The 60,948-nt window shown below is 41.4% G+C and overlaps 1 protein-coding gene across 1 annotated transcript; it reads left to right on the top strand.

Moving 5' to 3' along the window:
- Positions 1-5,177: 5,177 nt before the first annotated feature.
- Positions 5,178-20,749, top strand: LOC102451818 (protein-glutamine gamma-glutamyltransferase 5). The gene is made up of 13 exons (XM_025183822.3): positions 5,178-5,384; positions 6,553-6,732; positions 7,681-7,923; positions 9,544-9,662; positions 10,538-10,666; positions 10,906-11,083; positions 11,818-11,950; positions 12,480-12,583; positions 12,700-12,942; positions 14,410-14,736; positions 15,078-15,238; positions 16,126-16,259; positions 17,750-20,749. The coding sequence occupies exons 1-13, from the start codon at positions 5,378-5,380 to the stop codon at positions 19,173-19,175; spliced, it is 3,384 nt and encodes a 1,127-aa protein (XP_025039607.3). The 5' UTR covers positions 5,178-5,377; the 3' UTR covers positions 19,176-20,749.
- Positions 20,750-60,948: the final 40,199 nt, after the last annotated feature.

Here is a 60,948-nt window from a genome sequence, read left to right as displayed (position 1 = left end):
TTTAATGATTACTCATGGATCCTATTGGGTTATTGGGAGTGGAAGGGATTGTACACTGTTGATTTCTTCCAATATAACCTCTTGATATAGAATTTCTCTGGTTGTGTTAATTAAAGAAAGCAAAATGTTTTCTTGCCAAGTCTCAGCCATCCTGCATATCTCTGCAGTTCTTGCTGCTTCTAGAATGCCAAGCATAGTGTAAACACTTGCTGTTACTGAAACAAGCCACTAGATGACACTTTCAGTGTAACACATTAAAATCACAAGCTGGGTATAGTCTAATGCCTTCTTTCAGATCCCAAGTTACATTACCATTTTGTATTGTTTCTCTTGAAAGGCTTCTTTGGTCTCTTGATTACTCTGACTTGTCTATCGTTCCTGAATACATTAGAGATACTTTGGAATTGCCTAGCTGCAGTTCACTGGTATTCTTGCTGTGATTGCACTATGCTATTCTTTAATTCTTGCCCCATCTTCATGGTGTAATGGGCAATTGAGAGCTGTTAGAATTTTTGGACTCCAGCGGGGACACCTCTTGATTTACTCAAGGCACAGTATGTATCAGTCAGTCTAAAATACCACATTATCAAAGTCCTGGGAGATTCAAAAAATAAATGTTAAAAAATCTTGTATTGGTCAAAGATACACTGGAGCTGTCTTTATGCCTAGGCAACAATATTTTAAATAGCAAGGCCATAAGGGCTAGCCATAAAGCCTCTTCATTGTGTCTATTTTGTGATATAGCTCCCAGTACTCTCAGTTCCTGCAGGAGTCAATGACTCACATCCATGCTGGAGGTTCTGTTCATCTAACAGGATCAGACTTCAGTTATAACTAACACGCTTTGAACCTGAGCAAGGAAGCCATTTCTTGCTGCTTGCTTATTTTCCTCTATTTGTCACAAGCTTTCATGTATTGAGATATTTTAGGCAACTGAGTAGAGGGGACTCTAGTGTATTTTTTAGGACTGCACACAGCTTTACTATTTTTTGTAGTGCTCTTTGGTCATTAATTCTGTGGTGACAAAAACAAAACCATGTTGCAGATCAGAATGTTTCCATCTATTTTCAAGACTGTTGTCACTTCATTGCTGGAGGGATCCCACCAATGACAGATTTGCTGGTAGAAGGCTGGTGTCAGTTCATGGTACTATGAATCCTCAGTATGGAACATAGTCAATTTTAATGTTCCTAACTTGGTCTAGGTATCCATTGCAAATGTGGCCTTCTTCCCTCCCCCCTGTTTACTGAATGGCTTTAAATCCATTTAATATTTCATTTTAAAGTACTATTTGAACCACTGAAATGAACCCACATTAGCTAGAGGTGGTTGAAATAGTTTTGGTTCCAGATATTTTCCTACCCCAAAATGAGATTGCATCAGAAATAAAATGCACATGGAAAATGTCAATTATAAAGAATGTTTGATTGCTTTTAAATGTCAAAACAAAATTAAATTAATGGGAATTTTAATTCTGGTGCATTTTTTGAAAACTTTTTTAAATATTCAAAACTTCAGGTTTTGGGGTTTTTCCCCTCTTTCTTTTTCCATTATTTCTTTTTGAGTCTGAACTTAATGTAATGATGGCTGTTGAGATTGTTTTGAGTTATGGTTTTTTTTTTTTGTTTTTTTTTTGTTTTTTAACAACTTTTCAAAATTCTCAAAATGTAGAGTTTACTGAAGAGCAAAAGGGGAAAAAAATGAAAACCATTAACAGAGTTTTCCCAAGGTATCATAGACTATGAGAAGGAAAATGAAAATAAATGGGAAAAGTTTGAGGGTAAATTTTTAAAAATTCTGTTAAGTTTTGTTGCAAAAAAGGAAGGGAAAAACAAAAAAATCTAAGTTTTCAAAAAAAATTAGTTTTCAAAACGAAAATGAAAATTTTCATTTAAATAAAATTGAGATTAAAAATCCCAATTTAGTTTAATTTCCATAAGTAGAAAAAATATCAAACACAATTTGTAGTGAATTTTTTTTGTTTGTTTTGCAAGAAAAAATGTCTTGTCAGCTACCTGAGGTATTAACCTCTGAATTATCTGAGAATTATACTCTTGGATGCATCACTAATTGCTACTTGTTTGTAGTGTTTGAATGGTCATCTAATTCACATGATATTATTTATGCCCTCTGGTCAAAGGGCTACAAGTTTTAAAACAGAAGAATGACAAATCAAAACTGCTTAAACTGCAAAATCCGTATGAATGTTGAGGTGACTGATCATTCATGCTGCAATTAATGAAACATTTGGGATTCATAAATGCCCAGTGGCCAGCCAAATGTTTGAACAAATATTATCCCACAAAAACATCCTTTTCTGCTAGTGAAATTTGTCAATTTCTGTTTTTATTGACACATGTTGGTACTAAGTCATAACTGAGGACCATTGCTATTTTTAGCTCTGCTATTTTTAGCTCTGCAGCCCTGAGAGCCCAATTAACCAGACTGTGAATCTGTGGGTTTTTCTGTGCAATGTAGATACCCTAAGTATATGATTCAAGTTAGTGGGAGCCTTTCCACTGATTTCACTGGGCCATGGATTTGGCCTTACCGAGGTTCTACAGATTAGCTGGGGACCTGAAGCTAAGATCTTTGCATTGGCGAGAGCTAGTGGGGAATTCTTATCCCAAATTTAGATGCTCTCTGAATTGTTGCTCTCTAAAGGAAGACATGCTTTTCCTGAAAACGTGATTGCTTCCTTCTTTTCTGAGGGCTCTACAATAGATTCTTGTGGTTTAAATGTAGGAGTATATGTAGGCTTTTTTAGCTACTATCAATTTGGTTTCAGATCCTGTTGTAGCACAGAAATCATAATGATATATTCAACAAACAATGTTCAACCTTAGAATTGCATGTTGAATTTGCATTAAATGAGTCCTCAGGCATTTTTATCTGTACCCATGAAGTGGTGTTGAATTGGCCAAAGAACCTGGCAGGAACAGGCAATGTTAATTTTCACTGGATTTCTTCTTTCCTTTTCTGAGAATTTAGAAACATAATACTCAAAAGTCAACTAATGAAGTAAGATGAATTGAAAAATCATGTTGCTTTAATGATTCGCTAGATGAATAGAAGAAAAATATAGGCTTCAAAATTAAAAACTGGTATAAATGGGTGTCAGGGATGATTATTGCAGATTACACCAGATTTAATTTTTGTCTCATTGACAGTTTTTATAAGAAACTTAAGTTGTTGTGGATTTGTTCTCATTGAATGGTTACTAAACAAATTTTGTAAGAAATCAGCATGTAACTTTAAATGTAATTAAGGATATAGTCTAAAGAGAACAAAAATCAAAGCATTTTATTTATTTTAAAGGTAATGTGAGTACTTCAAGACTGATTTGGTTTATTGTGACTATTCTGTGAAGATAATCATTGACAAAAAGTGTTATGGAATAATTTTAGGTTAAAAAATGCCACTGGAACATCTGTTAGACCTAACTGAGTCATATTGCATAAACTGTGTATCATATCAAGAGTGGGCAGGTGGGAGATTTGTGAAGCATTCACAAACCAGCTTCATTAATTGTGAATCTACTAAGTATTTAAAGATATTTGACTAGTCTATTGTGCAAACAAATAGAAGACTGTGCATCAATTGCAAAGTATTTTACAAGTATTGTCAGTGCTGGTGCTTACCTAACTTCCTTCCCTCCCTCCCTCACTTAGTGATCTGTGACAAAGGTCCGAGTAGATCATAAGATCATAAGTATGGCCATACTGGGCCAGACTAACAGTCCATCTAGCCCAGAATCTTGTCCGCAGACAGTGGCCAATACCAGATGCCCCAGAGAGAAGGAACACAACAGGTAATCACCAGATCCCTCCCCTGTCACCCACCTTCAGAGAAACGGAGGCTAGGAAAACCATTTCTACCCATCCTGGCTAATAGCCATTGATGGACCTAACCTCCATGAATCTATCTAGCTCTTTTTTGAACCCTGTTAAAGTTCTAGCCTTGACTGCATCCTCTGGTAAGGAATTCCAGAGGTTGACTGTGCGCTGAGTAAAGAAAAACTTCCTTTTGTTTATTTTAAACCTGCTGCCTATTAATTTCATTTGATGACCCCTAGTTCTTATAGTATGGGAATAAGTAAGTAACTTTTCCTTAATCACTTTTTCCACACCAGTCATGATTTTATAGACCTCTGTCATGTCCCCCCTTAGTCTCCTTTTTTCTAAGATGAAAAGTCCAAGTCTTTTGAATCTCTCTTCATATGGGACCTGTTCCAAATGCCTAATCATTTTTATTGCCCTTTTATGAACCTTTTCCAATGCCAATATATCTTTCTTCAGATGAGGCGACCACGTCTGTCTGCAGTATTCAAGATGCAGGCGTACCATGTTTTTATATCCAGGTTGGAGGGTGGAGCTTTGGCTCAGATATCTAATATTCAGAGTTGATTATATGTATTTTATCACAGTCATATGCAAATGTTCAGTATCATGTACATAACTCTGATACTGAATATATGTATTAACCATAATTCTCCAGACCACCTCTGGAGCCTTGCGAAAATCTAAACATTCTCTTAGGCTCAAATATAGTGATTTCAATATGAGGCACTAGAATTAACATTTGCAATTTTTGCTCCTTGTATGTGAGTAGTGAAGGTTTGAGTTCTTTAAATTATACATGCATAATTTAAATAAATAAATAAATAAATAAATAAATACATAGCAATACACTCATGTGCAGAAACATCTTTGAATGAACCGCGTAGTTTTCAGGTAGAAATGTCATCTAATTTCCAATAGCATTTATATTATGATTTATAATAAGGAAGTATCCACTATGGTGTATTGCACTCCGAGCCTCCAACTTGGCAAGTAATGTCATGTTGGATGTAATGTGTGCCTGCATTCCACAGGAAATTCTAGATGTTATCCAGCTGATTAACTTAAATTTCTGTCCAGTAAATTCTTTGTTATAAGTAAAGGTGGGCACAGAGTGTTTCCATTTCTGTGACTTGTATCACCACATGGTTTTCTATGCTTAGGAGATTTTCAGATTCATCATGAGACTGACGTGGCCCCAAGATCTGGGCTACTTGTGATATCTATGCTATTGGCAAAGAACCAAAATTCCTCCCTTCCTTAAGTAGGACTCACTCTGGTAATGTTTGAAGTTAAAATTACTCTCAGGTGTTTATTAGCATCAATGAACTTGTGAGTGAGGCCTCACCCTAAACATTCTCTGGTTAATTGGCATTTGTTGATGCAATATGTATAAGTGTATAAATACTACTGACAGGAGATGAGATTTACAGTCCTAGATGAACTCAACCAGATCTTGGTGTATAGCTTCAACCTTGCGAAGGAGCAATTGAACTTGGTGCTAGTCTGCTTGAGAAACTCAACTGGGTGCAAGGAAAATGGAAGGTGAGTGCTTTGGAGTTTTGTTGTCATGTGACTAATATCTGAACGTAGAGGTAGCAGACAAGGCAAGGAGATTAACACGTCTGCCAGCAACATGTATAAAATTGGGCATACTGCTGCATGAATTCAAGCCAAGAGATCATTTTTGTGGTTTAGGTTCACTTTGTTGTGAGTTTTGTTGTACGAAGGGAATATTTCCTGTGAAAGCTGCTTTATGCTTGAACTCAGTTTTTTCCCTTAAAATAGCCAACAAAAATCAGGCCACACTTACAGATATCAACAGTGATTTTAAACCTAGAGAATGACAGGAAATATGATGCCGAGATGGAGTGATAGCATTTGAGAGGAGTGAAAAGGCAAATTATCAAATCAACTGCATGTAAAGCATAAAGTAAACATAATTAATGTTCTGTGTTCCCAGTGATTTGGAGCTAAATTCCCACTGGCTGAAGGAAACCAATGAGCAGTGTTAGATTGGATTCTAAATGGCTGACTTAGCTTACAGTAAGATTCTAGCTTCCTTTTAAGATGCAATTGTTAGATGTTTGCACCCAAAATGTTATCTGGCCATGCTGATTAACTCCAGTTATTACTCTGGTTAGAATCTTCTATTTTTAGGAGAGTTCACTGAGAAGGTTGTGGCAATGCAGCTTAAACCACATCTGGATTCCCCTGGTTTCACTGTCTCCAGTTAAATTTGGTTTATATTTTAATCTGGTGTATATATGTTGGCTGAGTGGGTTTACGGTCTCTTGACTGATCATGAGTTACAGATTCATCTGCATGTCATAGGAGAGGTTTGCCTAGCTGTAGTCTTCCCTTACTGGGGGATGCTTTTGCTTAGAGCTGGCAATAGTTATAAAACATGTAAATTCTTTCATCATCTTAGTTCAACATGTTAATGCTTTTAGGAGCAGTGGTGGGCTGTGTGTTCCTTACAAAAGGAACCAGCTTCATATGGGAAGATGCTTCTATTACACAGTTCCTCAAACATTTGGAGGACTTGAAATATTTTTTGTTCTTTAACTAATGTTTTAAGAATTAAAATACATTGCTTTGCTTAATTGCCATCTTTTCTCCTCCTCCAGGAAGCTTTGGCAACAGGTATTACTTAATGTGTCCTCAATGACATGTTTTTTCTCATTGGGTTCATTCCTCTCCTTTCCTGCAGCTATTACACTGGGAGACATTGACCTGAACTGCCCTTATAACTGCAAAAACCATAACACTCATTTCTTCGGCACTGACAAACAGATAGTGAGGAGAGGCCAGGCCTTCAACTTCTATGTGAACTTCCAAAACCGAGAATGGGATAACTCCACAGACACCATCTCCTTCACTGTGGAGACAGGTAATCACTTTCAAGCTGCATGACGATGTATGGTCTTCCCTCAGTCCTCTGCTGATAAATAATCTTTACCCATTCGATACCTGTGCCATTAGATCAGGGGTGGGCAATAGTTTTCACGGGGGGGAAGGGGACGGGAACTTAATGAATTTTGGCTCCCTGGAAGGGGTGGGACTGGAGACTAGCCTCCCCCCAGAGTTGTTTGATGTCATAGGCTTTGACGTAAAAACAGAGCAAAGGGCTCACGACTTCCAGCCCCTCTGTTAGTATGTTGCCTGGCAGGTGCCCGGGGTTGCTGGTGCTATTTAATGGACTTGCAGCTCCAACTCCTCCCAGGGTAGTGCTGCAACCAGGAACGCTTTAAATAGCAGCAGCAACCCTGGGTGGCTATCAGGCATTGTGATACCTGTGGGGCTGGGAGCCCCTTAAACAGCAGCAATTTAAAGGGCTTACTGGGCTCACAGCTCTTGGCCCCGCCTCTACCACATTGCCTAGCAGCTGTTTGGGGTTGCTGCTGCTATTTTAAAGGCTGCTTGGAGGTTGCTGCTCCAGCCCCTGCCATGGTAGTGCCACAACCGTGAGCCATGAACCATTCAAATAGGATCCTAATACCTGGGCCACTGCCTGGAAATTCGGTGGCATGGGCAGCAGAATATGAACAGAAAGCAGCCAGATGCAGTCCACGGGCTGGATAAAAATGGTAGGCAGGCTGGATCAGGCCCCCCAGGCAGCATCTTGCCCAGCCCTGCATTAGATTTCTTCTCCAAGCCCTCTTGCATTTCATGTGGAATTTTAATCTCCTCCCAATGGTGCTGTGCATTATTCACATAAATAAAAGAGCTTATATTTTATAAGCCTTACATTATAAAATAGCATTTAGACAAAGTATGTTTCTGTTGAATATGATTCACCCATTTTCATGCATACTTATATTTTTCCTTTCCTGAAAAGGTCTCAGACCCTGTGAGTCAAATGGGACAAAGTGCAGTTTTTCTCTTGGCACATGTATAGATCAGAGCTGCTGGAGTGCTTGCTACAAACCTCATCAAAAGAAGTGCATGAACATCACCCTTTTCCCACCAACCAATGCCTGTATTGGCCGCCACATTCTCAATATGCACGTCACATCTTGTCATCATACATATGACCGGTGTCTGGGAGACTTTTACATCCTCTTTAATCCTTGGTGTGCTGGTAAGAAACCTGTAGGAAGTGGGGGGGGGGGGGGGGGGGTTAGAGAAATACTGGAGATATTTATTGTTCTGCTTATTGAAGGAATTTGAAATGAACCAAAATATAAGGAACAGTTGGATCAAAGGAGAGGGTGCTTGGGATAGTAAAAAATATTTTCAGATGCGCAATTCCAGTGCAGATTTCGCGTGGTCATTTTCTCTCCTGAAAGTTCAATCTAGACATTGAAGACCAGAAAATCCAGAGAAATGTGGAACTCATTTTTTTTCATTTGAGCATTTAAAACTGTTAGTTTTGAAGTATATTGGGGTTTTTCCATTTCTGCAGCTCTTTCTATCAGAATATTATAGTGCCTCATGATATCCCAATGAAGTAAATTTGTCTGAAGTGAGAGGCAGTTTTATCAAGTGGATAGTGCACTGCACAGGAGTCAGTAGGTGGGGTAATATTCCTGGCTGTTACTACTGACTCGTGGTATACAGTAATTCCTCATTTAACACTATAGATGAGTTTCTGAAAATGTTCGTGCTAAGTGAAAACGTGCTATGCGGGGTCAATTTTCCCATTACAAATAATGGAAAATGTGGGGATTGCATTTCAGGTGGCGGTGGCAAAGTCAATTTTTTGTTGGTGCTGGGTCATCAATGACAACGTTAGATGACTAGCAACCCAAGTCACCGCGATTTGTTAAAACACAAAGATAAACACGTGAGTGAGCTGAGGAGCACTGTGACCACATGTATTCATCCGCTCATGTGTATTACCACTGTTTACACCAACTTATACCACCACACGAAGTAGTCCGCCACTTGATTATTTTCATGTTATTTCGGGGACAGTCGTGTTATTCGAAAAACGTTCCCTAAAACAAAATCATGCTATTGCGAAAATGTGTTAAGCGGGCACGTGTTAAATGAGTAATTACTGTATACAACAATTAAACACCATAGCTAGCTCATGTCAGCTGTCTTAGGCTTACAGAGGTTGGACTTGCAGAAATGTAAAATTGCAGTATAGATATTCAGGCTTGATCCATTCCTGAGCTGTGGGACCCCACAAACAGTGAGACTTTTAAACCCTGGGCCCCAACCTGAGCCTAAACATCAACAGAGCAGTTTTTAACCCCACAGCTTGAGCTCCTCATGCCCAAGATGGCCTGAGACTTTTATTCCAGTGTAGACGTACCTGTATGGCATTGGAGTGAGCCACTAAGTGCCAGGTATTCAAAAGGAGTCTGTAATTTTAGGTGCCTTGGTTTTCAGATGCCAAATTTAAACACATACTATCTGAATTTCAGATGTGTTTGGTAACGACAAAGTCAGTTGAAGTCTGTAGTTCTCAGTACATCCAAAATTCAGGCCCTATATATTTAATGTTGGGTGCAACCTGTTTAAGGAAAAATGATATGATAAAAATCAGGTTTCAGATTATACAGTGATTATTAAACAATTGATCCAAAACACCAACAAAATTTCCAAGGCGATGAGATACTTTAAAGTGTTGCTCAAATTTAAGTTTAAAAAGTCAGGAAAATAAGCAGATCTGTAAAGAATGAGAGACGGGAAAGAGAAAGCGAGTGGTAGAGAAATCAGACTAAGAGTTCTGTGTCTGCTTCCTTTCCAGATGACCCTGTGTATATGTACAATCAAGCCCAGAGAGAAGAGTATGTCCTTAATGAACAAGGAATGCTGTACCAGGGAGTTCACAAGCACATTACTTCTAGGCCATGGAACTTTGGGCAGGTAAATGTCACACTGAGACTTGTTCAGAACTTGTAGAAACCAACAATAATTCAAAAGACTATGTTAACGGGGCTCCCCAGACTGATCTTGCCTTTCTGTAGCACAGGTACAATCTGAAATTTACAGAAATATCTGGTATATTACAGATTTGCATGAGTTTTTCTTGTGCCAATCCAGACCACACTACAGTTAAAAAAAAAAAAAATCAGAGGAGGAGAGCTGAGAGAGCTGATAGCTCAGTATTTGGGCCATTCTGACTGAGACCCGGGCTGTGCTTGATTCAGAACCTGGGTCTCCCAAAGCACCATAGGCTGCCCTAACCTGGGCTATCGAGTCAGTTGGTCAATCTCCCTGTTTTTTTCCCTCTCTCTCTGTTTTTTCTCTCTCTCTCTTTCAGTCTCTCTTTCTCTCTTTTTCTTGAAACAAATTCAAAAGGAAATTTTGAAGGATCTCACTTTAGACCTCACACAGAATGGGAAACATTGATGGGAAACCACTTCTCATGCAGCCCTAGTGAGGCCTACAGAATAGACATTCATCTCTTGGGGAAAAGGTAAATTAACTTTGTTTTGGCCCTACTGTGATTGGGAAGAATGTAGGGACTTTCCTAGAGGAAGGGATGAGGAACCTCTTACTGGGGTTCTGAACAAAAAGGGAAATGATTCCATTGGCCAAACAGGAGGCTACACTGACATGTTCTGAAAGGATCCTATCCTTTCTGCCAGTAGATATGAGATACCTAACAATGACTTGGGTGCTGGCCTTTAAAAAAAAAAAAAAAGGTCTGCTCAGAGGCATGAAGAAATCCCAGCAATAAAAGGAAAGTTATCAAGTTTCATAGTATCTGTAAAATGCTTCTTTCTTTGTGCACACAGTTTGAAGATAGTATTTTGGATATCTGCCTGAAAGTCCTAGATATGGGGGCAAATTACCATCATGAATCTGACTGTGAAAGTAGTTGGCGCAATGATCCTGTGCAAGTCAGCGTGGTGGTAAACCACATGGTAAGTGAATGGCTAACCACATGTGATCACTGAATACATCAGCAGCAGTGAGCTAGGTTGTAGGAGAAGAGTGAAATACACAGGAAACCCACACATGGAGTTAAGCAGGGAGGAATTTGACTCACCATGCAAATCAGAATTTTCACAGTTTCAGCAACAGAGTGCAGAATTTCTCTTGGAAAAGTCTTAGGATGTAGAGGAGTGATCATGTATTTAGACTTATTGTGTCTGTTTTCCAGATCTCTAGCGATGGCAGTAACAGCATCATGAAGCTCCCACAAAACAACGACTACCTTCAGGGGACTAAACCACAGTCATGGAATGGAAGTGTTCCCATCCTTCAGCAATGGTACAAAGGCAGATGCAGGCCTGTCAGATATGGAGACTCTGCATCTCTTGCATCAGTAATGTGCACAGGTATGCTAGTCCCTTACCCAACCCCAACCTCAAGCTGGCAAGGAATGACAGAGCCACACTGGTCAAGGAAAACAATCCTCCCCAGAAGCCTGTAGCAAGCAGCTCGCCTGATCTGCAAGCCACTGGGGGGAAAAAAACAGATCTATTTTTTGTTACCAAAATGAATTCACTGGGAAGTGGCTGCCTTAAGTGAGATGCAGCTTTTGTCTCAGTAGTGATCAGAGCAAGAAGAAAAACATTACTGCAAGACCCATCTGGCCTTGTCTCCAGTCAGTGCTGTATGCTCCCGTGCTTGCTGAGTGTTTGCACCAGTGATAAAAGGCTGAGCAAGTACAGTGTGCTGCATGGGGTTGTATATTCCTCTAGCACAAGCTTGGATGATGAATCAGAAGAACAAGCAGTGACAATTGCAATGAAATACTTGACTATATCTCTTCCTAAAATCTGGGAGCCAAAGCAATGAGCTGCAAACTGCTACCCTTTCCCATAAGAAGGGAGGATATTTTAGTGAGCTGAACAACACAGACAAATTCCATGGCAAGTTTATAACTAGTAACTTATTGAGGTAAATCAGGTTCTCAGTTGGTTGATGGGCATTTTTGTTACACTGTGAAACTGTATCTGTGCATAGTTTGCACTTGACATTATAGAGGGCTCTTGATGTTTGCTCAGTTAGACCCCCCTATTGCTGAGCCTACAGAAAGACCTAAGAAGGAGCACTTTTTCCCTTACAGTGATGAGGTGTTTGGGAATTCCAAGCCGTGTTGTTACAAACTTCTATTCTCCTCACCATGCTGAGAACCCCCTTGTTGTCAATGAACTTTTTGACTGTACTGGCAAAACTCTGCGTGGCAAGGACAGTCTTTGGTAAGTGTGAAATCAACTTTGAGCAAATGCTTTTACCGATGTAAAATGACACACATAGGCCTAAAAATGCAACATTTCTTTAGTGTTGCAATGCTGTTGCAATAATTGAGCTTTGTGATGACACAGCAAGAAGATATAATTATACACTAATCATACTTGCTTGACTGCTGAGTCTACATGAGAATCATATGCTCATAAAACAGTCAGCAAACTATAAGTACTTAATGCTACCAGCAAATGTGGTTATTTATCTTGGAATGGCTCCAAAAATACTGACTGGATTATGAAACACTATTCCATCAGGGTTCAGGGCCATCGTCTTCCATCATGATCACTGAGTTGATAATCATTTCTTTGATAGCTGGCTTTTTGAGACTCCTTATCACCCTGCTAAAGCAATATCAGACTCCAATGGTCGCGTTCATATGCCCACCGAGGCTTATTCTCTTATTGGTTCAGAATTTTGAGTTGTACCAAAGTCTGGCTCCAGAGAGTTGATTACCAGTCTCTGAACTTTTACATCCCACAGGAGCTATCACTGCTGGAATGAATCTTGGATGTCCCGCAAAGATTTAAATCAGCACTGTGGTGATTGGCAGTGTCTGGATCCAACTCCCCTGGAGACTGGTACAGGTAAATGAAACCTGTGTTTCTGTAAATGCTATTACATTTTTCTTCATTCTTCAGATTATATAGTGGGCATGCTGTGTTACATAGTATAATAATATGGTTGGCTTAATCTGTGTTAGGTTCAATTTGCTGTGGTCCTACTTGGGTCAGAAGCATCAAAGATGGAGATCTGGACTTGGACTATGATGGCCATCATATATTCTCTCGGCTGAATGCAGGCTGTGTTGGCTGGCTTTCCCAAGGCTCTGGCTCAAAGACAAAATTATACTATGACACTTGGCCTTGTGGGCAATACATCAGCACCAAGAGCGTTGGTAATGATCTACGTGAGGATATCACCAGAACTTACAAGTATGAATTAGGTATGGGCAAAATATTTTACCTGGATTCACAGGAATTTCAAATGCCAATCATAAGAGATATAAACAAATGTTCTATTCATTATGCAAGTTCCCTCTTTTAAAGTAAATCTCCAGACTAATCTCATTTTTGGGAAAGACCCTTATTCTAAAGGGTATAATTGATTTTTTTTAAAGATTGTGTTTAAAGTTATTCACTCCTACTATTTTCATTCATTTTTTGGCCCAGCCTGTGCCGTAGTTGGGAATAATGGATATCAGGGTTTGGTTTCTTAGGACATCTGAAAGGCCCTAAATCATCCTTCAAACAGGACTTACACCAGTTGAGACTGAAGATGTTATCAACTATGTCAAGATATGTGCCCATCAATTAGCTACCTGACACATCTGGTATACCCTCATGTTCTTTTTATTTTTTTTAAGTCAATGTAAATTGTTATTACATTTATTCATCATGCCAGAGTAGTAAAGGGATTATCCAGCACAATACTTACAGGAGTGTGAAATGGATTGGAGCTCCAGTTACTGTGAAAATGAAACCTCTATGTCAGAGGGATAACAGGAGCAAGGTCAAGAAGCTAGATGTTTGACAATGTCCTCTGATAGATATCTCTTGTGTTTAGACAGATGTATGTGATGTGGCCTATTGTACACATTCTGGTTCTGAAAGGCTGGTTCTGAGACTTACACTGAACACCTGTTGAATTCTTTATTTATTCTAGAGATATAAAATAAGGTAAAAACCTGCACCTAAGCATATTCTCCATGTTATTTTCTTTGTGCATTCCTCTCTCCTCAGAATACCATATCTTAGGTCAGACCTACACTATGGGAGAAACTTGAACTAAAATACACAACTCCCACTACATGAATAGTGTAGCTGGAGTCAATGTATTTCAGCTCAACTTACCATGATATCCCCACTGTGAGAGGTTAATGGGATAAACTTTCTCATTCAACTTCTCTTACTCCTCATGACCAAATGGAATACCAGCATCAATAGGCGCACAATCAGTGGCCGATTTAGTGAGTCCTTATTAGACCCACTAAACTGAACCCCAGGAGATTGATCTCCACATCTCATTTTTCTGGTAAGTAGAGACAAGCCCTTAGAGAGGAAATGCATTATCTTTGGGTTATGGTTCTGTACTTGACTGTACCAGCAGGGAAGATGAAGGAATTTAATTCCTTTTTGGACTAGGGGAGTTATGATCGCATATACAGCCGGTTCCCGAGTTGCGAACGATCGACTTACAACCATTTGCAGTTACGACCGAAGCTGTCGTAAATGGCGGACCTCGAGTTACGAACACAATCTGTGCTTATGAACAGCGCGGTCGCATATAACTCTATGAGGTCCAACTTACAAACAAATCGCGTTACAACCAATTGCTTGGTCCGTAACCAGTTCGTAAATCAGAGAGAGGCTGTATCGCCAACAAATTGAATGTCTCATATTTTCATCAACAGGTTCTCTGAAAGACAAAGAAGCATTTTACAGAGCTTATAGAAAAATTCATTCTGGATATTCTGATGCTCCCAACTCAGATATAGACAGAGAGTTAACATCTCTCCGGAGCCCATTCCTGAGTGATGCTGGTATTGCTATGAGGCTTAAGATGGCTAATTGTCCTGAATATGGCCAAGATATCTGTCTGCAGTGGGTTCTTGAAAACTTACGTAAGGAGCCCAAGAACCTGAATTTCAACTTGTGTGCACAAGTAATGACATGCAATGGATACCCATTGGATCAGTTCTGGAAGGACAATATGAATGTCATTCTGGGCCCAAGGGAAGGTAAGAAACATTGGAATTGTCTAATTCACTTTTGTTGGTCCAAAAGCTATACTATCTTCAGGAGGCAGGTAAATCAGGATTAGCTAAAGGGATTTTAGCAGCCCCAGGAGATTAGATTAATGTGGATCTTCATTCTTTAATATTGACAGTTGAATTGGTTTTGTACTGATCTTCCAAAGATCAGCACTTTGACAGTGAAGCTTCTATGGTTCTAGCTGGCTTATAGGCAAGTTACTGTAAAACATGTATGGTTCAGTGCCAGTCAAATTACAGGACAAGAAAGGATAGGCAATATGAGCTCAAAGGGCCAGATTAATAATCAAAATAATTTTACTTTACAGTGAAAACAATCCCACTGCACATACCATATGATCAATATGGGCCTCACCTCTCTGACTACAGTATTATAAGAGTGGTAGCTATTTCAGAACCAGGATGTGCTGGTGAAGTGCTAATGGGGAACAGAGATATTGCGATTAACAAGCCTCCTGTTGATATTAAGGTAAAGCATATCCCTTAGTTGCTGCACAGCAGGGTGATGCTTATTGGTCAATGAAACTCTTTCTCACACTCAAACACATAGAGCACAGTGTATGAAAAATTTAGAAGCAGCTGAAATTTCTTTTTTTGTTTATTTTATCAACAGAGAATTTGATTTAGAATGTAATAACAATTGACCCCACTCACATGAGAGAAGTCTCCTAACTTTAAACAAGGAAGGTATTTTATGTGAATAATCCTTCCTTTTTAAAATCTACACTTTTTTTTTTATTTGTTTCGGCTTTGTTAAAAATTCTAGTCTAGTTTAAATGCTGTTTGTTTGAAGGGATGCAAGAATATAAAACAGCCATATTGGATCAGACCAATGATCCATCCAGCCCAGTATCCTGTCTCTAACAGTGGCCAGTAACAGAGCTTCAGGTAGAATGTATGATACAGGGTAATTCTGGATAAAACCACTCCTGACTTCCCTTTCCAGCTTCTGTACTCAGAAATGTAGGTTTACACCAAGCATGAGTTGCATCCATTACCAAATTAGCTAATAGCCATTGATGTATCTAATCCTCCATTAATTTGTCTTGATTTTTTAAAATCCAGTTATATTTTTGGATTTCACAAAATCCCATGGCAATGGGTTCTACAGATTAATTGTAGAAGTACTTCCTCTTATTTGTCTTAATCCTGAAGCCTGTTGAATTCACTGGATGACCTCTGATTTTTGTATTGTCAGAAAAATTAAATAAAACTTCTCTATTTACTTTTTCCAAACATTCATGATCTTATAGACCACAATCATATCCCACCTCAGTAGTCCCTTTTCTGAGACAATCTTTTTAGTTTCTTCTCATATGGAAGCTGATTCATAGGAGTTCCTGTGTCTTTCATCAGCTCCTAGGACAACCCAGGCTGCATGCTCCATGCAGTGCAGAAATCTCCTTCTGCAATCCCCTCCAGGAGGATCTGAGGAACTGTGTATTGAGCCTGGAAGGTGTTGGATTGTTCAAAGAGCCAGCGACTATTGAGTAAGTTTAACAAATATTTAAACAGAATTCACAGGTTGAATACAACATTGGAAAATTGTAAGTGTTCTATTGTTAAAGAGGACTTTATTTTACCATCAGTCCATGTCTTTGCTGTGAAACTGCACCAAAAGTCTAGTTTCCCTTACAAATGATGGAGCATTTAATTTTGGGAGAATATGCATAGTTTTCATAAGTTAAAAATAGGTAGAGGCTGCCATCTGTTGAAGAAAGCACATTATTTCTTATGTGAGAAATGTCAGTTGGATATGTTGGGCATAGCTTCTCTTAGTAGGAAGAGTACAATAATCCTTTTGCAGCTGTGAAGGGGATCTCCCTAAATATACATCACTAAACAGTCACTATACCCAACATGCATTCTCTTCAACCTGCAGTTCATTCAAAATTAGAAAAAAGCAGTGTTAGTCACCAGGCTACATTAAAAGCTCATAACTTATCCACTGGGGAAGGACAGCCATTCTATCCTAAAAGGAGTATAGCGACTGGTTAGTATCCATTGCTATGGTTTCTGACAAAGTTTGGGACTATGTAGTCTTCAGAGAAAACTATTAAGGTGCATTCTCATATAACTATGTAAAGCTCATCCTATTAAGCTCAATGAATTTGAAGTAATCAGACCAGAAACAGAATACCTAAAAGTCATGTCTAAACTGCAGGCTTCTTTTGGAAGATGCTTTTCCTGAAGAGATCTTCCAAAAAATCTTCTTCCAAAAGAGAGCATCCACACTGTCAAAGAGCATCGAAAAAGCAATCTGCTTTTTAGATAGATAGCGTTCAGACTGAATGGACGCTATCTTGCATGTAAGGTGTGATTACTATGGGCAGAATGTCCACAAGGGTACCTGTGCTCTTTCCTCTTTTCTCTTCTTGCGAAAGAACTCCCTTTGGAAAAAGGCTTCTTCTTCATAGAAAGAGGTTTACCAATGTTGGAAAACCCTCTCTGTTCTTTCAACTTTTTTCTCAAAAGAATGCAATTCCAGTGTGGATTTAGTTTTTTTCAGAAAAATGGCTATTTTTCTGAAAAAACTCTGTAGTGTAACAGCCAAAGTGAAGTTAGGAGGGAATATACTATCTTTACAAAGAGTTCAAGGGGATGGTACTTTTCAAAGTGAGACGAACAGGTGGAATTGGCTACCAGTTATAGAGGTGAAGTGAAAAAGTACAACGCCATTGCTGAATCCAACCGTGAGTGCCTCTGTGGGGTTTAATAAAAGAACACTGGAAAATTCTATTCAAGGGAGTAATAATTTTCCTCTGAATAAGAAAGAAAACTCATGTTTTCACTGGAATTCTTTTTTTTTTTTTCTTCCCTTCTCTGGGACAAAACTTCAGAGTCTATGATAGAGATGGTATATGGCAGAGTTGTCACAAAACAGATCAAATATTACAGGTGTAGAGCCAGCTTTCGCTGCTGCATAACTATAAGCTATGGATGTAACACAGAGCACTTTCTTTCTGTCTCTTAAATTTAGTTTGGGAAAACTGGCTGCTAATCACCAGGCACGAACCATAGTGGAGTTTACACCCTACAGAGAAGGCTGTCATACGCTCCTGGCGAACTTCAGATGCCACAAGTTTGGCTACTGCAAAGGATATGTTAATGCAAATGTAGAAACTTCTGTCCCTCAGGTTGTGTGCGGCTCGCCCCCTCAGGTTGTGTGCGGCTCGCCCCCTCAGGTTGTGTGCGGCTCGCCCCCCCACGCTGTGGGTGGCTCTGCCCCCCAGGCTGTGGGCGGCTCTGCCTCCCAGGCTAATTGCGAGTATGTGTGCATTCCTGTGTGCAACCCTGGGTCTGGCACCGGGGCCCCCCTCGTATATGATTACGTGTGCCTCCCTGTAGGCCACCCCATGTGCGAGTCTGTGTATCGTGCTGCAGCTACCAGTGCCCCCTATTCCATGAGTGACAGTGTGTCCCGCTCTGTGTGTGACAATGTGTCCCGCCTCTTGGGAGTCCCAGTCTCTTTCTCTATGAGTGACCCCAGGTCCGCTCCAACATCCCACCCCATGTCTGCCCCAGTGGTTCAAAGCATGTGTGGCTCTGGGTCCACTCCAGCATCTTATTCCATGGGTGCGCCTCTGGTTCAAGTCATGTGTGACTCTATGCCCTCTCCCCCGTCCTATGCCATGAGCCTCCAAATGCCTCTGGCTATGCATGGCTCTGTGCCTTCTCCCCCATCCTATGCCATGAGTCTCCAAATGCCTCCAGCTGTACGTAGCTCTGGGCCTGCTCCATTGTCCTACTCTGCAATGTCTGAGACTGTGTGTGGCGCTATGCCTGTTCCAGTGTCCCACCCCTCATGTGGCCCGGTGTCTCAGTCTGTGTCTGGCTCTGTGCGCACCCCAATGTCTCGCTTTGCATCCCAATCTGTGAGCACTTCAGCAGCCCGCTCTGTTCGCAATCCTATGTCACATCCTGTGGCCCGCTCTGTGTGTGCCCCTATGTCTTGCCCTGTGGCCCGCTCTGTGGGTGTCCCAATGGCCCGCTCTGTGTGTGGCCCTAAGTGGGGTCCTTCATGCAGCACAGTGTCCCATTCGGCGACGGGTTTAGCCTCCCAATCGATGTGGAACTCCACATGGGTCCCTGCATCCCACAAAGCACGGAGCAGCACATTGCGCTCTGCATATAGTACTCTGCCTCGGAATGAGCCTTGGTCTGCATATGGCACTGTGTCCCGCTCTGTGCCCTTCTCTTTGGGCCGCTCTGAGGCTTATTCCTCATATGGCACTCTCTCTCGCCCCGCCCCCACGTCTGTATATGGCACCCTCTCCCGCTCTACATATGGTGCTCTCTCCCGCCCTGCCCCCCGCTCCAAATATGACCCTCTGTCCCCTTCATCACCCCGCTCTAAATATAACACTCTGTCGCGCTCTGCCTGGGCTCTGACAAGGGCTCGCTAAGCTGTTATGAATGCAAATACATGTAATCAAAACAGACAAATGAAGATTTGAAGCAACAAATTTAAGATATTTGGAAGTGGTAATTGTGTTCATACAGTGAGAGGAATAGTCAAGACGATAAAGAACAGGATTTGTGAGTTTGGCTGTTTATACAGACATCTGAGGTGGGCCGGAAAGCAGAAAGCACCCATTGTCAGAGAAGTGCATTTGATACTGTGCTTGTACCATTGAGAAGGTGATACTTTCATTATAACAAATGAGCATGCTCCCAGTGAGGAACACTGGGTCTCACAATCACCCAGCTCAGAGTCCTCATCAGCCAATTGCATTGCTTTCTCAGTGAAATGACTTTATAAAAGGCAGCCTCTCTCCCACTGATTTCCCAGCAGTCTGCACTGCTCACTCCTTGTGGATCCTGCTGAGCTCCACTGCTCACACCAGATTTCAATCTCTTTCTCAACCTCAGCATTATTTAAACAGATGCAACTCTGGTAGTATATCAGCAACAGAGACTGACACCTACTTTAAGTCTTGCTTAAGAGACTTTGGGGCCCTAGCTAATGACATTAGTATGTCACAATTCAGCTTTAAATACTGCCATCCTTCCTTGTTTATCAGACAGTGAGAGTTATGGAGGTCACAACCAAAGCCTCTCTGCTCCAAGTAAACTCAGATCAAAAGAATTATTGTAGGGATGTATTTGAATTAATAGGTCTGGCCATATTTTATTCCCAGTGTCAAAAATCCAGTGAGTCAAATTATAGAGACTGCAAAATGTAGTGAGCTATTTTAACTGCTTTGGTCTTTGCAAATAAGCACATTTTTTTTTTTGTACAGTATATTCTGGGATGGTCCTTCTTGTATATGTTTTCAGTGTTCAGGCCTATGGGAAAATGCCCAGTTCTGGGCCTACACCATGGATTCCATGAGTACAAAATAAAGCATTATTGCTAAGACATTTCAGCCACTGTGTTTGAACTGGGGAAAGAAAACGGTGCCACTGAAAAAACTGAGGAGATTGTATGGCATAACTACCTGAACCTCTCTGCTTCATTTCAGCATTGATTGTGTTCCACAGCTTTTGAGAATTAAACATTATTATTATTAGGATGCAAAATCCTCCAAGACCTACTGAGGCATCTCTCTTTATTTTCCTCTTAGCAGATCATTGGATTAGCTAAGGCACTCCCCACCCTCTGTATTTTCTTTCTTGATGGTACAGCAAGAGATAGGTCCCATTTCTTTGCTAGGGATTTGGGATAACACAATTTTGCTGGTGCCCATAGATGCTAGAGTTGCAATACTATGCTATGTAGCTCACCTCTCTGTCATGATGAGATTTTAGTCATGGGACTCTGAGAAGATGTACCATTGGCTCCTATGTATGAATAAGGTAAAGTATTTCTGTGTTAGGGATATGGTACTGAATGGAAACGCTTATTTTGTGTTTGCCACAAAAAAGATAACATTGTCTGGATATTGTATCGCGCTGTGCATGATTCAGTTCCCGTTGTCTCCATTGGCTTTTTTACTGGAATTTTGTTTGCATGATGGACAATAAAAACAAGTTAAAAATCGACAATCTGTAATGATAGCTTTCTTTTCAGAACTTTTCAAAGGTATGATCAAAAATTTGGCAGAGATTGTGGACTGTGGATTCTTTTTTTTTATCCCTCCCAGCATCTGCCACAACCCTTCTCTATTCCAATTCTTCTTCTAATCTTCTCTTCCAATTTTATCTCATGTCTCCTGAATGATAGATCCTAATTTCCCACCACTTGAGGCTCCCACCATCCCTGAAATACCCAGTCTGGTCTCAGTCTAAAACAGATAGCTTCTTACATGAGCAATTAAACCAAATCCTATTCTCGGAGTAAATCTCTTCTCCCATCCACTATACTAATTCTTTTCTGCCTCCATGATCTTGAAGTGCCATGATCAATGGAACATGTCACTACTGGAACAAAGTGTGATGGAAAAACAAAGAGGGATTTAAAGGATGCTAGCCCGGTGTTCTTAAGGTGGCTCAATTCTTAAGGAAGTACATTAAAAACATATGAGGGTTAGATTATTATTTGACATGAATTTCATAACAACCAGTTATGGCCCTATGAACAGATAATTTGGACTTCAAATGAGGGATCAGTAACATGAACTGAAACTTCTTTAGGAAACCAAGTTGCGCTTTCCTTCATGTCTATACAAATAAAGGTAAAGTAATGCAATTTTTAAAAGCAGTTTATATGAATGTTCCATTTGTTTAAAAAATGTCTCAACAAAGGGACAGTTAATATGTAAGAAACAGGAGAAATATTAACAGTAAGCTTTGAGGTATCTATAAAAAACTGTTTGCTAAACACAATCAGCTTTATATGCTTCCACTCACATGCTCATATTGGGATATATAAAACTCCCCCGTTCACAAATTCATACAAGTATATTGAGTATTGCTACCCTCTGTGGGTATGTCTACACTTGCCCCCTAGTTCAGACTAGAGAGGCAAATGAAGCATATCAAAGTTGCTAATGAAGTGTGGGATTAAATATTCCCATACTTGATTAGCATATTTGTGGCCAGTTGCCATTTTAAAATGCCGGTCGCCTGATTTAACTTGCTGCGTGTAGACACAGTAGTCCGATCCAAAACCCTTCCCTCGAATTAATTCATTGCATGAGGAGTAACAGTTAATTTGAGGGAAGGGTTTTGGATCATTAGCAGCTTCGGTATGCTTCATTTGCCTCCCTAGTCCGAACTAGGAGGCAAGTGTAGACATATCCTGTATGACCAGCCATGTGCTAAACAGATGTTCCTGATCAAGCACTGTCCACCTCAATGTTCAGTGTTCATTATGCACTGGAAAAATTATTTTTCATCACAGTTTAATTATAGAATATTTTATTCTAGGATTTACCCAGCCAGAAATTATGACACCCCCCTTTGAAATGAGTTGTCAGGAAAACTAATATAATACAGGCACTTGTAACTGGTGACTAGCCAGCTGGTTGACAGTGTTAACTGCTGTGTTCCTATTGCATTAGAATTTCCAGTTTGTGCCTGCTGAGGAGACGGGCCCTGGAGTCTGGAGCATTGATGCAAATAAGACAATGTCCTCATTTTCATTATTTAATGTGCATCACTTTATTTGCATAAGTACTCCTTCCCAAATATTCCCCCCGGGCTTCCTCTTCACCACACCACCTTCTGGCTGGATCTCCACCTCATATTTCCACATCCTGTATATGGTTTTCCCCATGCTGCCTCTCTCCTTTGACTTACTCTCTGTGGGTGCATCTACACTACACCGTAATTTCAAGACAACTAGCTTTATTTTGAAATAACAAAGTGAATGTCTACATAGCAATTCTGTTGTTTTGAAATAATTTTGAAATAATGGATGGCTTATTCCAAAATCTGTAAACCTCATTACATGAAGAATAACACCCGTTTTGAAATGGCTATTTCGGAAAAGAGTATTTGTGGATGCAGCAGATGGAGTTATTTCAAAATAAGGGGCTTCCAGGAAATCCCACAGGTGCCCTGCTGGCCATTCCATCCATAGTCATCAGGACTCTCTAGTTCCTCTTTCCCTGCAGCCCTTAAAGCTGCATCCATAGGGGAAAGGGTTTGTGGCAGGAACCTGGCCCTGACAGTCTCCAGACACGTTGCAGCCCCACTGCACATCATCAGGCCATCATGGCTGACCCTCGAGTCCCCCCAGAGCCCTCCCCTGCTCTCAGGGAGCAATCTGGCTCCTAGGAACCTGCCAGGCATGGCAAGAAGCGTGCACCATCCTGGTCTGGGACAGAGATGGCCCTCATTGAGGTGTGGGGAGAGGAGGAAAACCTCCAGGATCTCTGCTCCAGATGGCACAATGCCGATATCTATGGTCACATGGCCAACAGCCTGGCCCCAAAGGGCCAAATCTGGAACCAGGAGCATGTCCGGATGAAAGTTAAGGAGCTCTGCCAGGCCTACACCAGGGCAAGGGAGTGCAGCTCCCACTCCGGGGCAGAATCACACGCCTGCCCCTATTTCCAAGATCTGCACCATATCCTGGGGAGCAGTGCAGATCCTTCCCCACCCCTGGCAGTTGAGTCAGGTCTGGAGACGCCCATTGTTGCCTGCCCAGGGTGCAGAGCTGGTGAGGAGGAGGAAGACCCCGACGCAGCCAGCACTATCACCTCGGTGACACTGGAGCCAGTGCCCAATGGCCTGGATGTGTCCCAGGCATCCTCTGAGGCTGGGGAAGGATCATCAGGTGAGTGATCTTAGGCACATGACACAGACAGGGTGGAGCTGGCAGACAGCGATGGGCTGGGGCGCGCTCCTCTCTCGGCCTGGGGGATTGCACTGCAGTCTGTGCACATAGATGCATGTACAGAGGCAATCTGGGCCACATATCCCCAAGAGGCTGCATCAGAGCACCCTGGGCTCCTGCTCACAGGAGGCCGGCCACACTTCAGACACCCGGAGGGGGGCCACCCTCCCACCACAAGCCACCACTTGAAGGAGGCTGGGGACGTGGACTCACTCACTCTCTGGAGTGTCGCACACACTCATGCCTTCATGCGCGAGGCAGCACCAGCTCCTGTGAACAGTGCTGCTAGGTGCAGGTGCATCTGCTGCTCACACCTCGCTCCCCCACTTCATCCTCTCCCCTTCTCCACCAGTGGCCAGGGATACAAGGTCTCTCCCCTTGGGATGCCACCACTGTCAGACCCAGCATGTGCATGGCAGTGAGGCAAGCCCATCCAGCTGGAGGGCCCCCTTTTGCCCACAGGATTCCGGTGTGGCTGGCAACTTCCTATGTCTGCTTGTCCCCAGGCTGTTGGCAGAGGGAAAGCCTGCTCCCCTGGGGACATCTGGGCCTCTGTAAGAAAGGGCCTGCTGTCCAGGCTACACGTGGCCTTGCTCCTTCATCAGAACTGAGAACTGTTCGCCCTTATCTATGAGCTAAGACTCAGCTTCAGGGACAGTGTCTCCAAGGGTGACTGATCGTCTCTCTTCTCCCCATCTAGACCAGCTGTGAGAGGGGGGTGGGCAATACTACCCAAGGCAGCCGCCCAACAATGGGGGAGTTGCAGGTGCTGGAGAATGCAGGAAGAACCGCTGTGGGAGCACATCTCCATACTCTGGGCCTTGCTTGAGATGTTCGACCACAGGCTCCAGGATAACATCAGTGATGGAGAGAGACCTGTGTGGAGTTGCTGCAGCAGGACCACACCATTTCTTCACCCATCGGGAGCCAGGTCCTGCTGCCACTTCTGCCCCATTCCCAGGTCCTGGTCCTGTTCCTCCTCCCATGCCAGCCCCTGCTCCAGCTCCTCCTCCTGCCTCTCCCCCTAGTCTACCCCCCCATGGTTCCTGAGGTCCCGGCACATGAAGTGGAGGAGCCATCCGAGCCATGCGATTTGCGTATCCTCCCCCCTCAAAACCCTTTCAGCTCCCTCATCGCCCTTTCTCCCTCACAGGTACTTTCCCTGATCCCTCCCCAGTTACTTCTATCCCAAGTAAATAACCAGCATGTTCATTTTTTTCTAAAACAAACAGGGGGAAAGGGAGGGTGTTGGAGGCAAAGCAGAGGAGGCAAGGCATAGGCCCCTACTGGGGAGGCCACATGGAAAGTGTCACTGGGGTCCTTGTGAGAAACTCTTCCTTGGGGCTTCCCGAATGCACACCCCCACCTGATGGGCCTAATACATGGCAGTTGTGCATGGCTTTTCAAAGGCCCTGCCCACCTGGCCCCCCACCTAGGGAGGAATGTCTCCCCCTTCCTCTCAAACAGGTTGTGGAACATGCAACATGTGGCCACCATCTAGGAGAGGTTCCACTCCCCTACATCCAGCTGGGTCAGGAGATATCAGAAATGGGAGTGCCTAAAGATACACTCCACTTGCATACGGGCCCTGACCAGCATGGCAATAAAGTGTTACTTGCTGGGGTCAAGGTGTCTGGTGTAGGGCTTCAATGTGCAGTGGCATGTCCACATCCCCGACCCTGATGGTGCACTTGGGGAAGAAAGTTCCAGCCTCCATCTTTTGGAATAGGCTGGAATTTTGGAACATGCAATTGTAGCTGTTGGTAAACTGCCTGTGGTGGTTGACCATGGCCTGCAGGATCATGGAGCACTAGCTCTTGCAGTTTATGTAGAGATGCCCAGTGGTCGGGGGCCTGGATGGGGATGTGGGTGCCATCAATAGCATCCATTCAGTTGAGGAAGCCTATGGTGGCAAAGTTGATGATGATGGGGTCCACGTCACTGAGGTGGATGACCGTGAGCAGCAGGACAGTGTTGATGGCCCTCACCACCTGTAGGAGGAGGCAAACAGAAAATCACAGGAGTACCTAAGCCCTTGGGAGGTCCCCGAGACCCTATCAGGAGCCACCCACTATGTAGCCAACTCTCCTGGCAGGGCTACCACATAGCGATGGTGACCCACTTCTCCAAGGGGATGGTGGGTTGCATCTGGGTGTCCCATCATGTGAGGGCAGGGGCGAGCCAGGCACACAGCTCCAGAAAGCTCTCCTTCCTCGTTCGAAAGGCCACTTCTGGTTGTCCCCCTACTCCATAACAAGCCGGTCCCACCAGTCAGAACTGGTGTCCAGCCGCCAGAAGTGATGGTGCACAGTGGGTGCAGCTGGAAGAGCTGCACTCCCAGACAGAGGTTGAGGGTCTTCTCAATGAGCTGGGGGTTGTGTTCCTGCAGGGTCAGGAGGGCAGCCTGCAGAAACTGCTGCAGAAGCTGCAGCATGACAGTCAGGGTCATCTCGCGCATAGAGGGAGCTCCAGCGTCATAGCTAGGAATGCTCTGGTGTCCAACAGGGCAACCAAAGCATGCAAGAAATATGCTTTGCTGTCCCTCAGAGAATAGGCAAGCAGGAGAAGCACCTAAGAAATGGCTGTACAGGAGAGTCCCTTTAAGCATGCATCTCAGAAAAGCTCAGGAAACAGCTCCAGGAAGTAACTGCTGTCCTGATGCCCTGCCTGAAGTGGTTCCGGGTGGCCTTAAATGCGGTTTAGCATCCAATCAGTGTGGACTCTATTTTGAAATAGCTCAGCGCTATTTTGATGCGCTTTTTTGTACGCTACTTCTAAATACATTTCGAAATAGCTTATTTCTAAATAAGCGTGTCGTGTAGACATACCCTGGCTCTCAACAATGCATAACTGATCAGAGACTCTGCCTAAAGTGTGGTTCCCCAACGCATTTATTGCCACCAAGACTTAACTACAGGAAGTACCTCTGTAGTGCCACTCCACTCATCACATTCTCCCACATGTTCTGTGGCTGGGATAGGGCTCTACTCTATGGTTAGAGTCCTAGAGGACAGCTAAGAATCTTTAAGATTCTCCATGGTTCCAATCATAGAGGAAAAGCCTAGATTGCCTTGGCCACATAGTTCCTCCCAATGAGAATGAGAGACTCTGAAGCCAATGGAGATGGTGGTCTGTTGATAAAGGAAACTGAGCCGCTCAGGAAGGAATTCATATATTAGTACCATACACTACAAGGTTTTTGCTCAAAAACGGCTGGTTTTGCCTAAAAACCCATGGAGTGTCCACACCTTGAGCGTGTTTTTGCACAAGAAAATGGCAGAAGGCTTTTTGCAGTGTAGGTTTACCTCTTTCTATGAGGAATAACTTTCTATGTGAACGCTCAACAGGGGTTTCTAGTGGAAAAAAAAACCTATCAGAAAAAGCACAGGTGCTCTAACGGCCATTCTGTCAATCCAGTGTGGATGCTTTCTTGCACAAAGCACATCTCTTTTGTGATGCGGACGTGCTTTTGTGCAAGAAGTTTTTGCAGATCTCTTCTGCAAAAAGCTTCTTGTGCAAAACCCCTGCAGTGTAGACATAGCCTATGGGTATAGCCCAGAGATTTGTAGTGACATGCCATATGACAGCTGGTTCAAAATATCTGTAACACATCACGCTCCTCTTTTTTTGGGTCAAAATTTTAAAGAATGACATTCCCAATTTTGTTTCCTTGTCCCTTCCTCCCCCCCCCCCCTCCACAGCCAGCTCCATTGCATTTTGTGGAACAACTATTTACAAAATTAACATTACTCTCTTCTGCGAGCCAATTACACTGGGTATGAGGATTCAAGTTTGGAGAAGTGAGGGTCTTCTGAGCATGACAACTGTTTTATTTGTCTGAAATCAGATAAGGAGAATCAGTCATGTACAAATAAGTTTTAACCTTTGGGAGTTTGTTTCCACTCAACTGCAACGCAGACTTTTTTTCCCCTTAAGTTTGAGCACATTTACTTGTTTCTGCAGTATGTGAAGGTGTGAAAAATGATAATTCTCCAGGTAATTTTTAATTTACACATTTTTTTATATATATTTTCATAGTGCTTAACAGGAAGAAAAGTAGTAATATCTGAGCTTCCCACTTTATAAAATTAAAATAGGGCTGCATTTTATTTTACATTATTGAGAAAGAAGTACAGTAAACTTCCGATAATCCGGCACCTTTAGGACCCAGGTGGTGCCAGATTATCAGATATGCCGGAGTACCGGAAGGGGGGCTGTGAGGGATCTGGGGTCGGCGGGGAACTGCGCAGCATGGGAGAGGGTGGCGCTGCAGGATCAACTCGGCAGCACCCCAACTGCTCTGCCCCTGGCTTCCCCAAGTCCGCTGCTGGTCAGTTTCAGAGTTTCAGCAGCAGCGGACTTGGGGAAGCCGGGGGCAGAGCAGCTCTGCTCTAGGGCTTCCCCAAGTCCACCACTGCTGAAACTGACCAGCGGCAGACTTGGGGAAGCCGGGGGCAGAGCAGCTCCAATTGTCCAGCTGCCTGGAGCACTTCCGGGATCCAGTTGGTGCCAGACTATCAGGAGGGCCGGACTACTGGATGCCGGACAATTGGAGTTATACTGTATTATGTCTGATACTTCTGATTCAGTTCTTAACTATGCTTAACAGCACATAGCACATTTGTAAATTAAGCCTTTAATAAAAAAATGGGAAAGGATTTAAAAATCAAACAGCAGGTTGACTGTTTACATCTTATATGCTTTAGGCTTTGGACTTCCTTTGACACTTATCAGTGACACACCATAAAAAGCAACATGTCTCATTGAAATGTCATTTATTTTTATATATTCCATTACCTGAAAAAATATTGAAATTTGTAATTTGATGAACCAATATCCTACCAAGCATTAGTTATAGGGTCAAATAAAATTCAATATGTTGTATCAGGTGGAAGATTAAATTACCAAATTATTTAATGTGATTTAAGTATTTTGGACCACATGCTATGAAACAGAAGGGCACAACAAATTAAATGAAAATACAATGACCTTAGGAAAAGATGCAGAAAAAATTCAGATTGCAAAATACCATTTGCAATTTTTTGCTATGCTTAATATTGCATGTTCTTTATTGTAAATTATTCTTTATATAATTCCACATCCCCTTACCAAGATAATTATTTAATTATAATTTCATCTGTGGTTATTTTATTCCTGCTTTGAGAAAACTACTTTAATTAGGCAGTAGGTTTTAATGTAGATATATATTTTAGGTCCCTTCCACTTCTTTGATTTCATCCACTATTTTAGCCATGAAGAAGTCATCCCATAGCTATTGACATATTTTTGTATCTATGTCCTGAATAAAAGTGTTGAGTAAACTGTCAGCAAAGTACAGTAGATGGTCATAGTAAAAATGAATGTATATAGGGTAACATAATGATACTTCATAGAAATCCTCAGGGAAAGAGTTTTGCACATGACTGATGAATATATCTTCACCCAATCAAAGATTGGGTATGGTGCACATGCACTGCTTGCCCAGGACTACTACAACAGCCAGCTGGGAATTCTAGCAACCAAAATGCACCATGATCTCCATTTGGTATTTGCAGCTATTGGATCCATGGAGTCTATGAACAAGCCTCCACACCTCACCAACTTCCCTGCCACACTGATGCTTTGCACTCCTGAGGGCTGATGATAAATCAGTGTAATTATTATGCATGTGGTACTTTCCATTTATAATAATCTACACATTTACTTCTTCCCATCATATAGCAGTACTGGGGTAGTTCTACTGCATTTGTGTTCTTGAGGACCTGCCTACAGCCTTTTGTACATAAAATCTGCATACTCATATGTTTCTTCCATACTTTTACATAAATTAGGATTGGATGGTATAGGCCAGTGTTTCTCAACCTTTTTTTATAAAGTACCCCTTTTTCAAAAAAAAAACAAAACCCCAAACCTCTAATTATCTACAGTTTTCAGACACACAATTTTTTTTCTACCATTGCAACACATTTCTTTAAACAACTTAATTGTAGGCGTGTGATAAAATTTTTGGGTGAAAAAAGTACAAAAATAATAAAACGCTGTAAAACTTTTTAAAAAATCAGTTTCTCCAATTTTCAGTTGTGTTGACGTACCCCCAAGACTTCTCTTGAGTACACTTAAGGGTACTTGTACCACTGGTTGAGAAACACTGGTATAGCCAACTTCACACTTTTTGGTAATGAGCGTACTAGCCATTGATAGGTGCCTGTTTTAGCGATTTCTACAGGATCCATCACCTGTAATCAATCTGAATAATGGGCATCTATTAAAAAATTTAAAATAGTTACACGCCTGAATTATCATGCAATAACATCTAGAAAAGATTTCTTGTCATGACATGTGGAAAAGAATTCAACTGTCATACTAATGTTAAATTCCTTTCCTTCTTTCACAAGGTTATATTTGGTGCATCTACAAGCAACCTAAACTCAAAATAAGTACACAATTTGTGCTACGCAAATTGCGTATCTTATTTTGAATCTACTTCAAAATAGCTTATTTTGAAATTTGGTGCATCTACACAGCATCAACTTTTGAAATAACACACTATTTCAAGCCATCCCTTATCCCTCATGCAATGAGGTTTACCAGAATGGCAAAATAGTGTGCCCATTATTAAAAAAAAATCAAAATAACGGGTGACTTGTGTAGATGCGGGGCAGCTGTTTCAGGATACCTCTGATATCCCAAAATAGCCATGCAGTATAGACATACCCTTAGTGTCCGAATCACTTTTCATTATTTCCTTTTGTGTGAATCCCAAGTCTTCAGGTTTTAGAAAAAATAAGTCCAAAATTTCATGGAGTTTTTCTAAATCTGCTATGGAGAGTGAAGTGTTTATATTCTAGTGAGATGCACTTGTGAAGATTCCCCACAGGGACTTACAGTATATTCAGCTTTCCTAATACACCTAACTCATTATCTGCAGCTGGTTCTGGAATTTGACACAGTTCTAACAAAATGTCTTATCCCTGACCTACATGTGCCACTGCTATTCCAGTCTTAACTCTCTGCTGAGCATAGCTTGATCTGGTCCTCTCTCCAATGTTTTGCACAGTTCCTAATTTTCTTTAGAGACTTTTTTGTCTTGATCCTCTTTATGCAGATGGAACAGTTAGAATATAATTTGCTAGAGGCTTTCATATGCAAATATCACTGAAGTTACTACAGCAGCTTTCACTGCATGCTTTGGAGCCTGTAATAAGGAAATTGTATGCATAAAGATTGTAGGGTGGAGAGAATATCCAGGCTTTTATATACTCCTTGATTCTTTTCTTTGAATAGTTTCAGTCCATTATGAAATAGTGTGAGTCATTAAGTTCCCCACTGCACATCATAAGACCACTAACATGCTCCTTTTTGTTCTTCACTGGTTGAGGCTGTTTACCCGGGCCCAATACAAATGCAAAAGGAATGACAAACATCAGTGTTTATTGAAGTCTGTGGCATATTAACAACACAAAGAAATGTCGATGGTCTAGTGGAATTCAAATAGAATGCTCACTCACAAACCTTGTCTACATTGCAGAGCTGTGGTGAAAATTCACTCAAGCAGAGTTTCAACTTTTGGCCATCAGGGCCATAAAATTCCCATTTTTTTGAAATAGCTGGGGAAAAAAACCCACTATAGGTCAAAGGCTAGAAATACTGAATACCTTATTTGTGAAAATGTTTAGATACACTAGACTGAATATATATTTTTTGTCCTTGTTGTTTGTGTTTCCATGGAGGCATTTGTTCAAGTGATGAGATAAATAAGTGTTTTAAAATATTTAAAGTGAAACTGAAAGTGATAAGTATATGGATGATGATACACTTCTATTAATTTCAAACCCTATAATTTCTTTACCAAAATTTAATAAGTCTTTGATTAATTCAGGTAGATGTCAAGTTTTAAAATAAAATACAATCAAAAAATATTTTCCTTGATTTGCTTTCACACATAATAACCCTCTCTTGAATGCTCTCCCTCTCTCTATGATTATATTTAAAGTCTAGTAGCAAAAAATGTCACTTTTCAATTATGAAAGATTTTATAGTTTTAAATGTATTTCACATGTAATACAATTAATGACTGGATATCATTAAAATGAAGGCATTGTCTAAATTATTTCTTTCAGGTTATCCCTTTTGAAATCTCTCTTGATTTTTCTTATAGCCAGAACCACAATCTTGTTGTATTTGGACCAATAAGCACCAGAACATTAGTAACATTGGTTGGAATATAAAAGACAAATTGGAATTTCATGGTTTGTTTATTTATTTATTTACTTATTTATTAACTTAGGAATTGAGTGGGGTGATGCAAAACTTTTGACAACCTGGGATCACCGCACATTGACATTTCTTGCATATATTTGAAAGTTGTAAGGGAAAACTTATTACGATTATAAATATTAATAAGGCTTTGCCAGGCCTTTGTGACTAGGTTTGGCCAGCAATTAAAGCATAGATTGTAGCTTAGAGCCTTAGTATTATTATTCTGAAAGACTAACTTGGATTTAATTAGAAGTTTGATTATGTCTTTATTATTTGATTGAATATTATTTAGAAAAATAACTATTGTTACACTCGCACTGTCCAACTGTTGAACTTTATTATTGCAAATTAAGACTTCTATGCTGCATATGCTTATAGATGTAAGCTCTTTAAATCAGTTCAGGGGGACTCATCTTGAACTGAGTCAGAGGTCCTGTCAGGGCTGTTCCCCACTCTGTCACTCTGAGTGCAGAAGGTGAGGGCCTGCAAGAGAGCTTCAAAACCTTGCCTCTACAGGCACTGGTTACAAAAAACTTCCCTCCAGAATCATAATACACAGATTTTAGAGAATTGCTGCCACCACCAAGTGCTTTTTTTATCCCTAAAAATCAGGGGTGAACACTTGAAACCACCCCCAGGGGTACCCTAAACTCTTTTGCCCCTAAAGAGCTTGAAAAGAGAAAAAAAGATGCAGTCTCTGGTAGCTGACCCCTCACACAGACAGGCCTTCCAGGACACAAGAATCAAATCATCATCTTAAAAAGGGTAATTTTTATTACAAAACAAAAGATAAACTTGATAAAACATACTTGGTTGCTAGATGTTACAAGGCAACTAAGGAAAACAAATTAAAACACAGAGAAAAATCTCTGGAACCAATGCTTAGACGGTAAAGGGGGAGGGGAGGCATAGATTCACACAGAACAGTTTGAATCAAATCATAAAATAAAGAAAAATAACCCTGAACGAAACTGGATTCACTTTTCCCTTTACTTACTTCCAGTTTCATCTTTGTTCAGTCCATTTCCATGCCCCAAATTCCTTAGAGACACGGTAGTCCTGTCTGGGTTTAAACATTCTATATCTCTCAACTCCTGGTTTCTCTCTCCCTCACAAAGAAAGCAGGCAAGGAATCTATAGCCAATTCAAATTTCAACACTCTATCTTGATTGGTTCTCTTGGCCCCTTGGCTAGCACCTTTACTAGTTATCTGAGTTTAATCCCTAATGGCTCCTCCTGTCCATTACAGGTCCTGATTCAGGAATGAATTTTAAATATGTATTTAAGTCCCATTGACTTCTATGGGATTTAAGCATATGTTTAAAACTAAGTAAATACTTAAGTATTTCCTCGAACAGGGGGCTGTGATGTAATGTTTTTGATCTCATAGCTTTAGAAACATAGAAGATTAGGGTTGGAAGAGACATCAGGAGGTCATTTAGTTCAGCTCCTTCTCAAAGCAGGGTCAATCCCAACTAAATCATCCAGCCAGGTCTTTGTCAGGCCTAGCCTTAAAAATCTCTAAGAATGGAAATTCCACCATCTTCACCCTCCTAGTGAAAGAGTTTTTCTTAATATCCAGCTTAGACCTTCCCCACTGCAATTTGAAACCATTGCTTCTTATTCTGTCATCTGTCACCACTAAATAGTCTACCTTCATCTTCTTTGGAACCCCCTTTCAGACATTTGAAGGCTGCTATCAAATTGCTTCTCATTCTTCTTTTCAGCAGAAAAAAGAAGCCCAGTTTCCTCAGCTGCTGCTAACAAATTACACATCTTACCCCCCTCTCCCAATCATTTTTGTTACCCCCTGCTGGAGTTTCTCCAATTTTCTCACATTCTTTCAGTAGTGGAAGGACCAAAACTGTATGCTGTACACCAGATGCAGTTTCACCAGGACTGAGTAAAGGGGAATAACCAATTCCCTTGATTTACTGTCAATGTTCCTATTAGTGCAGTCCAATATGCCATTAGCCTTCTTGTCAACAAGAGCAAAGTGTTGAGCCATATCAGCTTGTAATCTACTGTCATCCCCAAGTTTTCTGAATTCTCCTTTTTTTCCCGTTTTAAAAAGAGATGGGCATTACATTTGCCTTTTTCCAATAGTCCAGGACCTGCCCCAAATCACTCTGAGTTTTCAAAGATAATGGCCAATGGCTCTGCAATCTCATCAGCCAACTCTCTCCCACCCTCAGATGCATTAGATCCAGCCCTATAGACTTGTGTTTGCCCAGCTTTTTCTAAATAATTCATAGACTGTTCTTTCACCAAAGAGGGCTGCTCACTTCCTCCCCATACTGTGTTGCCCAGTGAAGCAGTTTGGGAGCTGACCTTCTTGCTGAAGACCAAGGGGATGGAGGGAAATTGAGTACTTCAGCTTTTCCCACCTCATCTGTTGCCTTCCTCCATTCAGTAAGGGTTCCACACTTTTCCTGACCTTCTTTTTGGTTTCTACAGGTATATTAGCAACAGTCTTGTTATCCGGCACATACCTTGCTAGCTACAATTCCAACTGCATTTTGGCCTTACATCTCTGCATGCTTGAGCAATGTTTTTAGACTCCTCTCTAAGTCTCCACTTCTTGTAAGCTTCCTGTTTGCATTTAAACTCACCATAGCTTTCTTTGTTAAGTCAAGTTGGTCGCCTACCATATTTGCAATTCCATCAGTACATTGTCACGGTTTGTTCCTTTATCCTCTAATAAGGCTTCTTTAAACTACAGCCACCTCTCCTGGAATTCTTTCACTCTCATGTTAGTCTCAGATAATTGTGCCCATCTGTTCTCTGAGGGTGTCAAAGTCTATTGTCTGAAGTCCTTGTTCTTCTTGTCTGGTGGTCTATAGCAGACATACACCACAACACCCTTGTTGTTTTTTCCTCTAATCTTAACCCAAAGACTCTCAATAGGATTTTCTTCAGTTTCATACTGGAGCTCTGAGTAATCATGCTGCTCTTTTACATACAGTGCAACTCCTCCATCTTTTCTCTCTACGTGTACAGTTTATGACCATCCATGACAGTGCTCCATTCATGTAAATTGCCCCACCAAGTCTGTTAATCCAGTCACACTTAAACTCCCAAGAGTGGTAAAAAAAGAATTATGAATGGGAATCAAAGGAGAATGAGTTAAGAACATCTTAATCTTGGCTACATTTTCTTAAGAATCTTTCTCCATATTAAGATAATAGGAACATCCTTTTATTTTGTATAAAGTATATGTTGTCCTCTTTGGTGGGACAATTTTTGTTAGCTGGCTAGTTGGTTTTGCACTCATGTTTGGTTAGTATATTGTTTATATGGGACCAACTTAAAATAAAAAAGGAAAAGGAAAAAGTTCTATTATTTGCTTTTAAATGTGATATAATCAAATACATCTGTGTGAATCGATTTCACACTTAGAACTATATGGAACAAGTTGCTAACATGTTAAGTCATGTTGGATGTCTTTCATGATACAGCCTGTTCCTTACTGTTTAATTGAGGGCTCATTGCTGCTCCCATTGAAATCTGGGTTCAAATTCCTCTTCAGTTTTTTAGGGTATGCTATATAAAGACTTCTATAGATTTCCAGTTGCATTGTTTGACTTCAATTTTTTAACCCGAGATGTATATTTTACAATTGTATTTCACTGTTTGTGTGTTCTGAATGCCTATAACCCATACGATCAGCTTCCTTTTATCACTTTTTAATGATATCCCAAGACTGTGGGCCAGATTGCAACACTTGTTTATCATGGGTAGTCCCTTATTGCATGTATAGTTAAAGGGAATAATTGTAGACTGAAGCGCTACTCTACTTAAATCTGCTTATCAGAATCTGGCCCTGTGATTTTTGCAGGAATCTGCAGTGCAAGTAAGTGAAAACAGTGGTAATCTGCAAATGAATGTGTTTGTGCATGTAGACTTCTATAACTAAGCAGATATAAATTAGTGTATAAATAAGTGATAAAAATGCCCAATAGACTAACACAAATTGTATTTTCTTAGCTGTCAGTGGACTAGTTTAGGATATTATGGAATTCCACTACCTAAATCATAAGGAGAAAGTTCTATCCTCTTTCAAGAGAGTACTAGAAGAAAACTTTTAATTGGGTAGGTGAGCATACAATTTACCATCTCATTGTTTTGATCTGAAAACAATGTAGCAAAATCAAAGAATCTGCCTGAAATGCTCAGATTTGCTATGTGCAAGTAATCATTTGCAAAGACATCTTGGAATGTCTGTCTGTTTTCTCTCCTAAAAGAAAAAGACTATTGCATGATTAAGGAGACTTTACTCTGGACATTGGCTAATTAAAAGAATATGAAATAAGTGCAACATTTTAGAACCATGAGAGTCTTAACACTGTGATGCTACTAATTTAAGAACATAAGAACGGCCATACAGGGTCAGACCAATGGTCCATCCAGCCCAGTATCCTGCTGGCAGTGGTCAATACCAGATGCCTCAGAGGGATGGAACACAACAAATAATCTTCACGTGATCCCTTCCCTGTCACCTGCCTCCAGAGAAACAGAGGATAGGACCACCACTTCTACCCATCCTGGCTAATAGCCACTAATAGACCTAACCTCCATAAATTTATCTAGCTCTTTTTTGAACCCTGTTGAAGTCCTACCCTTCCCAACATCCTCTGGCAAGGAGTTCCAGAGGTTCTCTGTGCGCTGAGTGAAGAAAAACTTCCTTTTGTTTGTCTTAAACCTGCTGCCTATTAATTTCATTTGGTGACCCCTAGTTATTATATTGTGGGAATAAGTAAATAACTTTTCCTTATTCACTTTTTTCCCTACAAGTCAGGATTTAATAGACTTCTTATTAGTCTCCTCTTTTCTAAGCTGAAGAGTCCAAGTCTTTTTAATCTTACTTTATATGGGACCCGTTCCAAACCCTTAATCATTTTTGTTGCCCTTTTCTGAACCTTTTCTAATGCCAATATATTTCTTTTGAGATGAGGCAACCACATCTGTATGCAGTAGTCTTTAAGACCATCTGATCTATATGGTAGAAGTTGTATTTCCCTTGTCTGGAATCCTGGGGACCTGACCCATCCCAAATGAGGGAATTTGTTGGATCGGGGGAAGGTTTCTACCACTGGCATATCAGGACATTCCCCCTCTCTGTGACTGGCTATGCTCTGGCCCCATTGCTGCTTGGCTCCAGCCTTCAAGGCTTGCAGTTTGGCTCCAGCTCTCTGGGGCTCCCTGGGGATGGAGCTCCTCAGCCACTAGGGCCCTGCTTCTCCCCTGCTTACCAGCTGCCCCACTTCTGCTCTGCTCCACCGGCATCCCAGGGGAAGGGGCTTGCTGGCAGCCCCCCTTTTGCCACTGGCTGCTCTGTTACTGCCTCACCCAGGCAGGGCTTCCCGGGACAGGGTTTGCTGGTCCCTTTGCTGTCTCACTCAACCAGGGCTCCCTGGATTCTGGGATCCCTGCCAGTTCACACTCCTGGGTGCCGGGGCTCTCTGATCCAGCAACATCTGTGCTCCTGCTGGACCACGGATGTTGCCAGACCAGAGCGTCCCCCATTTTGGAATTTCAACCTGTACAGCCTTCATTCCATTTTTACAGAACTCACATTTCAAGAACCATATTAGATCAAAATATCTTGTAAAACAATCAGATATTGGTCTACGTGAGGACTCTCCCAGGTATGTTTGAAGTTAAAATTACCCTGACTTATTTATGAGCAGTGTTTAGGGTAAAGCCCAACTCTAACCATTTCCATTTTATAGACACGATATGCTTTGAGAACACTTTATTCTGAAGTATAAATACTACTGAGAGGAGTTTGGCTGACTCAGAAAACATCAAACACACCGTGGTGGAGATCATTATGCTCAGTGGCAGAGGAGCATGAACCTGTGGCAAATCCTGAGCTGCTCTGCTATGCAAATGAAAGATGAATGCTTGGGAAATGTGATATGATGACAGAATTAGAAGCGAAAGATGGGAAGATTGGGGAGAGCAGGAGAGAGAGGAAAAATCAAACTACTGCCAAACTTATGAGTAAAATTGATGCATATTGCTGCCTGAATACAGGGCAGAATGTATCATTTTTAGGCTTACATTTCTTTGTCTATTGTTGCATTATTTTGTGTATTTTTGTTGTAAGAAAATTTAGACACAACATTAAAGCAATTCAATGTGTGTTTAAGTATAACTTAAACACACTACGAGACCCCTTTACTCACAAGTGTACAGAAAGAATGTCAGATATTTATTTATCTTGCATTTGAACTTCTATTTCTTAAAGAAGAGTCTAAGTTTTAAAAAGCAACAGAGGATGGATTGAGAGGGGCCTGAAAAATAGTGATTAATCCCAATACACTGAGATCATGGACAAGGTGTGGCATAATAGTCATTAAACCTAAAGCAACAGCGAGAGGGCAATGAGTTAAGCTACTTGCAGCCAAAATGATTAACGAAGTATGGAGAAAGGGTGATATGAGAGCAGTGAAACTGAAAGCTCCAGGGAAGAATGAGAAGAGATGATAGGACAGGAAAAGGAAGAAAATAAATGATGTATTTAAAGCGTAGAATTAATAGTGTTTCGTGTTTCCACCTAATGGGCAAGAGATGTTTTCTTTGAATACTCAGTGTTTAGTAATGAGAGAGAGACAGAGAGAGATTCTGTAGACTCCTTTTGCGGAGTGAGGGACTGACTCAACAAGTAGCCTGCTAACAAGGTAGCTTGAGGGAATCTGGGACCCAGCTGGGAGTTCTGGAATTGGTTCCTGTAGTGCATGAAAAATTAAGTTTACATACTAAGTTGTGCATGATCTGCATGCGATTTGTACATATTTAATTTATGACATGCATAAGTCAGTTTATTCTAAACATGTGTAAGCCAAGGGTGTAAAATAGTTGAACAAAACACCACTACTCCATTCTTGCCCCCTTCCGGGGGTACCAGCAGTGTTCACTCCATATACCTGCCACCCTGGAGTTGTCTCAGGGGCAACCTTCAGTCTGTAAAGGCCACACTAATTGGTGATAAGGTGTGATGCAAGGAGAATGGGGGAGACCCAGGCCCACCCACTCCCCAGGATCCCAGCCCAGGGAGCCTATGGTGGCAGCCTTGTCTTGCCCTCTACTCCCTATTAACTACTCATACTCCCTGGACCACTTCTCCATTATCCTTGCACCTTCTTGGCCTTTGTATCAAGGCCCATAGCGTGGGAGGTATCAAGCTAGCACTTCTCTCCAGCTCCCCTGAGCTTGCCTAGCATGGTTTTACCCAAGGTGCTTCTCCCAAGGAACCAGTCCTTCCCCTTCACTGGTCAGGACCCAACTGCCCTCTCTGTTGCTGAGTAACTTCTTATATCAGAGCTGCCCCAGCAAGCAGCCCTTTGATTGGCTCCTTATAAGCATCTCTCTGATTGGAGGATTTGCACAGGCTCCCTCCACTTTTAACCCTGCCCTTGTTGGAGTGGAGTAGTCGCCCCGCTTCAGTGTGTAAATAACAGGCACCCTTAATTTTCAATGTGGTACAATACACCTCCTAATTATGGATACTCCCAACCTCCCTTCTTAAATCAATGTCTATGAGTCTCTCCTGCATCTGGAGAAGGGAGGGGCCAGTTGATCTCACAACTCCATTTCTCCTTTCCCTTCCTCTGGATACTTTGGAGAATATTCTGATAAGTCTAGTGTTTAGGGCAAACACAGGGGTGGGCTTGTCCAAGGAATGAGCAGGGTAGAGCTCTGAAGGCCACACAATCACTTTCTGATCTTACAGAGCTTAGCTGGCCATCCTAATATACTTCTAGGTGCTGATGACAACTATGTCCACAGGTAGTCCTTGGTAGTTATGTCCACATCGAGTTGTGCTTCAAGTGATTAGGGTAGAGGGCAAACACAAAGGCATAGAACTCACTGTCAGGTCATGAGACTCATCAAACTATAACATTTCCCTCTTTTTACATTATTTGGGAATATGTGACACCTTCCTGATTCTTGAAACAAATCGGCCTCATCCAAAGCATAGTTTGGAACAGCCTGGTGACTGCTATAACCTACACCAGCCGGTATGGTCTGCAAGAAACTTTATATCACATAGACATAGCAAGAACTGAGGTGTGTGGCTGAACTGAAAAATCAGGGGAAAACCAATAATTTTAGGTGAGCCTGAAATGGATGTTGAGGTTTTTTTCCTGCTGGCATAAAACAAGCAAATAATAATAATTAATAATTATTTCAGGGTGAGGAAAATCTGAGTTTTGTTTTCAGGTTTTTTGTTGTTGTTTTGCCTTTTGTTAATAAAGATTGTAAAGTTTCCAAACAATGTCATTTTAAAATGAAACACTGAAACACTGCATTTTTTATAATGTCAAAATGAAACATTGTGACCTAAAAGACTATTCCCAGCCAAAACTACTCCTTGAATTTATCCCAATTTGTGAATGGTTTTGTGGACTTCAGAATGCATGTTTCAGGAAATATTCATCCATAATATTTTCCTAGGTCTGGCTGGAATGCAGTGCTATTGAGCTATTGTGCTATTGGGTCTTTTCCCCAAGTGTCGTGAAGAGGTCAGATATGTGAGTTCTGCCAGAAATCTTCCACATGCTAGGGAATTCACAGCTGGCTAGTTCCACTGATTTTTATCTCTGTTGTGACCCCAGAGAGGCGCAAAAGGTCTGGAATATAAAAATCTGTTCCTTTGCTTCTTCACGGTCTAATAAAGATTCCTAAAAAACATGTTATATAAAGTTATGTAAAAGTTTTACTGAAGTTCTGCTAGTGGCATGAAGGAAATATTTAAGAATGGAACTGAAAAGGTTAATCTGTTTGATTATATGGAATGTCTTCATTTTATTGGCAGGTATGAGAGATTGCAAGTTAGCATTTTTAGCTGCGTTAACTAATTGTGTAGTAGCCAGCTTAAGCAGTTAATTGTAATGAGTAGTCCTAATTGTATACCTTCCAACCCTCTAGAATTATAGAAACAAATCCCTGAAATTGGAATTTTCAAATCATCTAGCAATTGATTACTTTGACTGATACAAGTATAATTGCAAATGTTTATGAGTTAGTGGGCTGGTTGGGTAGTATGAGCCAGGGCTTGTTGATAGTGGAGAAAGAAGGATTTGCTAGCTAGATCTCAGACCCGTTCTCAGATTTTTTCATATCCTTTTAATCTTGCACATATTATTCAATTGCTGATAGAAAGAAAAAATAGATAAGCTTTATTTTTAATGTAGGGATACCTATTAGTATGGAGGTGCCAAGAAAGGGATGTAAGCCCTAGACTTTGTAAAACAGGTTTATGAAACCAAATGCAGTACATAAATTTTCATCTGGAACCATGAATTACAGTGGGTGGAGAGTGGGTGGCAGCTCAAACCATGGGGAAAAGAATATAAGGGTGTGTCTAGACTACCTAGTTTTGTCGACAAAAGTGGACTTTTGTCGACAAAACTATACCAACATCTACACTACCGCTGAGTTCTGTTGACATAACGTCGACAGAACTCAGCAGTTTTGTCGACGCTGGTATACCTCATTTTACGAGGCATAACACCTTCTGTCGACAGAACTCTGTCGACAGAAGGTGTTATTGCCTGTAACACTGCGTCCAGACTACGGAGTTCTGTCGACAAAGCACCTTGCTTTGTCGACAGAACTCAATGTGTCTGAACGCTCTTTGTCGACGGAAGTTTTGTCGACAGTATCTGTTGATAAAACTTCCGTCGACAAAACGCGGTAGTCTAGACATACCCTAGAGAAAATCCTTGACAACTGATTTGATCTCATGCTGATATCTAGTCAGCAGCCAGGCCAGGCCACTGTATCATTTTGTGGCTCCATAGCATGAACCCTGCCCTATTTTTAAAGACTTTTTCAGTGTGGGAATTTATAACTTTGATTAGTTTCCCTGTGTTACTGTATATGCTCCAATCCACTATTCCTTTCCTGCCCCAAAGCACTTTGGTAGCAGCTGTTAAGTGCCATATTTTCAATTACTTATTTTTACTCACTGAAACAATTTCCTGTACCCCTTGAGGTGAGAGAACTTGACCTGAACCATCCTCATGACTGCAAGAACCATAACATGAAAAAGGTAGGAAGGAGAGGCCAGGCCTTCAACATTTATGTGTGCTTGCATAACTGGGAGTGGGGTGATTGCAAAGATAAGATCCCATTCACCATGGAGGCAGATAATACCCAATCACCTTTATACAGTCTGATTCAATTTACTTGAACATAAAAACGTAAGAACATAAGAAGAGCCATACTGGGTCAGACCAAAGGTCCATCTAGCCTAGTATCCTAACTTCCCAACAGTGGCCAATGTCAGATTTGCCAGAGGGAGTGAACAGAAAAGGTAATCATCATGTGATCCCTCTCTAGCCTCTGATAAACAGAAGCTAGGGACATAATTCCTACCCATCCTGGCTAATAGCCATTGATGGACCTAAGCTCCATGAATTTATCTAGCTCTTTTTTGAACCTTCTTAATATCCTGGTCTTCATAACTTCCTCTGGCAAGGAGTTTCACGGGTTGATTGTGCACTGTGTGAAGAAAAACTTCCTTTTGTTTGTTTTAAGCCTTGTATCTATTAATTTCATTTGGTGACCCCCAGTTCTTATGTTATGGGAACAAATAAATAACTTGTCTTTATTCTGTTTTCCCACATTAGTAATGATTTTATAGACCTCTATCATATCCCCCTTAGTCTCCTCTTTTCTAAACTGAAAAGTCCCAGTCTTTTTAATCTCTCTTCATATGGGACCTGGTCCAAACCCCTAATCTTTTTTGTTGCCCTTTTCTGAACATTTTCCAATGTCAATATATATATATTTTTTGAGATGAGGCAACCACATCTGTATGCAGTATTCAAGCTGTGGGCATGCCCTGGCTTTATATAGAGTCAATAAGATGTCCTGTGTCTTATTCTCTATCCCCTTTTAATGATTCCTAACATTCTATTTGCTTTTTTGACTGCCACTGCACACTGAGTGGATATTTTCAGAGAACTATCCACAGTGATTCCAAGATCTCTCTCGAGCAGTTTTAGCTAAATTAGTCCCCATCATATGCATGTATGCTGGGATTATTTTTTCCAATGTTCATTTCTTTACATTTATCAACATTAAATTTCATTACCCATTTTGTTGCCCAGTCACTTAGTTTGGTGAAATCTTTTTGAAGCTTTTCACAGTCTGCTTTGGTCTTAACTATTTTGAGCAGTTTGGTATCATCTGCAAATTTTGCTACCTCCCTGTTCACCCTTTTCTCCAGATCATTTATAAATAAATTGAGTAGGATTGGTCCCAGTACAGACCCCTGGAGTTACTGGGTTTCCATGGTGTTTAATAAGCTTTGAAATAGGCCTAGGGAAGACGAATCTTTCCCCCTTCTCCCCACTGTCCCATTCTGAAAATGAATAGGTTTCCTTTGTTTGTCTCTTTGTACATGCACAGAAATATCATACCACTGTTCTCTTTCTCTCTCCCACGCAGATGAGCTATCTTCCCCAATCTCATATGCTTCCTCCCATAAATCAGCTTCACCTAACATAGCTGAATCATCTTTCTTTACCTGCCATAGATGGTTAGTCACTGCTATTCTGTATTTCAGATTCTTTGTCATGCATATAATATTTAGCCAAAGGATATGCCTGTTGAATATGTTTGTTTTATTTGCACTTACCTGTTACTTTCCTGAAAAAGCCCCAGACCCTGAACGTCTACTGGGATAAAGTGCGAATTCTCTTTAGGCAAATGTTTAGTTAGGATCTGATGGAGGCTGGCTACAAATCTCACCAGCAAAGATACCTGAATGCCATGAACTTCTACTACACTGTGCCCCTGACATCTACCACGCAGTCAGTGTGCACATCACATTTTGAAATTGCACATACAGTTGAAGTCCTGGAAAATTCATTATCCTTTTAATCTATGGTGAGAAACATACAGAGAAATGTGACAGGGTTTTTATTATTCACATACCAGAAGTCTAAAATATGTCCAATATCTCAGTGAAAGACACTTCAAAGGAGCACTTCAAAAGAGGCAGAGGTATTATGGACAGTGTACAGAATTCTTAGCCTTGCACTGAGAGCCACAGGAAGGATGGCTCAGTAGCCAGGATGTGGCAGGGTTCCAGAGACCCAAGATAAAATCTCTACATCACCTGAGGCCCTCTATGAGACTTTGGGCATGTATGTTAGTTTCAGTTCCCTGTATATATAATGGAGATTGTTTTAAAAAAATGTGTGAGATACTCAGAATGAAAGAATGGAATATATCCTATAACATTGGATATATTCTGTGATATACCCAGACTAGCTGGCTGCTGCACACAAATGGAGGGGCTGCATACGGAGATGCTGGGGTCTGGGTGAACAGTTTTTGCTTTCCTAAATAAACTGCCCGAGACTGGGCCATGTAATCGGGGCCGACAGGCACTCACTTGAAGCTAATCAGGCACCTGCAGCCAAGTAAGGCCTGCTGCACTACTTTAAAAGGTTTCCCCTCAGCAAAGGGAGAAGAAAGGAAGAGTGAAGGACTGGGAGGAGGAAGTGTATTGCTGGAAAGCTGAGAACTGCAAAAAGGGTATTTGTGCTGAAGCCTAAAAGATATGCTCAAGTACCAGAGAGAATTTACTAGGGGAATGTTTAGGGAAGTGGCCCAGGGAAAAGGCTGCTGTATTGGATATGGGGGGGGGGGGGGGGGAACGCATTAGTTGCTGATACTTAGGGTCCCTGGGACAGAACTTGGACTAGTGGATGGCTGTGGGTTCCCCCTAACTCTGTCCCTGGATAGGGAGACCAGGACTATAAAGGGGTTTCACCCCCATACTATGGACTAGCCTGTGATGAATATGGCTAAGTAGGCTGTGACCCTTGCTTCTAGAAATAAGAAGAGGCTGTATGGAGGGTCACAGCGGGCCTTTGAGGCTGAGCACTATCTACCAGAAATGTAGATGGAGGACTGCCACAATTTACATAGATTTTTCCCCCCAAAATCATGTACATTTCCCCACACCAGAATAAGTATGTTCAGACAAAAAAGTGGGAACTCTTTACATTTCAAGATACTAATATCTTATTAATCCCAATTGCACACATATCAAAAATTTAATTAACATGTAGATCTGTCCAGAAAAGAAGAATTCTGATTAGAACAAAGTCCTGAGGTTTCAGATTTTGATGTTGCCAAAATATTACAACGCAGGAGCACACTTTCTTTCCCCTCCCCCCCCAAAAGAAGGTTATGGATTTTGATTATTTTTAATATTTTAAAATTATTTTGGATGAAACCATTTAAAATATATCTCTCATCAGTGCCCGTACCCCATTTCTCAAGTGCAAACCATTTTAACTATTTGCTCCATGTTAGAGATGCCCCCAAACCGCAGAGTTTAGATATGGATCCTGCTTTTGAGACAGATTCTCAGCTGTAGTTGGAATCAATGGAGCTATGACAATTTGCACCAGCTGAGGATCTGCCCCATACACTTCCCCTAAGTTGAGGGTTGCTCAGTTTGGGGGGTATGATTTGGGCTCATTAGGCAGGTAGCACTGAGCCGTGACAGATCTATGACAATACTTTCCTCATGTTCAGAGGGATGGGCAAGTGCTGGACCATGACATGGGCTAATCTCTACACCATATTAACAATGCAGAACACATGGACATAGTGCTTTACATCATCATAGCACTGCTCAAATATTAATTTGATTATTATTATTGTTTCTCACTCTGGGCACTTAATCACCACATTAATAATAAAAAAAGAACAAAGAAGACACTCTGCACTTTTACCACAAATTTTGATAACACTGAAAGCTTGCTAATATCTTTGGGTACGTCTACACTACAGCGCTAGTTCAAACTAACTTAGTTCGAATTAGTTAATTCGAACTAAGCTAGTTCGAACTAACGCATCTAGAACTAAAAACTAGTTCGAACTAGCGTTTTGCTAGTTCGAACTAGTAAGTCCACATTGAGTGGACTCTGAACAGGGCTTAAGGATGGCCAGAAGCAGTGCCGGCAGGGCATAAAAGGAGGACTTAGAGCATGGAGATGCTGTCTCAGGCTAGCCGAGGGCTGCGCTTAAAGGGTCCCGACCCCCACCCCGGACACACAGTTCTAAGGGGTGCCCCGCTTGCAAAGAAGTTCTGGCTTGGAGTGCCCTGAGTGCCCACACTGGGCACATCACACCACTCGGCCATCAGCCCGGCTGCACTTGCCGCAGGCTGCCATCTGCGGAGAGGGAGTAATTGGGGGGCTGCAGGAGAGCTTCCACCCCCAGAAGCCCGCAGAGCCAGCCCAGTCCTCCCCATCGGGGGCTCATACCCCATTCCTCCCTCATCTCCTTCCACTTACCCTTCCCTAGCCCCCCTTCTTATTGATGTACAAAATAAAGATAACGTTTCTTCCAACATTGACTCTGTCTTTATTGAAAAAAACCTGGGGGAGACTGGGAAAAGGAGGTGGGAGAGGGGAAGAGAAAGGCTGGGAGAGGGGAGGGCAACTAACATGATCAGGGGTTGGGAACAGGTCCCAGATGAAGAAAGGCTACAGAGACTGGGACTGTTCAGCTTAGAAAAGAGGAGACGGAGGGGGGACAGGATAGAGGTCTCTAAAAGCAGGGGTTGGGTGGAGAGGGTGCATTCAGAAAAGTTCTTCCTGAGTTCCCATAAAGAAGGACTAGAGGACACCAAAGGAAAGGAATGGGTAGCAGGCTTCAAACTAGTAAGAGAAAGTTGTTCTTCACAAAGCAAATAGTCAACCTGTGGAACTCCTTGCTGCAGGAGGCTGTGAAGGCTAGAACTAGAACAGAGTTTAAAGGGAAGTGAGATAAAGTGATGGAGGTTGGGTCCATGGAGTCCTATTAGCCAGAGGGTAGGAGTGGTGTCCCTGCCCAAAGTTTGTGGAAGGCTGGAGAGGGATGGCACGAGACAAATGGCTTGGTCATTGTCTTCGGTCCATCCCCTCCAGGGTCCCTAGGGTTGGCCGCTGTTGGCAGACAGGCTACTGGGCTAGATGGACCTTTGGTCTGACCCAGTACGGCCATTGTAAGCTCAGGGCTCAGTGTCGGGGGTCTCAGTGGACCCCCTTGATTTTCATGCACACCTGCTCCTGGGTGGCCAGGCTGGCAGCTCTCCTGCCCTAGCCGGCCACTTTCCTGTGCCTAGTGCGGAGATCGTGGACGAGGTCCACGATGTCCGCACTAGCCCAGGAAGGTGCCCGCCTCTTGTGGTCCAGGGCAAGCTCCCGGGAGCCGCCAGCCTGGTCCCGGCAAGAGGGGGTGGGCTGGGGGGCATCGGGTGGGTGGCTCTGTGCCGTGCCAGGTGCAGGGTCTGCTAGCTGGGTGCTGGCAGGCTTGCACCTGGCACGGGCACCGTAGCCAGCCCGTGCCCCTTTAAGGGGTCCGGGGCCGGGAGGGGGGCATAGAGTTTCCCTGGTGTTGGCCAGAGTGGCCACCAGGGAAACCTGGGGAGGGCTAGCCTCCCACTAGTTTGAACTAAAGGGCTACACAGCCCTTAGTTCGAACTAGCTAGTTCGAACTAGGCGTTAGTCCTCGTAAAATGAGGTTTACCTAGTTCGAACTAAGCGCTCCGCTAGTTCGATTCAAATTCGAACTAGCGGAGCGCTAGTGTAGCACCTATTAAAGTTAGTTCGAACTAACGTCCGTTAGTTCGAACTAACTTTGTAGTGTAGACATACCCTTTTTTCCTCTTTTGAATGTTGTCTTTGTTCTACTCAGGTATAAATCTATAATGCAGTCTGGACAACTGCCAGGAAAAATCACATGTACCTTATGCAGAAGAAGAATTTCAACATGACTTCTGATTTCATGTCTGATTGAGAATTTGATGTCTTTGTGTAAGTCGGATACATGATGTCTGTTGTCTAGTAATTCTAATTCCAATACAGTAGGGGCATAGACACACCCCCTCTTTTGTTCTCTGAGTAAATGTTTGCATAGAACGCAATTGTTATATAATATAGTTACGATCCCCAGCATGAAGTCTAAATCAACAATAAAATGGAATGCATCAATAAAAGTAACATAACAGGAAGAAACTATAAAGCCATCTGCCAGTTGAATTTGCCAAGATGCCAGATGCTACTTCTAGTAGACTGTCTTCCATAGATTAGCATCTGGATATTCCTGTGTGAGGAGGTGAAACATCTGATAGTTATTTGCTCTGTGTGCCTGTGTTTTAGCCATGATGATTTCAGGGTAAAACCAGTTCCAACAAAAGTGGCTACTTGGGAAAGAAGTTAGATAGAAACTTTGAAGGAACAAAATACAATCAGAAAATGTTAACATTTTAATGCACGCATTATTAGTAGCCCACTTGGAATGAAGTTTACATTACGGCTGGGTATTTACAGTAAATCTCCATGGCAGATACAGATGCTACAATGTTATTTATAGCTAACCATCTCTTTGGTTAAATTATAAATGTGGAATATCTTGGAGGCAGACAGGCAACAAAATTTTAAAAAAAATACATTTTACTATTTATGTGATTTATGGAACAAATCAGGAGAGCATAGCCAGGTTGAAAGAATCAATTAAAGATTCTGCCTGCATGCGGAAAAATATCTAAAACAAACACAGAAAAGTAAACCTAAAATAAACACAGAAAAGTATGTAACAAATATAATTTTTTACCTAACAAAAGGAAGAAAGCTAGAGACTCCATGAAGTCCATAAGGTCTTTGTTATTTCTATTAATCTACTATCTCTTTGAGTTTGTCTGTTCAAGAATTCCTCCTAAATGGTAAGAGCTGGGACCACCATGTTTGGCATATAGCTTCCTCTTATCACAACTTAAAGCAAGGCAAGGGTTGGTTGCCTCAGGAAAATGGGATGTGCCTGGAATGGGATTACTTCTCAGAAAACCATACAGGAAAAAAAAAAAGAATCACCAGGTGAAAGGGACTAGCTGGGGGCATGCTCCCCCCCACACACACACTTTGGTTCTGCCACAGCCCTGGCCTCCCATCGCTTAGTGTCCTTTCAAGAGGCCAGGGGAGGGGAGGCTGATGCTCCCCCACCCACTGGGTTCATATGTGGAGGTTGCTAGCTGTTTTCCTTTGTCAGGGAGCTAAGGGAAAGTGCACAGTTTGCTGTGTTCCTCAGTCTGGCTGGGGAGTCTAGGGGGCAGATGAGCTGTACGCACATGCGCAGTCCCCCCTTCCCCCCCCACACTACCTAGAGCCCCTCCTCAGCCCTCAACCCTGACTCTTGCACCCCTTCAAAACCCTAGCCCGCTGCCCTGAGCCAGTCCTTAAGGACCCAAACAATGCAAATGTGTTAGTAAACATATATGGAAGGATTTCAGATACTGTAGCAAGGGGTATGAGTGCAAAACCTTTGAAGAGACCAGTAGCTAGATAGATAACAAGTTAAGTAAATATGTAAATAATGCATCATAATCCCAAAGCTTACATTTGAAAAAGAGATAGTAATTTTGTGAGCCTAAATGTTTTTGTTGGTGCCCAGCTTAATATACCTTTTAAAAACATTATTTTCTCAAAGTGCTGAGTCCCTCACTCTTTGGCACCCAAAATCTGAGACACTCCCAAGACACTAGTCATTTGAAAATTTAAACATCAGTGTTTATCACATAACAATGGGTAAAGATGTTTTGTCTACTTTCAGACTTGCTGAAGTAGTGGTAGTAACAAAAAGAAGATGGTGAGCTATACTCCATGGCTGTGTCTAGACTACATCCCTTTTTCGTAAAAGGGATGCAAATTAGACATATCGCAATTACAAATAAAGCGGGGATTTAAATCCCCCCCGCTTCATTAGCATAAAAATGGCAGCCACTTTTTTCCGGCTCAGAGCTTTGCCGGAAAAAAGTGCCAGTCTAGACAAGGACCTTTCGGAAAATAAAGCCTTTTACGAAAGATCCCTTATCCCTCATTGTAAGAGTCTAGACACAGCCCATATTCCCCAAATAAGTCAGATAACCACCGTTATCTGTGTTCACCTTTAAGCACCCCACTGTGTTCAAATCTTCTGGGTTTAGAAATGGGCTGAAAACTTGAGTTATTCTAGACTTATACTTTGACTTGGTATGACAGGAAAAATGCTTTTCAAGACTTATGGCAAACCTAGTGCTCTTAAAAAATATCTGAGATAACTACTGACTTTATCAATACTGGAAGAAACTGATTTGAAGACTCTTCAGTGTGCAGAGCTACATCACTGTATACCTTTGAATCAAGATGTCATTTCCCTTTTGTTGAAATTTCAAAAATATACCAGGCCTTATAAATCTCCATCTTTTAGCCACTCAAAAAGGTTGAGAGGAGAGTTATGAATTTCTCCACTGGCATAAGAACAAAGAATGAGAACCTGGATTTTCTTCGTGGTTATCAACTGAAAGCACTTTGAAGACTTTCTGAGAATGGTATCATGGTGTCTGTAAGCTTTTGGCAGAGATAATACAGAGTTCTTTCAGTATGCAAGACCTTCAGTATCCAATAAAAAGGGGGTTTATTCTTTTTCTTCAAAATCCTTTGAAATGTGATGCTAATTATGGGGATTACACAAGCCAGTGAGAATGGTAGAAACATTGTTTAAAGCACGTACAGATTGTGTTGGTAGGCCTGTGGCATGTTTTGTTCAGCATCAGTTTTGTAGTTCCTAAGTTTCTGGGTAATAAACAGCTGGTACATAATGCACTCACCATTGTCCAAAAAATTGGAAGTTAGTTTATGTTACAGCTTGGTTGTTCATCTCTCCCCTTCCTTCTCCTGACCTGTCTCTGTTTTTACCTACTGATACAGAGATATAGAGAAAAGGGTATTTGAATATTGATAAATTGTGTTATGGCTGGAAGAGGGGCCATGAGAATAAATCTGTAATGACATCTTGATTCAAAGGTATACAGTGATGTAGCTCTGCACACTGAAGAGCCTTCAAATCAGGGGCCAAGAAAAGTGTGTGACACATGGGAAGTGCATGTGAACAATGGTTAGGTGCATGTGTCCAATGCAGCTTGTAATGATTTGTTTGCCTTGCAGAGAGTGCTGTGCCTGTTTGTGGTGAAAATGAGTTGTGACAGAGGGTAGCGCAGGACGTGCAGAAGTGTTGCTGCTACAAAGTGTATCCTTAAACAAAAAAATAAGCAACATGCCTTTTAAAATTACTGCACTTAGTTGAAAGGTGAGTAGATACTGTTCCAGCATTTTCCATTTGAAATCAAGCTTAGAAGTAAGCCCCTCATTTGGTTGATCAGGGAATATGTGAGAGCAGAAGTACTTGTCAGCAATAAGTCATAGCATTTTAGAGCAAATACTATGTATTTAAATCCTACAAATCAATGATAGATACATATCCCGGTCCTTTCCAAAGCAAAGCCTCAAAGAATAGCTCTGGGTCTGAAAAGGGAACTGACATGGAAGTCATACTGGTTTCAGTAAGGAATGTAATGTTCCTACTCCTCAGCTTATATTTTAATGCTATTTTTATGCAGCAGATTGTGGCTGCCAATTTTGGTTGGACATATTCCTGGAGGTTTCATCACATGAGAGAAACTTTTAATTAAAGATTAATCTTTAATTCCTGGAGACTCCAGGGCAATCCTGGAGGGTTAAGTGCATGGCTGGGACAGTTCCAGGAGTCTGAGTACCAGAAGCAGTGCTTTAATTCTCAGTACTGTCTGTCGTGCTGCAATAAACAGATGTAAGGAGCAGCAGTGGGCTGAACAAAAGTTTAAACACCTTTGTTGCTTTCTTGTGAACTAAAAGATTATCCAGGGAGGGTATGTCTACATAGCGGCACTATTTTGGGATAATGTCCATTCTGCGCATCTTAACACCATGCCTGTTATTTCGAAATAAAGGGCTTCTTATTCCAACTTCCTATAAACCTCATTGCATGAGGATTAAGGAGGACACTGGAATAGTGATATATTTAGAAATTAGCACTGTGTAGACAGCACCAAATTTTGAAATAAGCTACGCAGTTTGCATAGCTCAAATGGCATAGCTTATTTTAAGGTGTGTGCTATTGTGTAGACATACCCTAATATATTATGGTTACAGAGACACGACCAGTTTCAGAACAAATCCTTTATTATGAAGAGAAATACATTCAGAACGAGGTAACAAAACTTTCCTCTACTTATGGTGGTAGTTGCAACCTGGGATTCCTTTCTCTTTGTTTCTGCCCAGCAGAAAGGTTCTCAGGAAATAATAGAATGTGTAGGATCCATGGCATCTCTACTCATCTTGGAGGACTTAATCTATTGCACATATCCAATCCCTGAAGTTTAAGGGTCAAACATTAATACAACAAAGCTTTCCTCTGGGCAGTCCACAGTAAATGCAACAGGAAGCAATTTACTTCAGACAGGCCCATAAAAAGATAAAATCCTAGTATTATGCTCATATTCATTCCCATATAGTGCTTTCCTTATAGTTTCTGATAATTCCTTCCCTCATGAAGGACTAGACTCTATGGGTATGTCTAGATTACATTGTTATTTGGAAAAAAAGCCCTTTTTTGGGAAAAAAAATGTCACCTGTGTCCACACTGCAATTACATTTTTTCAAAATTAAATTGAAAGAATGCAGGGGGTTCTCAAATTACGAAAAAGAATGCCTTTTTCAAAAGAGCTCTTTCAAAAACAGGTGCATGTGGATGCAGAACAGGGACATTTTCCCAAAAGAACAGGCAATTGAAAAAAGCACAGGTACCCTGGTGGCCATTCTGTCCATGCAGTCTGGACGCGCTCTTCCAAAAAAGCAGATTGCTTTTTAGATCTGGTTTTGAGATGTGGATGCTCTCTTTTGAAAGAAGCTTTTTCGAAAGATCTCTTTTGAAAAAGCTGCTTTTGAAAAAAGCTTGCAGTCTAGACATACCCTATGCCTGTGGCTAGAGAAACTCATCAGCATTGTTTTTTTTTTTTTTTGCAAAGAACACCTACTAATTCACCTATATTTATTAACAGTGGCTAGTTTGGGGGATGTGTCTTAATTCCATTCCTTCCACAGTTTATGGCTGGGTGGTATCTTTCCTTCATGAAAGAAACTTTAATTTTAATGCAGTCTAGTGGCTGTCCTGTCCCTCAGGTCTTTAGACTCTGGTCAGCAGCTTGTTTTTCTCCTTGGATGAACAAGCAGTATCCAAACTACCTTGTGTCCAAGGCACACCATACACAATCGGGGCTTTGCTTTGTTTTTCAGATCTAGTTATTGCCGATCACCCATGCATCTTTTCCTTCATGTAAAAGCAGTTTCAGTGAATTAACATTTTCAGTGAAGATATTTTTTTTCAATCTAATTGCAGTGCTCTTGTGGGCATCATATTAGCTTCTTCTCTTCAATTATTAATTAGTTTTATAAAAAATTGTCAGTAGTTTGGACAGGTGTTTCTCAAATATTTCTCAGCCAAATCCCCGTTACTCATTGCTTCAGTAACTGGCTCAGAGGAATCAGATGCTTCAATGATGAAGTGGGATGTTATCATCCTGGAAGCTATATATGTCAGGGACCGTTTAAAGACGCTGTCCTATTCCTCCAGTGCAACACCTGTGATCCTTATTTACAAGAGGAATGAAATAAAGAAATTTTGCACTTCACGTTATTCCCCTTTCACACACGTACATATGTATAAAAGTCTCAGACGTGTAGCATGTTACTCCATTTTAATTTTTTTCAGTCACAATGAATGGTTCTGTAGTGCCTTAGACACTAACAAAAAATGTAGATGTTCGTGGGCACAGCCCACTTCTTCAGATGAATGCAGTAAAGGGTTCAGAGGTACAAATAAATAGCATAAAAAGAGGGGAAGTGGGAAGGAAAAGAGAAGGAAAATGGCAAGGGCCCATTTATATATGCTGCCCTATCATACATGCTGCCAATGCCTCTCCTGGAGCGGGGAGAAAAGGAGAGAACCTGGCTTAGTTTGGGACTGACTTGTAAAAGACAGTTCTGCTCTTTCTGTGTAAGGGGAGCTTTGCTATAACCCGAGAGCCAGGATGGCCAATGGGTAGGAAGTACTGCATCCCTGACACACACACAGAGATTAAGAAACTGGGGGGAGGGGTGCATAAAACTGAGTTCATGTTGCTCTGTGACTATAAAGGAGATTGTGGGGCTAGGGACCTCCCAAATTTATATCCATGCCTGCCCAAATGTCCTTGAGACCACAGCAGGATGATGCAAAATGTTCATTAGGGGTATCCAGGGGAGACACTATGACCTGTTTGGACAATAGCAGTCACACCCTCACTGAAGAGACAAATGTAGAAAGTATCCCAGGCCGTGTTGCTTCACACAGGGCCCTTGACTGGAATCCAATGGAGAGAGAATGAGTTCAGGTCTCCCTATCAGCCCCCTGAAGGAGTGGTGTCCAATACAAGTGGAGGTCAGAAAATTCCCATCCTAAGGTTTGGATCCAGGCACCTCTGTCACCTCATCAGGAAAGCAAAAGGCTTGACATCAAGTGTGCTAGCTACTAGGCCACCTTGACCTCCAAGCACCTTATCACAATAGGCCAATCTCTGCTTTTTTTAGTCTTAATTCAGGCAAAATTGCTCATGGAAATCAGAGGGTGGCTTTCATGTGTAAGAACTGTAACACTTAACACTATATCTGTGGACTATTTGTACAAGAGACTTCTTGTTTTGGAATGATTCCCAAATGAAAATGGGTATTTTTGGTATCCATAGTAATTAAGCTTGATATTCAACACCTTAATTCCCACAGCTAGACTCTATTATTTTTTGTATTTTATCACCTAGCACCATTTTTTCACTGCATCAATTCTTAGTTAGTCTAATAAAGTTTGCCTGCTTTGCATTCACTATATATGAACACATGTCTTTGTTCATACGCAAGTGTATAAAGAGTGGCCATGTTCCACACACATACCCAGATTTATGTTTTTGCTATCTCATGCTACATAATGCTTTTATTTTAGCTAGCTGGGTATTTGTTCTCTTGCTAGAATGGGGAAGCGTAAGCAGCCTGTGCTCTCAGTAGGTAGTTCCCCTATGGGAGTTCATCATGGAGTGCTCCTCCAAACAGCAGGAGACCAAGTCTGCTTTGAATAAGCACTTTTTGCCAGAAGGCCTGCTCCATCCCCTTTGGAACATGGTAAAACAAGAGCCAGATGGAGATGCTGCTGCAAATAGAAGGCATTAGTATGGCGGAGGCAGGGGAGGGAGGAGCACATTTTCCATGAGACTATTTTCACACAGCATCAGTTTGGAAAGCTGCTCCCACACTGTGAGTGGGACTGAGAGAGGCGGGGCCTCAGGTGGAGGTGCTGCATGGGGCTCTGGTGACACACTAAAGGGTCCAGGGCTCTGGCCACTGCCATAGTGGCAGCCAGAATCCCCAAGCCCTTTTGATTCACCACAGCCTGGGGAGGTTACCCCGTTTGCTCTTCTCCACTCCCTCTACATTGGTGAGCTTGGGCACCAGGTATAAGCCCTTTGTATAGAACAAAGTAGCATGAGTTTTTTAGCTCATCTGATGTCAGCTTAAAAAGAGAGGTGATTACCCACAAAGTGAAAAATAATGTGGCATTATTCCTTGAACTGTACATTCTGATCGCAATCAAAAGGGAGTGAAGAATAGTACCCTGCTCAAGCGAACCCAGTGCTGGCAGAAAGGATATAAAGTAAAATTAACAAGCATGTCATTTCCGAGATGACTGCGCATGATCTATATTTTGGGTATTTTTTATCTCTTTCCCAGCAGTCCGTTTCCTTCTCCTCCTCTCACAAGCTGGTGCCACCCTCTCTCACTTGTCCATATATTCTGCTTGTTCCAGGTCCCAGTTTGCAACTAATACCCTAATACTTACCGGCTACGTCTACACTGGCATGAATTTCCGAAAATGCTTTTAACGGAAAAGTTTTCCGTTAAAAGCATTTTCGGAAAAGCACTTCTAGATTGGCAGGATGCTTTTCCGCAAAAGCACTTTTTGTGGAAAAGCGTCCGTGGCCAATCTAGACGCACTTTTCCGCAAAAAAGCCCCGATCGCCTTTTTCACGATTGGGACTTTTTTGTGGAAAACAGTACTATGCTATCTACACTGGCTCTTTTGCACAAACGTCTTCCAGAAAAAGACTTTTGCCTGAATGGGAGCAGCATAGTTTTTCCAGAAAAGCACTGATGATTTTACATGAGATCGTCAGTGCTTTTGCGGAAATTCAAGCGGCCAGTGTAGACAGCTGGCAAGTTTTTCCGCAAAAACAGATGATTTTTCAGAGAAACTTGCCAGTCTAGACACAGCCACCATGTTTATTTTAAAGTTTGCAGCAAAAAGGCTCTAATCATCAGTTCATGGGCAATCTTTTCCTCATTAGTACAGGAAGAATCATTGGGATTATTTAAGCTGTCTGTATTTCATTCTTTCTGTCTCCAGTTCTCCATCTTTTCCAATGTCCTAACTTTATATATTATCGTGACAATCATGGTACAGATTCCACAGGGGGAGAAGAAAAGGATCTGAACCCCAAAAGAATAAGCAACCAAATCAACTGATTGTATTCAGCATTATTGTACTAATTAAGAATATTCAGTAAAGTATTTTATGAAGGCTAGTGGCACCCTAGTGATTTGTATCAGTGTGAAACGTACATATTAATGCTATACCGGGAATTTTGTATATTTACTGATGTTATGCTTTAAAGGCTGTGACCAAACAAAAGAAGAAACAGATTTTCTGACACACAGGAAAGAAGGTTCTGACCTTCTGCCTATGGTTCAGCAAATGGCTAACCCTCCTGAAACATTGGAAGAGAGATGTGACCCTGGGAGTCACTCAGTGCCATTTAGCAGAGGGACCACCCTTCATATCCTTCCTCTTTGCTACATTCATTATTCCCAATACATCATTGTCACAATATATATCTAAAGGTGTCATGTAAGGTATCACATGTAAACTTGGTGAGACACGGGTCCCAAAATCATGGCATAGTGTATACAAAGAGATGTTTGCATGCTTGAAATACATTCTTTACATGTGTTTGGAAGGCAGTGCATAATCCCAGTCTGCCATAGGCAAAGTAACATGCATTTACCTATTTCACCACCTTAGTTATAAGCAAAGGACAATGAAAGTATATTTACATATAAAGGCAACACAGCTATCAAGCTAACATCCCAGGACTTTATGGGTCTTGTGGCAGATACCATGACTAGGGTTAATATAAAAGAAAAAAAGGATTTTGGTGACCCATCAGTTAGGAACAACATCTAATTTGGAGGACTGAAGTGCTGAGAACTTGATCTGAGTAAGAAAACTACTTAGGCAAAGATTATAATTTGCCAAGGTTATGTTTTAATGTCTATGTAATGCTGATCCCTCATATTTTTATGGAAATGTGTTTTTGAATATGCATGACTTGAATATGCTTTATGTAAAATGGGGCATGTAACTTATCAATCAAGAGCTTGTAATCCCCCGAAAGTGTGTATTCTGTTTGTGGGCACACATTGTTCTTGTATATGAAGTTAAAAATATGAAGTGTCAACCAGTCTCTTAATCTTGGTCTTCTAGGATTTTTTTTCCTGAAATAGCTTATTTCAAAATAGTATATCTACACTACAGGGAAGCCTCAAAACTAGTCCAAGGCAGGCTTCCCTAATGTGGATGTGCTACCTCAATTTAAAGGCCTAGGAGGCACTGGGGAGTAATTCGTTTGAATGGCCGTGGGGAAGTGCTGTTTCAAAATAGCAGCAGTGGAGCGTCCACACTATAGCTATTTCAAAATAGCAGTTTCAGAATAGGTGTTATTCCTTGTGGAATGAGGTTTACAGAACTCAGAATAAGCCATCTGTTGTTTCAAATTTATTTTGAAGTAATGGAATTGCTGTGTAGATGCTCACATTGTCCTTTTGAAATAATGTCAGTTATATGGAAATAACTGTGCTGTGTAGATGAATCCCTAGAGAAAGCCATTAGTGGGACTTAAGGAACTTAATGGCCCAGTGCTCAAGACAATGATCTGTATATAGTCTTCTTCTACGAAGACATGTGAACATGCCACCTTGTGCTGGAATCCATCTTAAATTCAATATTTTTTCAAAGCGATGGGGGAATTGAACAAAAAAAAATATCACACAGGGAAAATTCTATTTAAGGAATGGGAGGCAAAAAATGATGGGTCTTCGGCTGGCTTCATAGTCTGCTCCTTACTCCAAGTGGACACATGAGAGGATCTGAAAATAAAAGAACTCTAACAAAGGGAGAAGCTGGTAGACGAGGTCAGAAAAAAGATCCATTCTGGCCTGGAAGAACTTTTACCTGAAATAAGAACTAGGGTGAGGAATAACGCTGCTTGACAATTTCTCCTAGTATATTAGGCTTAGCTAGCATGATTTTTTTAAATTTTAGCTTAGTAAATTACTTTGATCCTATTGTCAATAGCAACCATTTAAATCCTCGGGAGGGTGTGAACAACAGCTGTGCATATATCTCTTTCATTGAGGAAGTGAACTTTATGAGCTTTCCCTGTAATCCCATTGGGGTTGCGAATCAGGGTGTTGTCAAGTCCCCATGACTGATCTGAGTCAGAACTGAACTGTTCTCAGTGTCTGTGTTACTCTGCTGTGGACTGTGATACCAATTCTGAGCCATTGTTGGGGGGAGACCAGAAGTTCTGGCTCAGCAAGACAGGGTGGTGTGGAACCCCAGAGGGAAGGTAGCTGGGCTCATGATATGATTAGCCTCTCAAGTGAGAGTCTCAAGGAGATCTCCATGACCCAACCCATTACGCACTAGTGTGTTTTGTTTTGTTTTTGTTTACACCTCTTCAGGGGTTGTGGAACAATTTGTACAGTGGGGGTACAGAGAATCCTTGAATCAAACTGTAAACCCTGTGCGTAATGGAAACCTCTTCTAGTCAGGAGGTGCTGCAGCACCCCTAATTACAGCTCCTACTCACCTGCCCCCTTTGCTCTTCACTTAAATCTCTATTCTTTGTTGTTAACTTATTTTTGTTCTACTGCAAAAACCATCTCAGGCTATGTCTACACTACAGGCTTCTCGTGCAAGAAGCTTTTTGTGGATGAGATCTTCTGCAAAAATTTCTTGCATGAGAGCATGTCCATACTGCAAAAGTGCATCAAAAAAGCAATGTGCTTTGCAGAAGAGAGTGCTGCATGGATGCTCTCTTGAAAGCAAACTCTGATTGCTATTTTCAGAATGGCCACCATGTTATTTGTGCTTTTTTCAATTGCCTCTTTTTGTGCAAAAAAACCCTGTTCCCTGTCCACACACACCTTTTTTCACAAGAGCTCTTGTGCAAAAAGGAGTTATTCCTTGTAGAAGGAAGAGTACCTGCATCGGAAACCCCCCCCCCCATTCTTTTGTTTTACTTGCGCAAAAATGCTCTTGAGGTGTAGATGCTCCATGAGTCTTTGTGCAAAAACTCTGTAGTGTGGACCTAGCCTCAGTGCTGTATTTTGAAGTAAAGTGTGAAACTTTATCTACATGTGTTTTCTCTTTTTGGAGACAGCCAACCTAACTTCTGTGAGTGTCCATTGAGAGGGATTGTCCAATCACAAGGAGATGTGTCTGGGAATCTTGGTATCTGGGATTCTCTGATTAAATCTTTCTGTGCCTTCTCAGACTCACAAGGAGATTGCTGGGGAGGCAGACAGTCTGAAATGGCAAGGAACTGGTAAAACTCTCCCTTGCTAACCAGTATCATGCTGGTTCACCATTCTAGATGCCCTGATCAAGATGTTTCTATTACAAACATTATTCCTCTTGCAAAAAAGAAAGTTAATTACCTGGGGAAGAGGGCTCAATTGTAAAGAAAGGAATGCAAGAAAATGCAAAGACAAGGTTTGACAACTTTAACGTAGGGGTACAGATATAAACATATCATCGTCAACAACAACCATGGGCTCAACGCCAGTTGGTGTCGGATGTCTTCCTCACTATTTCCTTCCATCTTTCTCTGTCCAATACGGAGTGGCTTAGTTTCTGTAGATTATCTCCACACCAATCTACTATATCATCTACCCATTCTCTGTGGGGTCTGCCTCTTCTATTCCGACCATCTATTATGCCGAATACAGTGGTCTTAATTTTTAGCTTGTCATTCTTTCTGCAGATATGCCTGAATAGCTGTAATATGCTTGAGTAATTCCATTGTATAACTTTCTGCAGTAGGTTCTCTTTTGGCTGTATCTTCCTATATAATTCCTCATTGATGACCTTCTGTATCCATCCTATTCTCAGGATCTTTCTATAACTACTCCTCTCGAACACTAATATCCTTCTCCTCAAATCTTTCATTATCACCCATGTCTCACATCTGTACAACATGCTGCTAAATACACGTTTTCAAGATGCTAAGCTTTCTTCCTAAGCAAATCACTTTACTTTTCCAGATCGTATCCATTGCCTTCAAACTCACTCTTGCTTTCGCTATTCTAGTCGTTATTTCCTTCTTACAGTCTAGATCATACATCATTTTGCTCCCCAAATATGTGAACTTCTCTACGTTCTCTAGTCCGATCCCATCCACACTGATCTTCCTTCCTATTTTCTTACCTCCAGATACCATTGTCTTCGTTTTATCAATATGCATAATCAGTCCATACCGCTTCCTTTCCTCATTTAGCACCTGCACCATTCTCGTTAGCTTCTCTTCATCTTTCTCGATGATAACTATATCATTTGGAAATCTCAAGTTGTTAATTCTCATCCCATGCACCAATATGCCCCTGGAAAATGCTCGTATCTGTTTTCTTCTTCCCCCTCATACTCTTACACAAATGCACTCTCTTTATATTAATGTGAAAATGCTTTAAGTCTTTGATTCTCTCTTCAACACGTTATTTGTTTAGATATATTACAGGTGACTTACAGTAATTAAAATAAAATATAGTTAATAGAAAACTGTGAAACTCATAACACATAATTCAAGATCATAAATAATTCTTAAGCTGCCACTGTCAACAACAAGAATTTGCTAACGGTCAGAATCCCTTCATATCACCATCATCATAAAATCATCATATCCTCATCTCATCAACCTGCTCCTTTCCCAGCTGAAAAAGTCAGACCAGCTTTTCTTTTGTCATATCCACTACGCAAGAAATTTAATGGGAGGAGAGATTGTTATTATTTCAGGAGCCTCTGTAATAAGCTATGACTGCAGGCTCTTTGCACAATGTCTTGTACCATGGAGATCTCTTGCTGGCTTACGTTGTTCTGCAGTACAAGGAAAGATTAAACAT

The sequence above is a fragment of the Pelodiscus sinensis genome, chromosome 2, assembly GCF_052426305.1.
Source record: "Pelodiscus sinensis isolate ZL-2025 chromosome 2, ASM5242630v1, whole genome shotgun sequence".
In the NCBI taxonomy this organism is placed as follows: Eukaryota; Metazoa; Chordata; order Testudines; family Trionychidae; genus Pelodiscus; species Pelodiscus sinensis.
This window is presented reverse-complemented; position numbering and strand designations above follow the sequence as displayed.

Bases quoted from the DNA above. Each gene is read 5' to 3' on its own strand.
- LOC102451818 (XM_025183822.3), top strand. The intron at 6,733-7,680 runs GTAATCACTTTC...TTTCCTGAAAAG, and splicing joins CTCCTTCACTGTGGAGACAG to GTCTCAGACCCTGTGAGTCA. The intron at 11,951-12,479 runs GTAAGTGTGAAA...TACATCCCACAG, and splicing joins CGTGGCAAGGACAGTCTTTG to GAGCTATCACTGCTGGAATG.